At 44.7% G+C, this 70610-nt stretch overlaps 2 protein-coding genes and 1 non-coding gene across 3 annotated transcripts; 2 read left to right on the forward strand and 1 right to left on the reverse strand.

Moving 5' to 3' along the window:
* The first annotated feature begins 29396 nt into the window (after positions 1 to 29396).
* LOC124706335 (transcription factor MYC2-like) lies at positions 29397 to 32456 on the forward strand. The gene has a single exon (XM_047237993.1). The coding sequence runs from the start codon at positions 29755 to 29757 to the stop codon at positions 31945 to 31947; it is 2193 nt and encodes a 730-aa protein (XP_047093949.1). The 5' UTR covers positions 29397 to 29754; the 3' UTR covers positions 31948 to 32456.
* Positions 32457 to 35584: 3128 nt separating this feature from the next.
* TRNAG-GCC lies at positions 35585 to 35655 on the forward strand. The gene has a single exon. It is a non-coding gene; the product is annotated as a tRNA-Gly (tRNA).
* A 252-nt stretch (positions 35656 to 35907) lies between these two features.
* LOC124706336 (dnaJ homolog subfamily C GRV2-like) lies at positions 35908 to 51306 on the reverse strand. Its single transcript, XM_047237994.1, has 22 exons — positions 50535 to 51306; positions 49468 to 49701; positions 49295 to 49382; positions 48371 to 48579; positions 48035 to 48136; positions 47903 to 47965; positions 44889 to 47084; positions 44243 to 44605; positions 44011 to 44151; positions 43171 to 43563; positions 42582 to 43073; positions 41777 to 42000; positions 41328 to 41672; positions 40807 to 41101; positions 40136 to 40582; positions 39709 to 40054; positions 38998 to 39341; positions 38445 to 38915; positions 37886 to 38010; positions 37065 to 37188; positions 36534 to 36602; positions 35908 to 36435 (listed from the first exon to the last, which is right to left on the reverse strand). Exons 1-22 carry the CDS (start codon positions 50967 to 50969, stop codon positions 36214 to 36216), a joined length of 7728 nt encoding a protein of 2575 aa, XP_047093950.1. The 5' UTR covers positions 50970 to 51306; the 3' UTR covers positions 35908 to 36213.
* Positions 51307 to 70610: the final 19304 nt, after the last annotated feature.

A 70610-nucleotide genomic window follows, 5' to 3' on the forward strand; every position in this document is an offset into this window, starting at 1 on the left:
CATCGTCACCACCATCGAGCTGGACATCATCTCCATCACCATCACCATCATCTTCATCATCATCACCGCCGTCTCCACCGCAGCACCTCGTCACCGCTGTAGCAATTTGGGTTTGATCTTGATTGTTTGATAGGGGAAACTCTCCCGGTGTTGATTTCTACTTGTTATTGATGCTATTGAGTGAAACCGTTGAACCAAGATTTATGTTCAGATTGTTATTCATTATCATATCACCTCTGATCATGTTCCATATGATGTCTCGTGAGTAGTTCGTTTAGTTCTTGAGGACATGGGTGAAGTCTAAATGTTAGTAGTGAATTATGGTTGAGTAATATTCAATGTTATGATATTTAAGTTGTGGTGTTATTCTTCTAGTGGTGTCGTGTGAACGTCGACTACACGATACTTCACCATTTATGGGCCTAGGGGAATGCATCTTGTACTCGTTTGCCAATTGCGGGGTTGCCGGAGTGACGAAACACGAGCCCCGTTGGCATATCGATGCGGGGAGGGATCGCGAGGATCTCGAGTTTAAAGGCTGTGGTTAGATTTATCTTAATTACTTTCTTGTAGTTGCGGATGCTTGCAAGGGGTATAATCACAAGTATGTATTAGTCCTAGGAAGGGCGGTACATTAGCATAGGTTCACCCACACAACACTTATCAAAACAATGAAGATTAATCAGCTGTATGTAGTGAAAGCACTAGACCAAAATCCCGTGTGTCCTCAAGAACGTTTGGTCATTATAAGTAAACAAACCGGCTTGTCCTTTGTGCTAAAAAGGATTGGGCCACTCGCTGCAATTATTTCTCTCGCATTTTACTTACTTGTACTTTATTCATACTGTTACATCAAAACCCCCCGAATACTTGTCCGTGAGCATTTACGGTGAATCCTTCATCGAAGCTGCTTGTCAACACCTTCTGCTCCTCGTTGGGATCGACATTCTTAATTATCAAAGATACTACGATACACCCCCTATACTTGTGGGTCATCAAGACTATTTTACGGCGCCGTTGCCGGGAGTGAAGCGCTATTGGTAAGTAGAATTGGTAAGGAAAACCTTTACTTGTTTGTGCTGATTTTATTTACTGCTCGTTGCTATAAGTCATTATGGAGAGATCTTCCCTTCAATTTCTATTTGGGAAATCTACTACTACTGCAACGGTAGTGGATGAGGCGCCAGGTGAGGAAGTAATACCATATAAAATACCTATGCAAATTATTGAACGTGTTATGGATAACCGCTATGAAGGGGATGGAACTGTCCATCCTGGTGATCATTTACTATTTTTACATGAATTATGCGGGTTATTCAAATGTGCAGGTATTGCTATGAATGAAGTTAGAAAGAAACTATTCTCTATATCGCTGTACGGTAAAGCGGCGCATTGGTATAAATTGTCGAAGAATGGTGATTCTCTTGATTGGGAGGACATTGTGCCTTTATTTTATTCTAAATTCTATCGTCCAAGTGAAATTCACAAAGATCGTAACCGCATATATAATTTCCGGCCTCATGATGGAGAAAGTATTGCCCAAGCTTGGGGAGATTGAAGTCTTTAATGCTCAAATGCCCCATTCATGAGCTTCCTGGTAATGTTATTATTGATAATTTCTATGCAAGACTTTCTTTTCAAGACAAGACCTTGCTGGATACTTCTTGTTCTGGATCATTTACACGCAACAAAGAAGAGTTTAAAAGGGACCTTCTTGATCGGATCCAAGAAAATGCGAAGGTTGGGAGAACGACAAGGATAGAGAATCGGGTATAATTTATGATTATAAATGCATTGAAGCTTTTATGGATGCTGATAAATTTCGTAATATGAGTGCTACATATGGTCTTGATTCTCAAGTTGCTGCAAATCTTTATAAAGCTTTTGCCTCTCATTATGAATTGCCTAAGAAGAATTTTGATAAGTATCATGAACCGTATAAAGATAAAATTGATTCATCTATTAATAAATGCGTTGTAGTTAAAGCCGTTGATCGTGTTATTCACGAAGCTTATATTGAAAAAACTCCTTTCCCTGCTAAAATGAAGGAGTACTCGTTATAAATAGTGCGGTTCATAAAAGTGAAAAGAAACCTATAGAACCCGAAGAACAAATAAAAGTTGAACCTGCTTGTTGCAATAGTTAAAGATCTTGTGACTGAAAATGTGGAGGATGGTCATATTATTTTATGTGAAGACGCTTCTAATATTGTTTCACATCGTAATAAACCCAAACAAGTTAGTGTTCCTATGCTATCTGTTAGAATTGGTGATCATTGCTATTATGGTTTATGTGATATTGGTGCAAGTGTTAGTGCTATTCCTTATGAGCTTTACACGGAGATTATGCACGAAATTGATTCTTGTGAACTTGAAGATATTGATGTGGTTATTCAGCTGGCTAATAGAGAAACTATTTCTCCAATTGGTATTGTTCGAGATGTGGAAGTTCTATGTGGTAAGATTAAATATCCTGTCGACTTTTTGGTACTTGGTTACTGCTTGCTAGTGATTATTGTCCTATCATTTTTGGTAGACCTTTTCTAAATACTTGTGGAGCTATTATAGATTGCAAGAAAGAGAAAATTTTGACTAAATTTTCTGGTGAATCTTATGAGTTTAACTTCTCTAAATTTACCAAAACTCCTTATAAAGCTGATTTGCCTAGTGATGATTTTAAAATGGAGCAGTGTGCATCTATTGTTCTTGTTCCTAATAATCCTTTGCAGCAACATTTGGAGAATAGCGAGAGTGAAGTTTTTAGGAAAGAAAGAGATGAGCTTGAGAAAAATTTCTTCGCCAACCTATTCTCAAGCATGATTTACCGGTGGAAGATTTGGGTACAACACCGCCACCAAAGGAAGATCCTGTTTTTGATTTAAAGCCTTTACCTGATAATCTTAAATATGCTCATATTGATGATAAGAAAATATATCTTGTTATTATTAGTTCTAAGCTTTCAGAGATTGAGGAAGAAAGGTTATTGGAAATATTGAAGAAACACCGAGGAGCTATTGGCTACACTCTTGATGATTTGAAGGGGATTTCTCCTTCTATTTGCCAACATGCTATTAATATGGAAGATGATGCAAAGCCTGTTGTTGAACATCAGCGTCGCCTAATTCCGAAGATGAAGGAGGTGGTAAGGAATGAGGTATTAAAACTTCTTGAAGCTGGTATTATATATTCTATTGCTGATAGTAGATGGGTTAGTCCTGTGCATTGCGTTCCTAAGAAAGGAGGAATGACTGTTGTGCCTAATGATAATGATGAGCTCATCCCTCAAAGAGTAGTTGTAGGGTATAGAATGTGCATTGATTTTCGAAAAGTTAATAAAGTTACTAAGAAAGATCATTACCCTTTACCATTTATTGATCAAATGCTAGAAAGGTTGTCTAAAAATACTCATTTTTGCTTTCTTGATGGTTATTCTGGGTTTTCACAAATTGGTGTTAAAACTAAAGATCAAGAGAAAACCACTTTTACTTGTCCCTATGGAACTTATGCTTATAGGCGTATGCCTTTTGGTTTATGTAATGCTCCTGCTACTTTTCAAAGATGCATGTCTGCTATTTTTCATGGCTTTTGTGAGAGTATTGTGGAAGTATTCATGGATGATTTTTCCGTCTATGGGAATTCTTTTGATAGTTGCTTGCGAAACCTTGATAAAGTTTTGCAGAGATGTGAAGAAACTAACCTTGTTCTTAATTGGGAGAAATGCCACTTTATGGTTAATGAAGGAATTGTATTGGGACATAAAATTTCCGAGAGAGGTATTGAAGTTGATAGAGCTAAAGTTGAAGCAATTGAGAAGATGCCCTATCCTAGGGATGTCAAAGGTATTCGTAGTGTTCTTGGTCATGCTTGGGTTTTATAGGAGATTTATTAAAGATTTCTCCAAGATTTCAAAGCCTCTTACTAATCTTCTTCAAAAAGATGTACCTTTTGTTTTTGATGATGATTGTAAGGAAGCTTTTGAAACTCTAAAGAAAGCCTTAACAAGCTGCTCCTGTAGTTGAACCTCTGATTGGAATTTGCCTTTTGAAATTATGTGTGATGCTAGTGACTTTGCTTTGTAGGCGCTGTTCTTGGACAGCGAGTAGATAAAAAACTGAATGTTATTCATTATGCTAGTAAAACTCTTGATGCTGCTCAAAGAAATTATGCTACAACTGAAAAAGAATTATTAGTTGTAGTCTTTGCTTGTGACAAGTTTAGATCCTATATTGTTGATTCAAAAGTCACGATTCATACTGATCATGCTGCAATTAGATACCTTATGACAAAGAAAGATGCTAAGCCAAGGCTTATTAGATGGGTACTTCTTTTGCAAGAATTTGATTTACATATTGTAGATAGGAAAGGTGCTTGATAATCCTGTTCGTTGATAATTTGTCTAGATTGGAAAATATTGCTTATGATCCTGTTCCTGTTAATGATAGTTTTCCAAATGAACAATTGGCTGTAATAAAGGTGAGCTCGCGAGACAGATCCTTGGTATGCTGATTATGCTAACTTTATTGTTTCCAAGTACTTGCCTCCAACCTTTTCAGCTCAGCAAAGGAGGAAATTCTTTTATGACTCGAGGCATTATTTTTGGGATGACCCACACTTATATAAAGAAGGAGTGGATGGTATTCTGCGAAGATGTGTTCCCGAATATGAACAACAAGAGATATTGAGTAAATGTCATGGTAGTGCTTATGGAGGACATCACGCCGGAGATAGAACCGCGCAAAAGGTTTTACAATCAGGTTTTTATTGGCCAACTCTCTTCAAAGATGCAAGGAAGTTTATTTTATCTTGTGATGAATGTCAAAGGGTTGGTAATATCTCCAGACGCAATGAAATGCCTATGAATTATACTCTTGTTATTGAACCATTTGATTGTTGGGGATTTGACTTCATGGGACCTTTTCCGTCTTCAGAAGGTAACACTCATATACTTGTTGCTGTTGATTATGTTACTAAATGGGTGGAAGCCATACCTACAAAAAGTGCTGACGGTGAGACCTTTTTAAGAATGCTTTTAGATATTATTTTTCCTAGATTTGGAGTTCCTAGATATATTATAACTGATGGAGGTTCTCATTTTATTCATGGAGGTTTTAGAAAAACTCTTGCTAGGTATGGTATTAATCATAGAATTGCTTCCGCTTATCACCCTCAAACTAGTGGTCAAGTAGAATTATCAAATAGAGAGATTAAATCTATTTTGGGAAAGACCGTTAATAAATCTAGAAAGAATTGGGCTAGTAAATTGAAGGAAGCACTATGGGCTTATAGAGCTGCTTATAAAAACCCCATGGGAATGTCACCTTATAAAATGGTTTATGGAAAAGCTTGTCATTTACCTTTAGAACTAGAGCACAAAGCTTATTGGGCTGTTAGAGAACTAAATAAAGATCCTAAACTAGCCGGTAATAAGAGGTTGCTGCAATTAAGTTCTCTAGATGAATGGAGAAGTGAAGCTTATGAAAATGCTAAACTCTTTAAAGAGAAAGTTAAGAAATGGCATGATAGAAGGATCATCAAAAGAGAGTTTAATATTGGGGATAAAGTCCTATTGTATCGGTCTCGTCTCGAGATTCTTTGCAAGGAAATTACTCTCGAAATGGGAAGGACCATATGTTGTTGAGGAGGTGTATCGTTCAGGAGCAATTAAAATTAGCTCTCTCCAAGGCAATGCTACGCAAGTGGTGAATGGACAAAGACTCAAGCATTATATCTCGGGTGATTCTTATAATGTTGATGTTGATATTATTCAAGTGGAAACACCGGAGGCTTTCATCAAAGGACAAATTGACGAGTCCGCCGAACTCGACTTTGAATAGGTAACGAGTACAGGTAATAAAAAGTTCGCGATTTACTTTCCGAACAATGTTTTTGCTGTTTTTGGAAAATATGAAAAATTACGAGATCGAAACGGAGTGGAGGAGACGCACGAGGGCGTGCCCCCATAGGCCGGCGCGGGCCCCAGCCTGGTCGCGCCGCCCTATGAGGACACCGCCTCGTCGCCCCTTTCCGACTCTGGTTCGACCTGGTACTTTCCGTTTGTTCTAAAAAAAATACTATATAATCCCCCGGACCCCTGGAGGTCCGTATATCGTTTTCTCGACGTGTTTTGTTTCGAGCTGTTTCGCCAGGATCTATTTTCAATCTAGGAGCACCATGGCCTCCGACAACAAAGGCAAAGGGCCTTCGAAGGAAGAAGTGAAAAGGGTGTCGTCAAAACAAGAGCAACAAGGCTGTTGGGAGTAAGCAAGTCTTGGTGGGATCCGTCGATACTCGACGTTATTTCTCTCATAACTTGCAGGGACCCTTACCACCTGCTCTTGGCCTCGACTCTTTCCCTGTGCTGGAAGAAGCTCTACGGACTACCGATGAGTTTTGTGGTCAATACCGGGCTCTTAGAAGAGAAGTGGAGATACTCAGGGAGGAGAATTACCGACTCCGTAGAATGCTAGAATATTACTTGATGCCCGTCACCGTGTCGCCACCGCCGATTTCGGATAACAATGAATCTCTTCGAGACTTAGTGCAGATTTGCTAAGCCGAGAAGTCGAAGTCGAAGGAGATCTGTAAGAAGCGCATGAGGAATTCATCACCACCACCGCCAAAGGAGTAATTCATCATCGGTATTGGCATCCCCTTGGTTTGTTCCAAGCTTGGGGGAGTGCTGCGATATCACATCATCACTACCTTTTACTTTTTACTATCAAGTAGTGTCATATCATGAGTAGGGAGGTTATCGTATAAGATGGGTTGCAGTGTGGAAGTATCTCTCCTTTAGTTTGTCTATGTATCCCTTGGTGTGAGTTATCATTATGAAATATTAATGAGAAGTCTTATCATCTACATATTGCACACCTTATTTTAGTTTGCAATTTCTACTATATGATTGATCTTGATTTTAGTATTGGTACCACTTTGGGAGCATTGAGTAAATCTATTTGGTTTTGGCAAACTTAGCATTGGTCAATAGCAACAACACCTTGAGGTTTAAGTAGAAAAGAGAAGTACATATAGTTGTTTCATTGTCTTCCTTTCTTGTTAGCTCATAGCTTATTATTATGAAGTTAAGATTGTTTGTACTTACAAGTAAGATGCATGATTGTTTCTATCACATGTATATTTGTTTGTTTCCCTCAACTCCTATGCTTTCTATTTAACCTTGCTAGCCAAAGACCTGTACTGAGAGGGAATACTTCTCGTGCATCCAAACTTGAACCCAAACCTATGCCATTTGTGTCCACCATATCTACCTATCGCATGGTATTTTACTGCCATTCCAAGTAAATACTTCATGTGCTACCTTTAAACAATTCAAAATTTATTACTTCTTATTTGTGTAAATGTTTTATAGCTCATGAGGAAGTATGTGGTGTTTTATCTTTCAGTCTTGTTAGGCAGCCTCCACTAATGGACTAGTGGCTTCATCCAATTATCCTATAATTTTGCAATAAGAGCTGGCAACGGGGTTCCCGACCCCAATTAATCAACTTTCATTAATAATTCTCTTCACGTGTTTTGCTCGATTCATCGGTAAGCAACTTAATTTTGCAATAGACACTCCTCCATGGTATGAGATTGTTGGAAGGCACCCGAGGATTCGGTTAGCCATGGCTTGTGTAAGCAAAGGTTGGGGGGAGTGTCATCCTTAAATAAACTAAAATACATGTGTAAACAAAGAGAAGAGGGATGATCTACCTTGCTGGTAGAGATAACGTCCTTCATGGGAGCCGCTCTTTAGAGGTCTGTTTGGCAAGGGGGTTAGAGTACCCGCTACCAGTCGTTGACAACGACAAACACCTCTCGAAACTTTACTTTTATTCTCTTTATATGATTTCAAAACTGAAAAATCTCTAGCACATGATTTAATCCCTGCTTCCCTCTGCGAAGGGCATGTCTTTTACTTTATGTTGAGTCAGTAAACCTATTTCCCTCCATCTCAAGCAAGCATTTTAGTTGTTGTGATCAAATTATTATATTGTGATTTGCTTCATCATGTCTTTTATTCTTTCTTGTTTAGTACAAGTTTTACCTGAATGAATATAGCTTTGAAAGTCATCAATGATTAATATGATTGAGTATGCAAGTTTACCATAAGCTTTAATACGAGAGCGCTGCTCAATAGATAAGTATAATCTGTTAACTGTTCTCTGACCAAGAACAAAGTTTGCCATCACCAATTATGATTTCTTATGCACCTTTATTTGTGATTACCTTATACTTGTTTCAAGTTGAGTTATATGAGGAAGTTGTTTATTATAATGTCTTGTGTGAATGAATATGATGCTTCTTGTCCGTATTTTATTTATCGACTCTTCACTCCATAAACATGTGGTCCCGTTTACCGAGTTCGGTTTCGCTTGGGGACAAGCGAAGTCTAAGCTTGGGGGAGTTGATACGTCCAATTTGCATCACTATTTTATATCATAATTTGTCGTTATTCATTGATATATTTCATATTGGGACACAATACTTATGTTATTTCATCTATTTTGCATGTTTCATGATTATTTGGAGATCGCGCACCGGAGCCAGGATTCTGCTGGAAAAAGCACCGTCGGGATGCAATATTTCGGAAGATCAACTGTGGAAGGAAATTATACCAAAAATCCTATTTTCCCAGATGACGGAGAAAGCCAGAAGGGGGAGCCGAGAAGACCCAAGGGGGGGCCAGACCACAGGCCGGCGTGGCCCATGGCCTGGCCACGCCACCTTGTGGTGTGGGGGCCCCACAGCCCCTTTCGCCTCCTTTTCTTCGCGAAACCCTTCGTCCCGAAAACCTAAGCTCCAGAGGGTACGTCGTGAAGTGCCACAGCCGCCTCTCGCGGGGCGGAGAACACCAGAGAGAAAAGAGCTCTCCGGCGAATCCGCCGGGGAAATTCCCTCCCGGAGGGGGAAATCGACGCCATCGTCACCGCCATCGAGCTGGACATCATCTCCATCACCATCACCATCATCTTCATCATCATCACCGCCGTCTCCACCGCAGCACCTCGTCACCGCTGTAGCAATTTGGGTTTGATCTTGATTGTTTGATAGGGGAAACTCTCCCGGTGTTGATTTCTACTTGTTATTGATGCTATTGAGTGAAACCGTTGAACCAAGATTTATGTTCAGATTGTTATTCATTATCATATCACCTCCGATCATGTTCCATATGATGTCTCGTGAGTAGTTCGTTTAGTTCTTGAGGACATGGGTGAAGTCTAAATGTTAGTAGTGAATTATGGTTGAGTAATATTCAATGTTATGATATTTAAGTTGTGGTGTTATTCTTCTAGTGGTGTCGTGTGAACGTCGACTACACGATACTTCACCATTTATGGGCCTAGGGGAATGCATCTTGTACTCGTTTGCCAATTGCGGGGTTGCCGGAGTGACGAAACACTGAGCCCCGTTGGTATATCGATGCGGGAGGGATCGCAGGATCTCGCAGTTTAAGGTTGTGGTTAGATTTATCTTAATTACTTTCTTGTAGTTGCGGATGCTTGCAAGGGGTATAATCACAAGTATGTATTAGTCCTAGGAAGGGCGGTACATTAGCATAGGTTCACTCACACAACACTTATCAAAACAATGAAGATTAATCAGCTCGTATGTAGCGAAAGCACTAGACTAAAATCCCGTGTGTCCTCAAGAACGTTTGGTCATTATAAGTAAACAAACCGGCTTGTCCTTTGTGCTAAAAAGGATTGGGCCACTCGCTGCAATTATTTCTCTCGCATTTTACTTACTTGTACTTTATTCATCTCGTTACATCAAACCCCCTGAATACTTGTCTGTGAGCATTTACAGTGAATCCTTCATCGAAACTGCTTGTCAACACCTTCTGCTCCTCGTTGGGATCTACATTCTTACTTATCGAAGATACTACGATACACCCCCTATACTTGTGGGTCATCAAAGATCTATTCGATCAAGTTAGAGGCGCGGGAGTCTTCTCCAAAATTGATCTAAGATCCGGTTATCATCAGATTAAGATCAAGAAGGAAGATGTTCCGAAAACAGCCTTTGTCTCAAGGTATGGACATCATGAATACCTTGTAGTGCCTTTTGGATTAACCAATGCCCCAGCAATTTTCATGAATCTCATGAATAAGATTTTCATGCCATATCTAGACAAGTTTGTCATCGTATTCATTGATGATATCTTGATCTATTCCAAAGACAAAGCAGAACATGTTGAACATATGAGGTTAGTGTTGCAAACACTAAGAGAACATCAACTCTATGCCAAACTCAGCAAGTGTGAATTTTGGCTAGATCAAGTGGAATTTCTTGGTCATGTCATTAGCAAAGATGGAATAGCTGTTAACCCGAGCAAGGTAGCAGCAGTTTTAGAATGGGAAGCACCCAAGACTGTCAAGGAAATCCGAGGATTCCTAGGAATGGCAGGATACTATCGGAGATTCATTGAAGGATTCTCCAAGATAGCAGGACCAATGACGAAGTTTTTAAGGAAGAACACACCATTTGTGTGGTCAGAGGAGTGTGAAAAGAGTTTTCAAACTCTGAAAGAGAAACTCACCACGGCACCGGTGTTAGCAGTTCCTGAAGTTGGCAAGGATTACACCGTGTACTGTGACGCATCCAAACATGGATTGGGTTGCGTACTTATGCAAGATCGGAAAGTGATATCTTATGGATCAAGGCAACTCGGACCTCATGAAGTGAATTATCCAACACATGACTTAGAATTAGCAAGCAGTTATATTTGCACTAAAAACTTGGAGGCATTTTCTCTATGGAGCCAAGTGTGAGCTCTATACGGATCACAAGAGTCTCAAGTACTTCTTCACTCGTAAAGAACTCAACATGAGGCATAAAAGATGGCTTGAACTGATAAAGGATTATGATTTGACCATCAATTATACTCCAGGAAAGGCTAATGTTGTAGCAGATGCCTTGAGTAGGAAGAGCACTGGAGGAGTGGAACAAGAGTTATCACCAGAGTTGAGGAAGGAAATAAGCCAATCCCAAATACAACTTTGGGAGAAAGAAGCTCATGACGGACTATCGGCTTTACAAGTAGCCGATGAGCTAAATGTCAACCTGAAGAATGAGATAATGATGGGACAGTTGGACGACCCATTCATCGTGGAGGAGATGAGAAGGATAGATGAAGGTAGACCATCAGAATTTCACCGAGGAGAATCAGGATCACTATGGTTTCAGAAGAGGATTTGCGTTCCGGATATTACTGAAATCAAAGAAGTAATACTCCGGGAAGCCCATCAAACACCATACTCCATACATCCGGGAAGTACAAAGATGTTGTTATCACCAGAATTTGACCAAGTCAGAGGTGGGCCGCGATCGAAGATGGGTGTGAAGAAGTATATATAGAAGAAGTATGTGGATCGGCCTTTTTACCAAGTTGGGCTTAGTTGCCCGTGTATCTGTAACGTATTAGATCGTATCTTAGTTTAGAGATAGAATCTTATTCATGCACGGTTTGGTGCACGCCCGCATTAGAGAGTCCGCCGGACTATAAATATGTATCTAGGGTTTATGGAATAAACAACAACTCACGTTCAACCCCAAAACAAACCAATCTCGGCGCATCGCCAACTCCTTCGTCTCGAGGGTTTCTATCGGGTAGCGACATGCTTGCCTAGATCGCATCTTGCGATCTAGGCAGCACAAGCCCCACGTTGTTCATGCGTTGCTCGTATCGAAGCGCTTTTGATGGCGAGCAACGTAGTTATCATTAGATGTGTTAGGGTTAGCATTGTTCTTCGTTTAAGCATGCTTACGTAGTGCAACCCTTGCATATCTAGCCGCCCTCACGCCTATCTCGGGTGTGGGGGCGGCACCCCGCTTGATCATTATTTAGTAGATCTGATCCGTTATGATTGCTCCTTGTTCTACAAGGATTAGTTTAATATCCGCAATAGTTAGGCCTTACAAAGGGGGAGGATCCGGTGGCACGTAGGGTGGCGTTCGCAAGTCCTAAACGGGATGTTCCTAGGATCAACTTCATGTTGGTTTTTTGGCCTTGTTTAGGATCGGCTTACGAGCACCGTGCGTGGCCGCAAGGCCCAACTCGGAGTAGGATGATCCGATTATGCGGTGAAAACCCTAAATCGTCGTAGATCTCATTAGCTTCATCTTGATCAAGCAGGACCACCAAGTATTCGTGCACCCCGTACGGATCATGGGTGGATCGGCTCTTTGAGCCGATTCACGGGATTACTCGAGAGCCGATCGAGGCTCGTATTTAACGTTTACATGTATGCCCTGCAGGAAACTAAGCGAGGCATCCTCATCACCTTCCCCGACCGGTATAGGTCAGGTGGCACGCCCTTGCACTTCGCAACGCCGCGTGTGACCGGAAGAGCATTGCGGGTCGTCGCTCGGAGGGGTCTCGGCCAGCCGCAGCTCTAGGCTCTTCCCGGCTCTACGGTGTTGACAAGGCCGCTGCCCGCCGGTGGGTTTTGGCGAGTCAACACATTCCGGCACGCCGGTGGGACAATCGTCTACATCAACCACATCGCCATCTACATCCGAGATGGCGGACGGCACGCCGGTCACCTACGAGGATCCGCTCGACGAGCTCAAGAAGCAGTACAACGAGATCAAGGCTACCCTCGAAGCCGACCTCATCGGCTCGTATCGCAGAACCCGTCCGCATGGCGTCACGCGGAAGGAGTTCTCACCGGAAGGCGCACTCGATGAAGTGGACCTATCTGTCCCGTCAGAAGAACGTACCAGGGCCGTACGCCACGAGATTGGTGGCATGGTGGCTCACTCGTTGCGCCTCCATTCCGAGAGCTTGGTGAATACTTTGGAGCATGTCGCCGTTCGGATGATCAGGGAGGTCATGAAGAGTCAGCACTCTTTGTTAGAGTCAGCTCTCAGAACCTACCAAGGAAAAGTGCTACTCCAGCCCCGCTTGCCGTTGTCGCGCACATCGGCGACACCAGGAGCGCATAATTCACCGGCGCGTGCCGTTGACGGGATTAACGGTACTCACCCCTGGAGGTGCCAACCAGGACATCCGTTCAACATCAACATGATAGAACTGGGGCACCCCCTTGATGAAGGTAAAGGCGAGGGCAACTGCTCTTGTGGCAAAGACAAGGAAGAGGCTGCTCCATGTGATCGGCCCCGACACCGCCAAAACATCCTGGTGATGATCAAGGTAGAAGCCGACGCCAGTAATCGGCCCGCTGTATCCGTATCGCCCGCTCTCCCAGTATGCGTTGTCGACCTCACAGGTGACGGGAAGGCGGGAGTACGGGTTCACATCAGCCGATGAGCTAGAGGAAGTTGACATCGGTCCTGGGGATAAGCCTCGACCTACTTTTATCGGCAAGAAGTTAGATCCGCAGCTCGGGGGACGGATGATAGCCCTGTTGAAGGAATATCCGGATTGCTTTGCATGGGATTACACGGAGATGCTGGTTTGGACGAGGAGCATCATTGAGCATCGCCTCCCCCGAAGAAAGGATTTCGGCCGTTCCAACAACGAGCACGTCGGATGAGGGCCGAGATTCCGGAAGAAGTCAAGAAGGAGATTGAGAAAATGTTGGCCGCCGGATTCATCGGGCCATGCGGGTATGCTTGAGTGGATCTCCGGTATAGTTCCGGTGGAGAAGAAGGACGGCCGATGGCGCGTGGCCATCGATTTCCGAGATCTTAACGAGCTACCCCAAAGGACGAATATCCGATGCCCGTGGCGGAAACATTGATAAACGCCGCTGCGGCCACAAGGTGTTGAGCTTCATGGATGGCAACGCCGGTTATAATCAGATTTTCATGGCCCCGGAGGACATACACAAGACCGCATTCAGAGTACCGAGGGCAGTAGGCTTGTTCGAGTACGTAGTCATGACCTTTGGTTTGAAGAATGCTGGTGCAACATACCAGCGAGCCATGAATTATATATTTCATGATCTGATCGGCAAGTTGGTGGAGATCTATATCGACGACGTGGTGGTCAAATCGGTATCCATGGAGGGGCACTTGGACGATCTACGGCGCGTCCTAGAACGGACTCGGAAATTCGGGCTGAGAATGAATCCGAAGAAGTGTGCCTTTGGCGTGACTGGCTGGTCAATTCTTAGGTTTTCTGGTTCATGAGCGGGGAATTGAGATCGGCCTGAAAAGTCAGGAGGCGGTGCGTACCATGCAGCCGCCTACCACGAAAAAGGAGCTTCAACGCCTCATCGGCAAGATCAATTTCGTCCGGCGGTTCATCTCTAACCTGTCAGGACGAATCGAGCCGTTCATGGCGCTGGTGAAGACCAAGTCTGACGACGAGTTTCACTGGGGGGGGAACGACAACGAGGCGTTTGATGAAATTAAGCGATATCTAACAACGCCGCCGTGCTAGTTCCGCCCCGGCAAGACAGAGCCATTCTACATCTACCCGTCGATGGGCGATACGTCCATCGCTTCGGTGGTGGTGCAACTTTGCGACGGCGTTGAAAGAGTCGTTTTCTACCTCGGCGGAAGGATGTCGGACGCGGAGACAAGATACCCCGAGGTCGAGAAACTTTGCCTCTGCTTATTCTTCACCGCACCAAGCTTCATCACATCCTTCTGACGGCGGAGATCATCGTCATCTGTAAATCGAACGTCGTCAAACACATGTTGTCGGCCCCTGTTTTGAAAGGCCGACTCGGTAAATGGATGCTTGCGCTGTCAGAATTTGATCTCCGGTACCAGCCTGCGAAGGCAGTTAAGGGCCAAGCGTTAGCCGATCTCATCGCTGAACGGATCAGCACCAATATAGCAGCACTATCCATTCGTGCATGGGCTATGTTCTTCGATGGATCGGTTTGTGACGATGGTTGCGGCATCGGCATTCCGCTCGTATCGCCTCGGGGGCGGAATACTCCTTCTCCATCGGATTATCTACCCCTTGCACCAACAACGTAGCGGAATATGAGGCAATACGTAAAGGAATGGAATTGTTATTGGAAGGCTGGAGCTGAAGGCTGTAGAGCTCTTCGGAGACTCAAAGTTGGTGATTAACCAGCTCACGGAAGAATATAATTGCGAAAGTGAATCGCTGTTCCCATATTGGGTGGAATGCCGTGAGTTGATGATACAGTTCCGGTACATCAACTTCAATTGGATCCCAAGGTCCCGGAATACTGATGCCAACAATCTCGCACAAATGGCGTCAGGCTACATAGATATAGCCGACGGAGCGGAAGTTCGGATACAATTCCGGAACAGAATGATTGGAGAGCCGAGATCTTCGATTATTTGAAAGATTCGGCTCGGGGGCACCTAAGCGGGTGAGGTACGAGCCATGAAGTATGTCCTTATAGGAGACGATATGTTCTACGGGACATTAGAAGGGTTGCTACTCAAGTGCCTAGGACCGGCCGAGTCCAATCGGCTCTTACATGAGGTGCATGAAGGCGCCTGTGGAACGCATCAGTCGGCTCATAAGATGAAGTGGTTGATCGGGCGATCGGGGTTTTATTGGCCCACTATGCTTGAAGATTGCTTCAATTATTACGGGGGTGCCAAGCATGTCGGATGTTTGGAAAAATTCGGATGGTGCCGGCATCGGCGATGAACCCCATCATCAAGCCTTGGCCGTTTCGGGGGTGGGGCATGGATATGATCGGCAAAATCCATCCGGCATCGGGTAAAAAACATGAATGGATTTTGGTTATCACAGATTACTTCACCAAGTGGGTGGAGGCCGTCCCTATGAAAAAAGTAACATCGAGAGGACGTGATCAAGTTTGTGAAAGAACACGTCATTCATAGGTTTGGAATCCCCCGGACTATCACGACCGATGGAGGTTCGGTCTTCACTTCTAAAGAATTCGGGAAGTTACGTGATGACGTAGGGATTAAGCTGATCCGATCATCCCCATACTATGCTCAAGCTAACGGACGAGGCCAGGCGTCCAATCAAAGCCTGATCAAGCTGATCAAGAGGAAAATTGACGAGAACCCTCGGGATTGGCACGAGAAGCTATCAGAAGCGTTATGGGCCTACCGCATGTCGTGCCACGGAGCTATAAAGACCTCGCCGTACCAGCTTGTCTATGGACAGGAGGCCGTATTGCCTTGGGAAATTACGGCTGGATCAAGACGCGTCACGTTTCGAGAATGATGCGACAGGTGAAGAGTATGCGGCTTTGATGAGCGACACTATTGAGGACGCAATGAGAACTCGGGCTTTGGTCGTTGGAGAAGATTAAGGAGAACAAAGCCGGGGTGGCTCGTGCCTACAACAAAAAGGTCGGGCCAAAGGAGTTCCAAGTTGGTGATCTTGTGTGGGAAGCTGTGTTGCCATTGGGAACCGAGGGATAAGGCATATGGCAAATGGTCTCCTAGTTGGCACGGCCCGTACAAAGTGGTCCGGGCCTTGAAGGGTAATGCGTACATGCTTGGAGGAATTGAGCGGCGAAAAGTTCCCCGTGGCTGTTAATGGTCAACACCTCAAGAAATATTTCCCAAGCATGTGGGATGATGGACAGTAAGATGTGGGGGCCGATTTCAGAATCGGCCAGTAACAAAAAAAAAAAACCATATATACATCAGAGCCGATGCACAGGCATCGACTTGAGAAAACGTATGGAGATTAACAGTATGCAAGTACAGCCGATGCACGGGCATCGACTTCAGAAAACAGAGCCGATACGCTGATATCGACTTTAGCGAAATAAGTTTATACAACAGCTTGGCCTCAGACAGCAAGATGAGCCGATATTTTTCCATCGGCTCCCTGTACGACAACTCCATTCGGCAATCGACAAGGGAGCGAAATTAGTTGAGGGATTTTCTTCATTGATAAGGGGATTTCTTACAAAGAAAGAGCCGATTGCTCGGGAAGGGAGAACAAAAGAAGGGTCTATTGACCAATCTACTATTGCTAGGCCTATACTAGTAGATCTTAATCTACGGGCCGTCGCTTCCTTCGTCGTCGTCCTCGGAACTCTCATCGGCACTACTGCCGATGGGTTCCTACGTCGCTGCTTCCGTAACCCTCTACGGGAGCTTCGTCTTCGTCTTCATCGTCGGCTCGCTGTCGTCGTCCCACCACATGCGGAGGCGCTTCGGCCGGCGGGTAACCCTCGAGGGAGTCGTCGTCGTCGTCATCGTCTTCCTCTTCCTCTTCTTCGAGAGGTGGGGCAGCCGTCCCGGGGAAGCTGGTCGTCCTCGCTCTCCGACTCCGGTTCCCCGACGGCGAGGAGCGAAGATCTTCATCCCCGCTGGTCAGGGACTGGTCGTCTTCGGACCAGACAGAGGAGGCATGGTCTTCCAGGTCCCATGCTTCTGGGGCGCGGATGTCCGGTGGCGTCTCGCGGGAGGAGGAGGACCCGTAGGAAAGCTCGGAGGAGTCGTGGAAGACCGACGAGGAGGAAGAAGAAGAGGAAGACATGGCTGTGGGAGTTTGGGGGTTTTTGGGTGCCAATGGCACGAACAGAGCAGGATGGTGAAATGGCGAACTGCTTAGAGCGGGTAAATAAAGGGGGCCACGGTGAAAAAATTCAATGCCACAGCAGTTTTCGAGGAGGCAGTACTCAAAGACAACGGTCAAATTGTGCGGAGCAATGGTTACGCTTTCTGCCATGACATGACCCGACGAAAAATGCTGCAATGGTTACGCTTCTGCCATGACATGACCCGACGAAAACGTAATGATTTTGGAAATATCATTTCCAAAACCAGGGGGGCATGTGTTATCACCAGAATTTGACCAAGTCAGAGGTGGGCCGCGATCGAAGATGGGTGTGAAGAAGTATATATAGAAGAAGTATGTGGATCGGCCTTTTTACCAAGTTGGGCTTAGTTGCCCGTGTATACGTAACGTATTAGATCGTATCTTAGTTTAGAGATAGAATCTTATTCATGCACGGTTTGGTGCACGCCCGCATTAGAGAGTCCGCTGGACTATAAATATGTATCTAGGGTTTATGGAATAAACAACAACTCACGTTCAACCCCAAAACAAACCAATCTCGGCGCATCGCCAACTCCTTCGTCTCGAGGGTTTCTATCGGGTAAGCGACATGCTGCCTAGATCGCATCTTGCGATCTAGGCAGCACAAGCCACGTTGTTCATGCGTTGCTCGTATCGAAGCGCTTTTGATGGCGAGCAACGTAGTTATCATTAGATGTGTTAGGGTTAGCATTGTTCTTCGTTTAAGCATGCTTACGTAGTGCAACCCTTGCATATCTAGCCGCCCTCACGCCTATCTCGGGTGTGGGGGCGGCACCCGCTTGATCATTATTTAGTAGATCTGATCCGTTATGATTGCTCCTTGTTCTACAAGGATTAGTTTAATATCTGCAATAGTTAGGCCTTACAAAGGGGGAGGATCCGGTGGCACGTAGGGTGGCGTTCGCAAGTCCTAAACGGGATGTTCCTAGGATCAACTTCATGTTGGTTTTTGGCCTTGTTTAGGATCGGCTTACGAGCACCGTGCGTGGCCGCAAGGCCCAACCTGGAGTAGGATGATCCGATTATGCGGTGAAAACCCTAAATCGTCGTAGATCTCATTAGCTTCATCTTGATCAAGCGGGACCACCAAGTATTCGTGCACCCCGTACGGATCATGGGTGGATCGGCTCTTTGAGCCGATTCACGGGATTACCCGAGAGCCGATCGAGGCTCGTATTTAACGTTTACATGTATGCCCTGCGGGAAACTAAGCGAGGCATCCTCATCACCTTCCGACCGGGTATAGGTCGGGTGGCACGCCCTTGCACTTCGCAGCGCCGCGTGTGACCGAGAAGAGCATTGCGGGCCGTCGCTCGGAGGGGTCTCAGCCAGCCGCAGCTCTAGGCTCTTCCCGGCTCTACAGTGTTGACAAGGCCGCTGCCCGCCGGTGGGTTTTGGCAGTCAACAGATGTACATGGATCTAAAGGAGCTATTCTGGTGGAACAACATGAAAAGAGAGATAGCACAATACGTGGCGGAATGCCATACCTGCCAAAGAGTGAAGGCTGAACATCAGAGTCCGGTAGGAAAGTTACAACCTTTACCAATTCCAGAATGAAAATGGGAGGAGATAGGAATGGATTTCATCACCGGACTACCCATGACCAATAAAAAGAAGGACATGATATGGGTAATCGTGGACCGGTTGACAAAAAGTGCACACTTCTTAGCGGTAAATCAGCAGGATAAAGGAGAGAAACTCATCGATCTTTACATCAAAGAGATCGTGAGTAAACATGGAGTGCCCAAGAAGATCGTGTCGGATCGAGGATCCGTGTTCACGTCAGCATTTTGGAAGCAACTACACGAAGCTTTAGGATCCAAGTTGGACTATAGTACCGCCTATCATCCCCAGACAGGTGGACAAACGGAGAGAACTAACCAGATCCTAGAGGATATGCTTAGGGCTTGTGCCCTAGACTTCGGAGGATCATGGGAGGAGCACTTGCCACTGGCAGAGTTTTCATACAATAATAGCTATCAAAGCAGCATCAAGATGGAACCGTTTGAAGCTCTGTATGGAAGGAAGTGTAGATCACCTATATGCTGGTATGAAGCTGGAGCAAGCAAAGAGTTCAATCCTGATTATGTCAAGGAAAAGCAACAAATTATTGACATTATAAGAGATAGGCTCAAGATCGCCCAAAGCCGACAGAAGAGTTATGCCGATCAAAAGCGAAGGACATGGGAGCCACAAGTTGGGGACATGGTATATCTTAAGGTGAGCCCGATGAAAGGACTTCAGAGATTTGGAGTAAAGGGAAAGTTAAGCCCTAGATACATCGGACCTTTCAAGATTCTGAGTCAAAACCGAGGGTTAGCCTTTGAATTGGAACTACCGGGAAGGTTATCCCAAGTTCACAATGTATTCCATGTGTCACAACTCCGAAAGTGTTTGAAAACCCCAGATGAGCCAGTATCACATGAAGAGCTCGAGTTGCAACCAGACTTGACCTACATCGAGAAGCCAGCGAAGATTCTCGAGGAGAACTGGAAACAACTCAGGAATCGAGCCATAAAATACCGCAAGATACAATGGAAGCATCACCCCGAGAGGGAAGCCACTCGGGAAAAGGAGGAAGACCTAAGGAAAACATACCCCGAACTCTTCAGGTATTACAACCACAACTTCGGGACGAAGTTTTCTTTAAGGGGGAAAGGCTGTAATGTCCCAGGTTTAGAGACGATCGAAGGGTAGATTTTAGAAAGGGATGTGCATTGCATTGTAAATTACGGGGAAATTTCGCGCTTTTAAAACAAAACTGCATCGAAGAGGGACATGTTTCTCTCTCGACATCCTACAGGGTTAGGGTTTCGAGAGTGCGATGAACTTGTTCTTACTTAACTAGATTAGGGTTTTGAGAAGAGAGAAGAGAAGATGCATCACAAACTTAAGTTGCATGATTGAATTCAAAATTAAGTTGTATGATTGAATTCAAACCAAATTTGAATTCGAATTTCAAATTCAAACATCAAATGGATATCACATAATTCAAACTTGAGATAATTTAATAAACAATTATCATTAATCAAGATTATAAATAATACAACAATTATATAAAGCTCATTAAGGAAAATGGGAGCTTTATTGATAATCACACACAATACAATGTCATTTACAATATTCAGAATAGTAATATGAATTATTACAACACATTACACCAATTGGAAAAAAAATTAGAAAAGAAAATAAAAAGAAAGATTACAAAGGAATGAATCTATCCTAAATACTACAAAGTAGTCTTCATTTGATCTTGGACTTGATCATCTTCTGGATCATCTTGATCAGCTCACTTATACCCTGCACACAAACACAACAAAGCAAAGGATTATGCCAAGTGGCATTGCCACTTGGCAGGTTAGAAGAAAATTGAAATTGAGCAAGATATGGATCAGCTCTGCCGAGCTGATCATCTCACGACTAAGGACCAAGCCAGATACCTAGTACTGGTACACACACACAGCCTAGTAGCTCACAAGGCACTGTGCATGTACCACAGCACACACACACAACCAGGAGAGTCACCAAATTGGTGCCAGGCAAAGCTGTCGACCAGACGAGCCAACATAGGTTCATATAAAACCTTTTCACAGCCAAAAACCCTAGCAGCTTATCGGCAGAATCTCCAAAGGGTAAGAACACCAAGAACAGCCAGAGCTGTTCAACCTGTCCAAAATCACCACAAAATCAAATCAAGCTTCACAAGCTCACAAGGAGGAGCAGGACAAGCACCAGCTCATCCTTAAAGCAAACCAAGCAACCAGAAGCCATCCTCTACACCAACACCCCATTTCTAGGAGCTGGAGTGAGGTATACATAAAGCATCATGAGCAAGCATATGTCTTGCTCATAAATAAGCATATGCATCAATCACACAAGAAAAAGGGTGTGGGTACCCTGTTTGTATCATCATTTGGCTACCAGCCATATGATGCAAGCAAAATAAGGGTACAACCATTAGGAATGGATCCAAGGGAACACTGATCAAGCCAATAGAATTAAAAGTGACTTAACCAGGGAAATCCAGCAAGGAACTAATCCCTATCTAGCTACCCAGATTCACCTAGCAACACACAACTAGCTAAGCCATCAGATTATTGGACAGTTATCTGTCCAGTATGATTTCAACATCAAATAACCTAGCAGCCTATGAAAGACTACCAGGATTAGTGCACGAAGCATCCAACGGGGTAGGAGCAACCATTTCTAGCGAGACAAAGCCTGCTAGTGTCACAACAACTACCTAGCCACACAAGAAAGACACCAAAGCGAGTATATCATTACCCGGAAGGGTTCAAATGGAGCTAGGGTTCCCAATAATTGATTGGCATCCCTCTAGCTCAATCTTATTAATTGTAAGATGATCATTACTGATAAACAGTTCACATCATTTATCTATTTAGCCAAGCATGGAATTACAGATAAATGAAACATACAAGTAACCAAGCACTAACATCTTGCCAGTGACCCAATGGCTCACTGCAAGCATCAGATGATGCTTGAGCAAGCATTAACACTCACTAGCACAAGTGCATGTGTCACACAGACACCAAGATGAGCACCAGATGGGCACAGGCAATGAGTAAGCATGTAAGCCACAAGCAAGTGGTGATCAATTGATCATCAGAGCCTGCTAGGGCATGCCACTGCATGCTAGAATCAATTAATGGCATCACATAGGAATTATATAAATTAAGCAGCCACAGTTAAGCAACAATTGCATCACAGGCTAACACATAAACCAATTTTATAATTGTATCCAGAAGCATATCATCAAGGAATTGATGTATATGGTCAACAATTAAGCAAGGCCAAGCCTACCATGAGCCAGAACTCAATAATCACCACACAAACAACATTTTCTCTTGCTAAACAGCAAGAATCACTCACAGTAATGAACTAAGGGGGCAGAGCATATCACAGCACAAGCCAGCAAGCAACACCAATGGTTAGTGATGCTCAGATGAGCATCAAGACAGATTATAGCAGGTGTAAACCCAAGGGTGAGCAGAGACTAGAAACAAAGGAAGCACAAGCCACAGTAAGCTTTGCACACGAGCATAGACTAGGGCAAGCATGGCAGTAGCAGCACAGCAAGCAGCATACGCATAACAGTAGAGCAAGCACATTAGCTAGAAGCCATGGCACATGTAGGCAGCAGCAGTGAGACAGCCGTAGCTCAGCTAGGAGGCGTAGTAGAGGGAGAAGAAAGAGAGGGAGCCACTTACAGGCGAAGCAGAGACGCGCAACCTTGGCGGCACGGCGGCACACACCGGGCTAACGGCGGCGCCAGGCCAAGCCGGGCCAGGCCACCACCTCGCCGCAACGCCAGCTTCATCACGGCGGCGCCACGGCGCCAGGGACGCCGGTGAACGACGGATCTTGACGGATCCAGGCGTTTGAGGCGCAGCAGGGTTGGGGGCGAGCAGGAACGGCGGCGAAAGCCAAATCAACGCGGACCCATAGGTGCACCGTCGAGCGGCGGCTCGATTGGCACCGACCTCGCCGGGGGGGGAGGGCCGGTGGCGCTCAGATTGATGCGGCGGCGGCGAGGCGACCGCAACGTCGCGAGAGGACAAGGGGGATTAGGGTTCTACGCGAGGAAGAAAGGGGCGAGTGGGCCGACCGAGCCCAAGTGCGGCTCGGGTTAGGGTTAACCCACTGGGCCACCCTGACAGGTGGGCCCAGGGGTAAATATGACATTTCACCTTTTCAAATAAACCAGAAACTTTAAAAATTAATAGAAAATGATTCAAAGCTCTAAAAAAATAATTAAAAATATGAAAATTGATCAGCATAAAATTCTCTATCTAAATAAAATATCAAAGAGAATTTTTTAAGACAACTAAGAATAAATCTTAATTTGATGATTGAAATAATCATTTAAATCACACATAATATTTTCAATAATGAAAATAAGTCCAAAAATGTCTTTGGACTTTAAAAAACACCTTGACAACATTTCAAGGTTGTAATTTTACTTTAAATAGAGTATCTCCAAATCAATCTTAGTATTAACCTCTTACATGAAATAATAATGTCATCGAAAGGGGGGAACAAACCCTAAAACTCGGAATCATGCATAATTGCTTCTTTAACCATTGCCCTTATCGGACAATGATGCTATTTTTCAGAACCGGAGGACAAGGGTCAGTCCACACCATCCAACCGCAAAACTTTGCGGTGTTCGAGAAAGTTCATCACTTGCTCATGTCATTTGAGTATCTTTATCAAATTACTTGCAAAGTACTATGATTATCACTATTGCATAAAAACCAAAACCACTACTTTCATAACTATGAATATGACTATGTGGTGGGCAATGGAACCATGGATTGTGTGGATATGGTGGAGGTTCCATCGCAAGGGTTTATATCCATCTAGGATTAAACAACAAATGTCGTCCAGTGATTCTTGTGCCGTAATACCCGTGTTAACCATAAGATCCGGAGTGGGACGGAGTAGCCAAAAGTGTTTCCACCTCTTGTTCATCAACGGATGCGCTTTACCGTAGACACTTGTATCTGTCGAGGGCGAGCGGTAGGTCGGGAAGCCTTAAGTCCCCACGGCAATGTCCGTAGACACTTGTCGCCCGAAGAACAAGCGGTAGGGCTGGGGAAGCCTTAAGTCCCCACGGTATTGCGGTCTATGATGGGTTGCGGCTACCGGCGTAGGAATGTATGGTAGAGCCCCGCATTGACGTCGTGGTCGGGGTCCACCCCGAAATCTACGGGAATAATGGGACCGGCGTGGACCCGGTGGTCGGGGCATGCAACAAAGGGTGGGTGTTCGAGGTAGCGGAGGAACATGATTGGCTAGACCTTATACCGGGCCTCACACCGAAGGAAGTGTGGACGGGAAAGCTGCCCGGTTGGCACCAAGGTTAAGATCTCTTATGGGTAAAGCAACACACCTCTGCAGAGTGTAAAGAACCGTGACTCGTCACTCCTCGTTCCGGGATTTGGAACTGCGAACGCTGCCGGAAAGGAACTCCATGAAGTTCTAGTAAATCGGTGAAGGCTGACGGACATAGCTCTTTGAAATAAAAGCAATCTCTTGAAGAAATGTTTATCAAAACCTGCATTGGTGTTAGACTTTCTGGTCTAATATCGTAGCTAGTGCATTAAACACCTCTTATCTATAATGAACTTGTTGAGTACGCTCGTACTCATCCCACTCTTAAATCCCTTGCTTAGATTGTCCGAATCGTCCGGAGGAGGACTACGACAACCCTCGAAGGAGCCGAAATCATCGGCTATGAAGAACCAGACCTCTCTGGAGGTATTGAAGGCATAGACTACCTCATAGTCTACGGAACCGGGGAGGCTTCCGGAGGAGATCAAGCCTAGAAGCACCGAGTAGTAGTATTAGCCGAGCAGTGCGAACTCTTAGTACTTAGCTGCTCGAGGAAATAAATGTATAACTTAATGAAACTTCTATATTGTAAGTTAAGTTGGGTTCGCCTCGAACCCAGGAGTATTCCTCTTAGGACCCAAGAGGAGCTCCGAGATGATATGTATATTATGCTTGTAATAATAAATGAATAAGTTATGGACCTGCTATGTTCTGTTGTACTACTCTGAGGGATGTAATATTTGCGGAATGGTACTTCGTGAATGTTATATCAACGACTAGCATACTACAACATGCAGTGGTATGCAGGATCACCACAGTACTCCCATGCGGCAGTTGGCCGTGGAGTCGCGCCTATCCACGCGTTCGGAGGCTAGATCTGCCGTTGATACCTCCGGTCAAGCGGACCCATCCTCGACCTCCACTCTGTCCACAACGGTGCGAGATTGGGCCCTCGCCCTCCCAGAGGTTTACATTGTTAGCTTTTGCATGTTTACCTTCTATTTATATCTTGGATCTACTGTAAGAACCTATGTTTTTGGTGGCAAGATTAGATTATATAGTGAGTTAGATCCATGTTTTACTCTATTTGGTTGCTACATCCTTGAGAAGGTTTTGTTAATACAAGTGTGTGATTTGGTGTATGAGGCCAATGATTAAATTCATACGTGCGCCAAAAGAATAGAACACATATGACGAAACAATACATGTCATTTGCGATCAGTAAAAACACAGACGATATGTTATGAAATAACGTTTGTGATGGGTCTTCACATCGCAAACGATTTGCGGAAACAAAATATGTGTGATAAGAGACCCAGTCGCACACGGTTTACAAACCCTGCGCGTTCTAGAGGAGCATCGTCCATCTTTGCATAGTGATTGAAAGGTTTACCGTGTGTAACATACCATTTTAGCCCTGTGTAAAGGCCTGCTTTGTACTAGTGGATGATTCTTTTCAAGATGTTTGGGCGGGTGCAAAAAATCAATATTTATATGGCCTCTTTGGGTCACATGCTTGAGAAATGTGACATTAGAAAAAAATAGAGAAATCTATCAAATTTGCCGGTGCAATATGCAATTGTAAAACAAGCAAAAAACATACGAATGGTTATTTGGATAGTATCAAATAACATGAAAATCTGCTTTGTCTTATGCTTCCGAGTCCTAAAAAGATGTTAGAGTGGATGTCCAATTTCTTATAGAATTGTTGCATAGAATTATAGGTAGCACCATTATTTTGATTGGAAGGTGAGCTACAGTAGAAGTATCCAAAGGATTGGAATGCTACAAAACTCCCACAGTCCAAAGATGCTTTGTTTATAGGAATGCTTAGAAGAAAAAAGTCATATATGATACAATCCTACACGCCTAATAACCAATATAGGAAAAATCTAAAAATTCATATCGCCCAGAGATTTGATTCCCATGATTCCTAGCACAAAGAAATATGCAAAATAATACACAAGTAAAGCATTTAGCGTCAGTCTTGTTTGATACAACACATAGGAAACAAAGGAATGTAGCAACATGTTTCAGTATACTAAACTTTCTCTTCCAAATATGGTGCAAACAAGATTAAGGAAGATTCCATTACCGATAATCAAATGGCACACTCATGGAAATTTGTCTATGAAACAATTTTCATAAATTTATGTGAAACTCATTCAAACTAAACATTTCCCATGAGAACCATTTAAATCAAAGAGGCTCAAGTTTGTAGTGAAAACGTGTGCCCCTATCTATAAATCGTGAAGGAGGGCATGCATGCCATCCCCTATTGAATTGCAAAGATTACCTAAATATTCAGCACACTTTATCTTCTCGGCCTCTCGGTTCTGTTTAGGCCCGTCATCAAACTCCATCAAGCTCCGACACTCGCCATGGCTACTCCAATAGTTGTGAACTCCAACTATTATTTATTTTGGGACACTTAAGTGACTGAGCTTTAAAGTAGTCTTAACTAAATCACTAAATCCATGAATTAGTTAGCATCATTTCCTTTTTCTTCCAAGTTCAAGCTCCAATGAATCACGATCCACAGCCACAAAACACCTGCTTTCTCTCTAAAGGAAACATGTAGAAACAATAAACTTTATTCCCAGCAGGAAAATAGACTAAAAAAACACGCACACATATTCTCCAAAGAACCGGCAGAGCACGCGAGGGGTGAGTGTAGCATTTCCAGACGGGAATCCAAAACCGCCACCACTCGAGACGCACCACCAGCAAGCCAAAACACTTCTTTATCAGCTGTGCTAACTGAGGATTAGCATCAAAGTCGAGGTTTAGATAATGGTGGTGACTCGACAGCGACCCACCAACCGCGCTTGTTTATCGTAGCCTCGAAGATCTGCAAATCACATTCACGCTTAAACTAAGCTAAAAAGAAAACGCAGAGAAAAGAAAAAGGGAGAGCCTCGCGCGCTAAACACGTGAGAACGGACGGCCAGGATTTGCGGCAGGTGTTAAACGATCCGTCCATCGGAGGGGTCACGTTGGCGCGACAGGGACTCGTTTGTTTCTTTGTCGTCGCTGTGTCTGCCGCGTGGGCCCGGTTCCGTTAGCCGCTGGCTGCACGTGGGCCAGCTCTACTGGATCCAGGTTCCATAGGCAGGCAGCTAGCCTATCCGTGCTGACGGAGCGATGGATGATTGGAGGTCAACGGTCCAACGCGCCGGCCTGACCGTACCGGCGGCGTTGTGCGACTCGCTCGTGCTCTAGCCTCACTTGAGCTGAGCTCATGCTGCCCCGTGCGGCCTTTTTATCCTAGTCGTTTTCTTTATTTTCAACTATAGCAACATTTCGTGAGGATTCCTTCGAGTGGCAGTGGTATTTGCTAATTCAGCAGATAAACGTGCATGGTGATCTCCTTGTCCATGTATAAACGGTGTTCTATACAAATACACACCAACAAGGTAACATGAATTTTCTCAGGGCCTGCTTTTGGAACACTAGGCTGGCATACAAATCACAGGCCAAATGAATGATCGGTCGCTTTAGATCGAATGATTTTCATAGAAATTCCAGAGGATAACATTTGGAGGGTGGGGTTATGCTTGGATCCTTGCTGTCGACGAAGGGTCTTGGGTCTTCGGCTCCGAGCTACACTTCACAAGGTGCTTTTTTGTTTTTGTTTTTTCCAAGGTATTTGAATCATCAAAGGTTAAAATTTGTACACATGTTGCTTCACTAGCCCATGCTATCTCGTCACCGATGAATTAGCCCTGCCTCGTTTGCTTGTCACGTTCTGCCATTGCCACCAACACCAACAGTTGCGCTAACTCCCGAGGAGCCAGCTCATCTACCATCAACTTAACCACAAAATAACTCGTATGGTAGTTGTTTTGCTTCGGCCAAATCCTCCTCCTACTTGCATTACAAGGAGTATGCATGGTACCAGCTTGAACATTTGATTCCAAGCCTAGGAACTTTTGTTTTTTCGAGAACAATGGTGAACTTTTTAAACCAAGCCTATTTCAATACCATAAATTCACAATGCCACCAAAAAAATAAAGGAAATAATTTGCATGCAAAATCAGATTAACAATACAAAATTATCATCATCGTTAAAAAATGGATAGTGATTTACCATTTTTAAATAATAAGGACACAATGCGATGTTCGTACATTCACAAAAGATAAGATTAGCCACGATGAGATAAGGACGACATATATGCAAATCAATAAAAATCCAAATATAGTGCTCCCGTTATCGGAAATAGAGCTATTGATCACATGATCTGCATCTTCCATTGTCCACACCGCTCCCACTGCAATCCGACAATTTGCGCCACTCACACTTTCGTGACACAATAGAAAGTACCGTCTTTTCGCACCAGTGACACCGGGAAAGGTTGAAATGTCGATTCAATCGGCTAAACTATAATAAGGACACAATACGATCTTTCTATATTCACAAAAGATAAGATAAAGCACTGCAAGATAAGGATGCCATATATGCACATTAATAAAATCCAAATATAGTGCGCCCGTTATCGGAAATAAAGCTATTGATCACATGATCTGCAGCGTCCACACCGCTTCCACCGCAATCCGACAACTTTTGCCGCACTCCACTAGCTTCGTGACGCAATAGAAAGTACACTATTTTCACACCAGTGACACCGAGAAGGTGGAAATGTCGTTTGAACGGGCGTCCGTCCCTGGTAAAATAGAGAGAAGATTTCTAAGTTTTATCGGGATGAGCTAATGTATCGTCATTGGCTACAAAAAAAAATATTGCGGTGCTCACAAAGAGGAAATAAAATATATGAAAATTTGGTAGCTATGTAATAATCTTATTACGATTAGAGCGAAATGGAAGGTGTTTTACTATTACCAAATACTATAACCACAGCACAATCTGCAAAAGATCCTGATAAGGATGGTGTAAATGTGGGTTATCGCAATGCAGCCATTTACAGAAAGAAATCCAATGGTGATCAACCTTATCGGTTATCCATTGAAATCCAGCGATTCACGGCCGTTCCACCATCGTCCTATATATTAGGGGAGGGAAAGAGGCTGTAGCAATATATACTCACACAGCAGATAGACTCCCACATAATCGAATGGTAACGGCGACTGACAAGCGGGGCTACCCCTAATCAGAGAGGAGGCTAAATCCGTGACTGCCAAGCGGGCAGGTAGGCAGCTACGAACACGGCGGTTCGTGCTCCTAAATTCGGGCATGCAACGGAAAGGGAAAGATTTACCCGCGGAAGAAAAAGGAAAGGAAGTTACTGCTCTCCGGAACAGCAGAGCACATTCGTCCCGAATTTACCCCTGGCCAACAAAATAAGCAGCGTGCATCGGCGGAGACGGCGACGGCGACCAAACCCCGAGCCCGCGGAAATTACTAGTTTGGGCCTCGTCTTCCCCTCACCACCAATCCATTTCCCACCCGTCTCCTCCCTTTCCTCCTCTCCGCCTGCTCTCCCTCCCCATCCATTCTTCCCCGGACGATGAACCTGTGGACGGACGACAACGCCTCCATGATGGAGGCCTTCATGGCCTCCGCCGACCTGCCGGCCTTCCCCTGGGGCGCCGCCGCAACCCCTCCCCCTCCCGCCGCCGTCCCCCTCCCCCTCCCCCAGCAACAGCCCGCCTTCAGCAACGACACGCTGCAGCAGCGCCTGCAGGCCATCATCGAGGGCTCCCGCGACACCTGGACCTACGCCATCTTCTGGCAGTCCTCCGCCGACGCCACCGCCGGCGCCTCGCTCCTCGGCTGGGGCGACGGCTACTACAAGGGCTGCGACGACGCCGACAAGCGCCGCCACCAGCCCACCCCGGCCTCCGCCGCCGAGCAGGACCACCGCAAGCGCGTGCTCCGCGAGCTCAACTCCCTCATCGCCGGCGGCGGGGCCGCCGCCACCGACGAGGCCGTCGAGGAGGAGGTCACCGACACCGAGTGGTTCTTCCTCGTCTCCATGACGCAGTCCTTCCCCAACGGCTCCGGCATCCCCGGCCAGACCCTCTACGCGGGCCAGCCCACCTGGATCGCCACGGGGCTCGCCAGCGCGCCCTGCGAGCGCGCAAGGCAGGCCTACGCCTTCGGCCTCCGCACCATGGTCTGCCTCCCCGTCGGCTCCGGCGTGCTCGAGCTCGGCGCCACCGACGTCATCTTCCAGACCGCCGATAGCATCGGCAGGATCCGCTCGCTCTTCAACCTCAACGGCGGCGGCGGAGGCGCTGGCTCGGGGGGAACCTCCTGGCCGCCCGTCGCGCCGCTGCCGCCCCCGCCGCAGCAGCAGCAGCCGGTGGTGGTGGACCAGGGGGAGACGGATCCGTCCGTGCTCTGGCTCACCGACGCGCCCGTCGGGGACATCAAGGACTCCTCCATCTCCCCGCCATCCGTCGAGATCTCCGTCTCCAAGCCGCCGCCGCAACCTCCACAACAACCGTCGTCTCAGATCCACCACTTCGAGAACGGAAGCTCCAGCACGCTCACCGAGAACCTCCAGCAGCAGCAGCAACCTCCACCACCGCGCCAGAACCAGAACCAGAACCAGTACCAGCTCCAGCAACAACACCAGCTCCACCTGCAGCAGCAGCACCAGCTGCAGCTCCAGCACCAGCAAGCCCAGCAGGGCGGGCCCTTCCGCCGGGAGCTCAACTTCTCGGACTTCGCCTCCAACGCGTCCGTCGCGGTGACGCCGCCCTTCTTCAAGCCCGAGTCGGGCGAGATCCTCAACTTCGGGGCCGACAGCACGGGCCGGAGGAACCCGTCGCCGGCGCCGCCCGCCGCGGCCAGCCTCACCACCGCGCCCGGGAGCCTCTTCTCGCAGCACACGGCCACCGTCACGGCCCCTCCTCCCAGCGACGTCAAGAACAACCCCAAGCGGTCCATGGAGGCCACCTCCCGCGCCAGCAACACCAACCACCACCCGGCGGCCACGGCCAACGACGGCATGCTCTCCTTCTCGTCCGCGCCCACCACCACGCGCCCCTCCACGGGCACGGGCGCGCCGGCCAAGTCCGAGTCCGACCACTCCGACCTGGAGGCGTCCGTCCGCGAGGTGGAGAGCAGCCGCGTCGTCCCGCCGCCCGAGGAGAAGCGGCCACGCAAGCGCGGCCGGAAGCCCGCCAACGGGCGCGAGGAGCCGCTCAACCACGTCGAGGCGGAGCGGCAGCGCAGGGAGAAGCTCAACCAGCGCTTCTACGCGCTGCGCGCGGTCGTGCCCAACGTGTCCAAGATGGACAAGGCGTCCCTGCTCGGCGACGCCATCTCCTACATCAACGAGCTCCGCGGCAAGATGACGGCGCTCGAGTCCGACAAGGACACGCTCCACTCCCAGGTCGAGGCGCTCAAGAAGGAGCGCGACGCCCGGCCGGCCGCGCCGCCGTCGTCATCAGCAATGATGCACGACACCGGGGCGCGCTGCCACGCGGTGGAGATCGAGGCCAAGATCCTGGGGCTGGAGGCCATGATCCGCGTGCAGTGCCACAAGCGCAACCACCCGGCCGCCAAGCTCATGACGGCGCTGCGGGAGCTCGACCTGGACGTGTACCACGCCAGCGTCTCCGTCGTCAAGGACATCATGATCCAGCAGGTGGCCGTGAAGATGGCCACCCGGGTCTACTCCCAGGACCAGCTCAACGCCGCGCTCTACGGCCGCCTCGCCGAGCCCGGCGCCGCAATGCCAATTCGGTAAAACCGAACTCCATCCACCAGGTAGCGAGGAAGTCACTCACTCACCCCCGTATGATCATCGTCAGTCGTCATCAGTTACCGGCGCCGCTATAGCCAAGCCAGACATCCATCCAGAAGATGGAGAAAGAAGACGATGATCATCACCATGTTGTAAAATGTCTCTTCATTAGGAGGAAGGATGGATGATGATCCTTAGCAGCAGGTGCTGGAGCTTGCTGCTCATCATCGTCGTCAGTCATGTTGTGTTTTTGCTAGTAGTGTGTTAGCAGAATCGAGCGCCCGATTTCATTATACCCTGATATGTTATGACTCCTGTGATCGATGATGGATCGGCGTAGTCTTACATTGAAAACTGTATATAGGACAAGATGGATTGCCATCGGTTCCTCTAGTGCTCGTTGTACCCGTCCCCTCCTGCCTGATTGTATGTACTGTTTCTTGGCCTCCCACCAAGAGAGCAGGATGATAATGATATCGCTTGAAATCTGAAATGGTTCTGGCGTTTGTTTACCTGGTAATAAGGGTCATATGCTCCGAAATCTGATTGCTTGTGTTTTCATCTGGTGCAAGAATGCTCGTATTGTTTTGTTGTGAAAATGGAATGATTGAAACATAGTCTGATTTTCTGCAGAAATCAGGGTAAAAAATTCATGACGACGAGGCTTTACTAGCATGAATGTGAGAGCAGGATGATATGATAGGATCGCTTGAAAACTGAAATGATCCCCAAATTTTGGTTCTTTCTTCATTTTATAGCTTGTGTTTTCACCTTTTTTCTCAAATGGAGGTTCAAACCCGGGGCCTCTGCAACAGTCTTACAAAGAGAATATAAAAATCAACCAGAAGCCACCATATTAGCGACAACTATCGCAACACCTATAAGCATGATGAAGGGAGTGACAACACCTATAAGCATGATGAAGGGAGTGGCTATGTCATGGCTGTTTGCCCTGACCTTGCGCCTACGCATCATCAAACAATGGAGGCTCCATGGAACCGCCTTGTTAGGCCTCCCATCGACGCCACCACGGCGCCCGTGCTACGCGAGTCCATGATGTCACGTCCGTCATCGAGGCACTGATGCGCCAAGCCATCGAGAATCGTTGTCCTCGACGATGATATGCACACCGCTCCACCTCTTGCCTCCACTATCAAGCAACTACTCCAAAAACAATGCCCCTATGAGGGAGAATGACTCAATGATGCTGCGTTGGCATGCGCTGTGTGATTTGTTGTCGAAAATCTCTCGTTTGGAGTCTTTGGATAAACCTATCTGGCGCCTTGAGGCTAATGGTTCTTACTCTGTTAAATCTTTTTATCGATGGGTTAATGATGGTGGGGTTAAAGTGCCACATCTTGCTGCGATCTGGAAGGTACAGGTCCCAGGACGTGTACAGATGTTCTTGTGGCTTTTGTCACAAAATCGTATTCTAACAAGGGATAATCTTGCAAAACGTCGTCCTGTGACTGACCAAACTTGCATGTTTTGTTCTGAGATTGAATCGGTTCATCATTTATTCTTTGATTGTGTTGTTTCCAATTTGATTTGGAAGATGCTTGGGTGTGTATTTCCTGGTAGTCATATTAGTAGCATTGATGCTCTGTTTGATGCTTGGTTATCTGGTGATCCTATTTACAATATTGTGGCCTCCTAGTTTCCTTATGGAAGACCCGCAATGAAATGTGTTTTCAGGGAAAGAAATGGTCGAGCATGCTAGTGGTCTGGGATCGTGCGACTTTTATCCTGAGAAGGTGGCGGCCAATCTACAAAGAATCGAGATCTCGGTTCCTGGATATGAATCTTCAGTTGCTGAATATCAAAAGGGCGGAATTATTGCGGATTGCCTGGACGGCTTGAAGTCAGATGCAGAGCGGGAGCGTTTCTTTATTGAAAATACAAACTGGTACTCTCCAGTTTGATTGTAATCTGGCAAAATGTGTATGCCCCCTTTTGCATCTGGATTATGGAAACAAAAGTACATGTTTAAAGAGTGCAGGAACATAGCTAGGGCTGCAAAAAGCTTGATGTAACCATCGCGTGCTACTTTGTTATCCCCTGCTTCATTTTCAATAAATTGGAGCTCGGGGGCTTCGGCTCCCCTGTTTTTCTAAAAAAAAAGAATGACGTTGAAAGTACCGCCATCGTCCGATCCATCCGAGATGTCCATATCTAAGGTTTCCCAAGAGCAGCACGAGTGAGAAGAAGTTGGCTGCAACGGCGATGCCTTCAACAAGGTAACATCGTGTATACGCCGCCATTGTCCGTCATAACCAGAGTCGGTGCTCGATTTTCACCGGCAGCCGCGCCTCCCCAACTCGCCGATAGGACTAGACGTGGGATCATGAGATCCACCACAAACAGCCGGCCGACCACATCCATCGAAGGAGGAGGCCACCACCATGCTTAGCGCGTCCTCATGCTGCGGGCCTTGCCCATGAGCACCTCCTGGTGTCGTCATCGTTGGAGACGGCGAGACGCAACAGGTGCTATGTAGGCCTAGATTGGGCCCACTTGTACCACACCGCCCGTCGCCGCTAGTTCGCTGAGTTGTCCTGGTTGTCACCATCCGCGCCAATACCACACCGGGGGCCTAAGCAAACGCTGCTGCTAAGACCCAAACAACGGCCGTTGAAATCCATGGACGCGCCACACATCCCGGCCTCTGCACCAACTAAGATCATACATCCATTTAAGCATGAGCTTGGGGATTTTTTTTTTTTAATCTTAGTCAAACGCCATGTTTGATCCTCAAGTATAAATAAGAATCTAAATTTGCGTCAATAAAGACTTAAAAAGACAGGTGTTGCATCCACTCCCTCAACCAGTGTAAAAGCTTGCATTTTCACCTGGTGCAAGAATGGTCATTTGTGGTCTCTTGCTTGAGACACTTGAGGTAAAAGAAGATGAGTGTCATTTTCTGCATAAACTCGGGGAAAATCACGAGGCTGTAAAACATGGCCATGAGAAGGTCGTGGAGGAAGAGAAATTGAAGTGTGTGAACACGTGATTTGGGTGGGTAGACCTCAACATCACACGCACGAACATCGGCAACGCCGGTCGAAAAGAAGGATTAGCAAGGAAGGAGAGGCGAGGCAAAGCAGCACGTAAAGCTATAGCTGCTCTCTCTCGGCAAAAACAAAAAAGGAAAAAAAGGAGACGGAAACTGTGGGGACGTAAGCGAGATGCGCGTTTTTTCCTGTGTTGTTTAGCAAAAATCCGACGAGGCACGAGTAGCGTGCGGCTTTTCTTCATCTTCTAGGCTTATCGCTCGTCTGGCTTAACGAACCAGCCAGGCAGGCAGCCATCGGTGGCGACAAGAAGGCAGGCCTACTGTTCGGCACTGGCCCTCCACATGCAGGCACCTGATCGATGTCGATACTCGCCTAATTATTTGTACTGTAGCTATTTGTTTTCCATCGAGCTGGAATTGTAGACGGAGCCCACAGTTTTCAGCTCTTATTTTTACATGCTACAAGTTTGTGAAACTATGAGTCTTCCTCATAGAACTGGGATTACCATTTTTTATAGTAAGATGGAAAGGAGTTCGTCCGTATGTCCTCTCTAAATGAGATAAAGAGGTTTGCGCTTATGAACTACTAATGGTCTGTTAAATACAAGTTCGAAACGTGGACACAAAGCACCAGTGGTCTAGTGGTAGAATAGTACCCTGCCACGGTACAGACCCGGGTTCGATTCCCGGCTGGTGCACTTTTTTTCTTATTAATAATACGAAATTTCCTCACATTTCAGCCTCCTAAAACCTGCCAGTCTTTGAACACTGCGGTCAAAGAAATTTATTGCATTTTTTGTCTCATGTATGAATTGAGGTCGAGGAGAAATGTTGAATGTCTATCTAGCAAGCTTAGAAATGCAGACTCGGGGTATAAATATACTAACTCAGCGATAAACCGGCCCATAAATTTATTGCCCAGAGGAGAAGCTCGACATTAACAGAGGCAAAAAGGAACACAGTGAAACTCATTCCTCTCGCGTAAAAAGGGCAAGGTATTGGCATGTCATGCAGCCATGAACCCGAAAATCATTTCTATCTCGGATATTTTCTATGGACAGATGTAAGTTACAAAAGAAAAGCATATGCTTTTTACATGTACAAGAAACGCACACAACACCCAACCCCTGTGTAATTGAAAAACTGTACATGCTATGTACTTGCAGCCACCTGCAGTCGCCCTGAAGCGCTACCAACCCCAAAATGTTCACACCGTCGTCAAGGAGCTGGGATTAACGTGTTTTTCGACTTGTGCGCTAAGAATGTCGCCGGTTGACATGATTTACAGGACCTGACGGTGGAGAAGGAGACGAGGACGGTAGACGGACCAGGGCAGGTTGAGGCGATGGCGCCGCCGTGAGGGCATAGGTGAGCCTTGAAGATGAGCTCTCGATGAGGCCTGCAACTCCGGCAGCGGAAGTCTGTGCATTGGATGGAAGGAACAGATCATGCTTCTGGTCTTTGTAAGCGCTCCATACCTGCAAATAAGAAATCTTAGTAAGTTGGTCCATCAAAAATCTACCTGTGCAAATTTTCATGATCTAATTATATGAACCGCAGAGTTTTGTGGACTCACGTCAGAAGCATTAAGGATTTCTCGAACTTTAGAACAATGTGCTCCTTCCGTTGCAAAAGCATGAAGTACCTGATTAGATGAAACAAAAGATGAGTACATCAAATATATCAAGCATGCAGAAATTTAAAATAGATAAATACCAAAATGCACCCTCTTACAGTATTTAGCCTATTGTACAGGGTCCAACATTTTTCACAAGGAAACATATTATTAGCTTTCAGGTTCTTCTGAATCAAATATCTTATATATAGTGTTTTAGCTACTCAAGAGTCAAGAGTAATGAGATTAATGCTCTGAAGACTCAATGACAGGAACTGAAGTTTGTCCAATTTTCAGGTTCAAATTATTCAGGGCATCCCTAAACTCAAGCAACCCAGTACCCAAAGCAAGCATAGACATCATCTATCATATAGCTCCTTATTGTGTGCAACAGCTGTCTAGAGACTGTATATGACCAAACCTTGATTGCACGTAACTGCTCAGTGCAATAGCAAGATTAACCTAAAATGCTATCGAGAAGATGATGCTTACCTCCACTGCTAATACACGACCAATTGAAGCCTCTGATTCATTCCACTTCATTTGGTTACAGAGTCCCTGCCTTCCACCAGCTCGCCAGTCGAGAATGCCAAGGAGCACATCAACAAGACCAACCCTGTTAAGATTCAAAGTAAAATACATACCAAAAAATAGTTATTGTACAGTTGAACATGACTTCAAACAGAACTCGGTTCACTGAAAACAGCAGTTCTCCACTGCGGAGAGTGGTTCCCTTGTTTACTGGGGGTAACACGGTTTGCCTGTGATCATGATGTACTAAACACTTTCAATGCAATGGTACACAAAGCTTTTGCGTGTTAAAAAACAAGATGAAGCAAATAGGTGACGGTAGTGGTAGGTCCTGGTTAGGATTTCTTGTCATAAAAAACATCTCAATGATGATGGTTTAATATCTAGACAAAAGGTGTTTTTCCATGTTTAATCAGGAGAACAAAATAGAAATTCATATGTTGTAATTCTTTCATGTCAGAAGAATGGGGTAAAGGCAGATGCTGCAAAGTACCTAATTTTCCAGTTAGAGAAAATAGTTATAATCGACAAGTTCTGATTACGAAGCTTTTCAACATAAATCACTACACGCAAATGTTATGGAGATTACTATACCATCATTTAACATTGCATGTTTATGCAAGCCTGTTGTTTAAATAATGTACAGTACCAAAGGCATTGAAAAGTGTTTTTGAAGGCTACTTCAAACTTTACAAAATCAGCTGAGATATTTGGAAAATGATATATTCTATTTTAGATTTAAAGACAGATAGATAGTTATGTAGGAAGTTGGAGCAGCTTACTTTAACCCCTGTGCAACAAGCGCATCTCTGGCGCGATTACCAGCGCCAACGACACGCTTTAGTGTCTCTAACGCCAGTATACTTCCACCTTGCCATCCAATTGCTTTCATAAGCAGTGCAACAACCTGCAAGGCAGTTAACAAATAGAACATCATGATGAGCCTTTAGATGAAATTCATGAAAATATGTGATACTGTCAATCATATTGAACTTGCTCTTTTGGTTTCTCTCCATTAAGTTCTGCAAAATAATATACTTCCCATGCTATAAAGGCAAACATGCTTCAAATTTAAGTAGTAAATTATTATTGTTGTTTCAAGATACCATAGCTACTGAAAAATTGTAACATGGAAGAAAAGGATTGCACAGGCATATTTTCTTTAAATGCCAAGGTTCACAATGAATTTAGTATTATCAAGCTTTGTCACAAAAATTCTTTAGATCAAATCAAATCAGTGGGCATGTTGATGCATCAGCAAAGATGCTCGAAAAAGTTCAATATGCAATATATATCCCTAAAATAGTTATAACAAATACAAATAAGGTTATAATTCTATACCTGAGGAGTTCCTGCACTCGTTGCTGCCATAGCTTCAGCACAAGTTGTGCTAGACGCCAACTGATGTAGTACTCGCAAACAACTAAGGCGAACCCGCTCTTGTGGAGTCTGCATGGTGGTCTCAGGGGCACTATCAGAGTTTTCATGCTCAATAGGTTCTGCTTGCGATCTACTTGTGTCCTGCCCGGATGCCATAGTGTCCCTTCTTCCCTCATAAGCCATAGCTGCAACCAGCTTTGGAACATAGCCTAGGTAACCAACATGGTCTGCAAGTGCCGGGTGAACACGCAACAAGGAAACAAGTGCAGCAGAAAGCAGCAAAGGAAGTTCTGGATCAACAGCATTTGCTTCATAGTGGGTAGCAGCAACTGAGGAAACATACTGATCTAGGAGCCCTTCAAGGAATCTTTTAGGGTTTCTCAGTGGAAACTTGGGATCCTTTAGGAAGAGTCTCACATAAATTCCACCAACCTGAAATTTGCACAGCATGATAACACATTAACAAAGCCAATGTTAAATGCAGATATCAGGATAATTAAAGAAGAAGCACTACCTGTGGTTCATCCTTCATTACATGTTGTCCAGATGGTTGTTCCGGCACATCCCAATCAACAAGGCGTCCTTTCATCTGCTCTTGATAGAGGTCTGCCGCCATCGTAGACAGCTGCGCAGAAAGAGAAGCTGCCATTGCAGGTGTCCATACAAGTTCAGGAGTTTCTGTCGTCTGTTCAAGAGACGAAACGACAGCTTCACCAGGTCCATCTCTAATTGCAGAAACCAAACCATCGGGCAAGAATCTAGCAAGTGTGATGGCCACTCTAGGACCATGCATTGGCTGCCCAGCAAGTTTGCCCAATAAGGATGCAGCTGCAGCTCTTTGCTGCATAGGGATTTCCTCTACATGATATAAAAGAAGTGAGTAATATGCTGCACACAATTAGATCTCTAAACTAGTGGGAGTAAACATGAAAAAATCAATGCGAACGTCAAGCAGTTAAAAATAGGTGCTATGATAAAACACACAAGGAACTTTACTTGTGGTGGATCAGTGTACTATAGTGGTAAGAAGTTCCAACTACAATTAGAAATTCAATTAATTAAACATACTATTATGCGTGAAAACAACAGCTATTACCAGCATAACAGCAAGAGCATGAAGAATGTGAGACATGTAAAATACACTTTAATATCAGAAATGGCAATATCCAGCTTCATACAAATATCTAAATATAGCAAAAAAACATGTGAAAGTAGAGATCGTCACCTTGAAGTGGTAAGATAAGTTCGAGAATGTACACTACACCACCATGCTTGGCAGCAGCCCAAGCCAACTCTGGTCTACTTGCCAAAGAATAGAGCACAGCAAGTGCTCCCTCCCTGCAAGAAGGATTGCAGTGGAGTATCTGAAATAGCAAAATGAGACTCGTCCTTTCTGCAACCATGGCCTCCAAACAAGGAGCATGCTTTGTCAAGAGAGAAAGAACACTTAAACAAATTTGTGGGATATTGCTTTCAGGAGGGACAGGCAGCGCAAGGCATTCAAAGAGAGGTGTCAATCGTTCCTTGGAAGCAAAAACGGCAGCCAAGCCCGGATTACTTGTCAGAAGATTCTGCAGCAAGAAAGAATGAAACACAAGTCAAAACATGTGCAGCGTACACAAAACACTGAGAAATGTGTTCCACAGGAGTACCTGAAGCGATGTTAATCCACTTCTGAGGTTCATAATCACTTCACAGTCTACACCAGTTTCATCTTTGCTGTCTTTTTCATTCAAATTATTCTCTCTTCCTTCATTGGCTGAGTCACTGGCTTCACCATTTTCCGTAGATGTATCAATCACCGAATCATGTTCATGCATCATGTTTTCCTCCGAATTTATGGAATTCCACTTTTGTACTAACCCTGCTATAAACTGAAGCAGAGCAATGCAAAAGCCTTCCTGGTCACTTATTTCATAATCTGGCTGATTGTTGTAAACCCTCAAGTAGACATCACCAACATTCAATTCTTTTGACAAAGCTTGATAGGTGAAAGACTGTGATTCTGTCAAATCGTACGAACCATCAGGACCTTGACTAGTTCGCTGCTCATCTACAAATTTGAGGAGCTCTCCTCTGGTTGAAGAATTCCATATAATCTACAGCAAGAAGGAAATTTTCTTAAGCTAAAAATCATCTCCACACATACAACTAAACAGTAGTAGATTACTGTGCAACAATCTCTGATGTACAAGATACATATGTACAAAAGATATGCATTCAGTAACGAAATTCTGGCAAATGTTCTGGCAGGGAATAATTATAATACAATTGAAAACAGGGCATATAAGGATAATATACAATTGAAAACAGAACCTGTTACCTCTGGTGACTCCAAGTTTGAATTCAGATTAGATAATAGCTCTTTGGGTGGGTAGTTTCTCAGCATATCAGCAAGCCTGGGAGTAAGAAGTGCTCTTAGTGTATTGAAAGCAGGAAGGTTAGATGGGCTTGCTATTCCGTCACCACCAAGACCACAAAGCTTTGACAAAGCTTGAGCTGTATGTATTGCATGAAGATTTTTGGCAATCTGCACCCTTGCCCCAACACCATGTGATTCATTTGTCTCATTCTCCTCTGCTGTCGAATCGTATTGAAGCAGTAAGGGCAAGACAAACCTGCAAATACATTTGAAATGGATGTGTCACTCATATAGCTTTGCATTTTTCCTACCTTTTCTTTTGCCAATGCATATGCCATTTTGATTTAGCCAAAAGAAATCGAATGTAATATGTACAGAAGAATTTATTCAGTACTAACTCCATGTTAATGTAGCTTTTTTTCCATTAGGAGGGAGGGGGATCATGTTATTATAGTAATAGCAAAATGATGGCAGGGCAGTACCATAAAAAGCCAGCTGCTAGAAGAGCATTTTGTAGTTCAGATGAAACTGAAACATTAGCAGCTGTCTGCAGAGCAGCATCCACAGCTGAGGGAACAAATTCAAGTTCTGTACAGTGCACAATGTCCTCGACAAGGCCACCAAACTTAAGAATCTCAAGTCTTCCTGACTCAAACTGGCTGAGCACTGAGAATGTGTGCATTATGTTGGTGACTATTCTTGCTGCTGGTTCATGTGCCGGAGTTGTGGGCTGAACGATGCCCATGCAACGTGAAAGCAGTGTTGCCAACAATGGGATACCACTGTCTCGTATAAGCTCTTCTCCATTTAATGATGATGATGCACATCTGGCAGAGTATGAGAAGAATAAGAGGAAAAGGATATCCACTAAATTAAACAGTTCCCAGAAAAAAGACATAAAAATAGCCAAACTGAGTTTATTTTAGCTTACGTCAGCCAAATTAGCTCTGAAGCGGCTATCAAAAGAGGGGCCCTATCAGATGAAAGGAAATTGCTATCATCCTTGTCTACAGTAACTGCATTTAGCAACATAGGATAGCCAGCATATTTGAAAGGTTCCAAGACATGTCCATATCTCTTGTACAAGATGCACTGTGCCTTAAGCAACAGTATAAGCCTCCAGACCTGTGGTCCCTGCAATCCTTGCATACTTGCCTACATATATAGATAGTAGTAGATTCACAGTAAATATCCTTAAAAGGACTCAATGTCAATAATCAGCAATGTGTGCATAATCTTAACAATACTCAATATTTCTGCACATGCTCCATTTTGCCTCGCTCCAATTTGTGATACACACAAAAGAAAGCTTACCGTACTGTTACCCCGATAAATGAAAAGGGACAGAGCAGTTTTAATAGAATAAGAAACAAAAAGGCAAAACATGGAGAATGGCTTCAAGAAATGCTTTTCCATAGAAAAGATTTAGAGATCTTTAACACGACAAAACTTTAGCTGATGGAAAAATAAACACCTTATATTCTTCCTTTAAAAGGATAGCATAAGATTTACTACTCATTTTACGTTGTTAGCGATTATCCTCCCCGGGAAATTAGTCCAAAAATAATCCAGTTATAGCATGCCTAACACCATATTTCGAAAAAAAAAGCATGCCAAACTCCATTTGACTAAGGCCTTTATCTTTAAATTTATCGTGCCTCCCATTAAATTAAACTAACAAATCAAACATGCAAAAAAGTGGCATGGTATGAACGGACATAGGAACTATGAAGTACCTGCAATCGCTCGTAAGCCTTTTGTACAGCAACAAACTTTTCTCTTCCCTCAGGGTTCTTGTCTGGATGATATTTTATTGCCAGCTTCCGATATTGGCGCTTAAGCTTCTCTTCATCAATGTTTTCAATATTTTTTGCCAAATTGGCCAAATTTAACTCAGACGACTTCTTGCTACTACCATTCTCACCAATTACAAGATCATCAAGAGTAATCTCCAGTATCTTGCAGGCTTCTTCTTCAGACAAATCCATTGGACGGCGAGTTAGCTCTTCACGCCACATTGCCAGTAATGACTGTAAGAACTCTACGTGTTCAACAATGGGCCAGTTGGGAAACCTGATATCATCACATAGGTTCCGAAGGTAGTAACGATGGCACCACATCTCATCCTTCAGATTCGGGTAGGTCACAGGTGGCATAGGAGCATAATCATACAATGAATGGCAATGTTGAGCCAATTTCTGAGAAAAATCGCCCAGATGCTGCAGAACCTGAAACTCAAATGGAATGCACAACAGTATTTGGAAGTGAGATTATAATGCAGATAATTTTTTTTAAAAAAAAGCCTTCAAAGTAGCAATGAAGTACCTGACGGATAAGATGTTCTGCCCTCATCTTGTGGGTCCATATAATTTCTGGTGTGTCAGAATCAGACACCATTGCGGCAGCAAAAGCAGAAGGGCCACTGCGTTCCAAGACATACAACAATGATTCTGGAAGCAGGCCACCTAGTACACTACGCTTTGCCAAAGGCAATGATGAAGATACGGCTGCCTCTTCACCACCATGAAAGGCTTGATGAGTATGTGTGGCTGAAAAAAGTTGTGCGATTGATAGGAGATTTGAACCAGGGTATGCCAATGCAAAGTAGAAGGCGCCAGTACTATATAATCGAATCATAGCTTTGGGGTTTCTTGTGACAATAGCCTTAAGCAACGAGGCAGATACTTCAACAATGCTTGGTTCCCCAGTAAGGATGGCCTATAAAATTTGAAAAAGGGACTTTTTGGTCAGTGTTTGACCGGTAAAATTATTCCAGAAGGCGTGAGAAATGAGTCATAATAACAGAATAACTGATCAGTTACAATTTATCACAAGATAAAGTATGAGTTTTACTAGTATCAACAACAGATTATCATAAACACAACTGTTAGATTGTTAACGGCGATAAGTTGCTAACAGGTTAACTAGTGACATACAATTCATGGAACTTTTAGGGGATTGTTATTACTTCAGCAGCCATACTATTGCTTAAATTATGTTTATCAGATGTTCCTATATGTATCCAGTTGTGAACTAAGGGTTATGTTAGTGGTATTTAACAGAATAAAAGCCCATGTCATGCACATGTATGATATATTATAAGCAGGATAATACAAAGTAGTTTCCGCTGATGATGAACACAACAAACTTGAGGCTAAAGAACACCTGAGCAACATGAGGAAGGCATCTTGGACTTGACAGTATACGTTTCACCATAGGAGTTGGGGTAACTATCTCGCCCGCATCGTCAAGATCAGAATGTGCAGATGCCATACTATGCAATATAGACAATGCAGCATCCCCAATCTGTTAACAAAAAAAATCACGAGTCAACGACACTAGAAAAGATTACATGTGGGTGCGTGTGCACATGATCACAAAGCTGCAGACCGAATACCTGAGTAGAAGTCAGAACAGGTGTTCTAACAGAAAGTGCCCAACGCAGCTCTCGGATGTCACGTAGTCTTTTCCAGTCAGACATACTGGAAGCCCAACATTTTGTTGTCCAATCAATTGACTTCTTTGACCACAGCCTTCTAATAGCATCCTTTTCAAGTGGGCCAACTTTTGTACCATCTTTGTCAATATACATCCACTCTTTCGAAGGTTCCGTAAATGCAGTTGATGCGATGAGATTAGACTGCAGAGGAATAGCTGTCCGCTCAGATGCTTCATGAGCGACAGTTAACAAATCAACAGCCAAAACACAGCCTCCAACAAGAACACACGCTTCAACATTTGAAAGATCATTCATGAAGGCCTACAAATACAGGGGAAACAAAGAAGGAAAATTTATCAGTCACATCAGCAAAAACATATTAATGATTGGTTTCAATAACATTGTATAGAATTATGTTCCACAGGTATCTAAAGGGATTTATGGATGACACTGATATATAACTGCCAGTACATCCATGTGAACAAAGCTCATTGTTGTTTCCATATCTACTGTATCTTATATTCTTATGTCATCTTACCGGATGATGAAATGGGGGAGTGGGGGAATCAAATTAAAGCGGAAGTTATGGTATAGCGCAACCAACCTTTAACAGAAGTAGCAATCGGTGCCTTAAAGCCCTATCATCTGTTCTGTCTAAGAGAACTGTAATATGTGCTGTGCCATCAAAAGGCCCAATAACTTTGTAATGTTGTTCATAAACTATAGCCATTGCCCTTGAGCAAAGATCTCTTACTGACGAACCTCCACCTCCACCAAAGCCATCCAATCTTCCCATGTCACACCAATCATCAGATGAGCCCAGTTCATCAGGAACTGCACCATCCACAGTGAGACCAATATCTGCATCGCACAAGAAACGATGGTATAGAGCTCTAAAAAAAGCAACAGGATCACGTAGTGGAAAATCCTGTGCTCGGTAGTTGCTTCCACTTTCAAGCAGCAACCGCAGGTAATATTGCCCCACACAGACTTCTTTCGACAAGCTAGGGTAGCTAACCAAAAATTCAGCATAATTCCAGGAAATTCGCGGTAAAGTGTCACTACTACCATCATCCTCACTGACTGAACTTCGGGGGACAATATCATCTGTTCTTTCTTTTTCAACATCAAGGTTATGAACTTCAGCTTGCAATGCTTCCCTTAATTCTTGTCTGGTGCGTTCATTCCAAATCAAATCTGCTCTGTTGTGATCTAGACCGAACGCTCTCCAAAATCCATACCAGTTACACAGTAGCCTGCCAGATCCCACAGGAGTGTTTTCCACCACAACCTGTGCAGGAACTGAGAAATCTGAATGTGACGACTCAATAAGGTCACCATTGGCAGTGGAGTCCACCGAATAAGGGTGTGAATTCAGCTGTGGTATTCCAAGTTGATGATTCTCAGGAACAGCCTCAGGTAAAGCACCATGTGGAACTGCACGAGAAGGGTCAACACTTGTAGCAGGAGAGGGGGTGTGGACAGTTGAGTACTGACTGACATGTCTCTGTTGGACATCCGCTCCTCCATAAGGACCCACATTGGTGTGCCTGAAGAAATCTCCATCATCCACACTATTTGCAGGCATTCCTTGTTCTGGTGTTTCCGTACTCTTACCACCAAGAGCCCTCCTCTGCTGAAGTATTCGCCTCTGCCTTCTGCTTAGTGGTACTTCATCATACTGGTTCTGAGAATCTTCATCTGACCTCGTATGAAGATAAGCAACAAGTCCAGGAGGAAGTATTCTTGACAGCAAATCCAACGCGGGTTGGTAAGAATCAGCCCACAGAGCAACAAGCTGCCGACTAACATCACGCCGCTCACCAGCAGGGAAGAAGAAAGCATTTAGCAAATGTCTAAGAAGCGCACCATCCTTCAAGGCAGCATCGCGCATAGACTCCGCTGCTATTGCATCTTCCTCGGCAATTGTACGCATAATAACAGAAATTGTCTCTCTTACACTTTCAGCAGGGTGTGCAAATAATGCAAACAATCGACGGCGTAAACCAGCAACTTGACGTAATAACTCAACAAATGTAGCATGTTGGGTTGTTTCACCATGGGGGTCACAAAGCATAGCCTCAAGGATTTCCACAACAGACAGAGAAAGTAATGGTGAAACAGATAATGGCTTCAATCTGCTAACAAGGACTGGAACATAGATCGGTTGTGCAAAGAGTACAGACTTAGCATGCATGTAAGTAGCATGGGACTCTCCCCTTGTATCCATCAACATCGATGTATCACCAGGACCACCACCAATTAGCATAGCCACAAGCCCTGCAGCTTCAGCTGCCACTCCCTCTGAGCCATTCCTAAGCAAACCCATTATTCTCCCAACGGCAACTGGAAATGCCATCACATGTGATGACACACTTCTTGATGTAAGTAGCCTTCGTAAGCATGCAACAAAACCCATTATCGTCGCTGCTGCTTTTGGTGATGGAGGTGGAAGAGGAGGAGCATCTGCAGGAAGGTTTTGTGGTGTGGCTGGAAGAAGACTAATTAAAGCCATTAGGACCACCTCAGGCACTTCAATATTGGTGGGTACTCCAGTATATGGTATGCATGCATTAAATTCCCTTATTCTACGCCATAATCTGATTTTTGCTCCAGGAATAGTGTCAGATGAAGCTACAGCCTCTTTTGCAACTGCGGCTAAATGTTTTATGTACATGTTAGCAGCTTCCATATCAACAGCGGCATGATGGGGTATCTGAAGATTGGAGGCCCCACAAGGTGGATCTATACGATGACCCGGCATAGTCAACCTTGGCAGCACTGGAATTGCACACTGCCTCTGCAAGCAACAAGGATATTAAAATTTTAAATAAAAATGATCGTAAGACCTCATAGAGATCGATGTGAGCATAGTAGACAAACACATGCAAGATGAGCATCAACTAATAAAAAAGGAAGCGTGAATCATGCTATGCATTATAAGCGTGTGACATTGATATACTAGAGGAGTGGAACTGTAGAAGAAATTCATGTTATGGTCACAAGAAGGTTCAATCAAAATATTACAAAACAGAGCCACCAGTTGAATTGTTTTGATATGTAGCAGGTAATTATGCAGTCCTTGGAGCAATTTCTATCATGTAACACTATACCACATTAGGTGATCAGCAACTATTCGCTACATATAAGACATGTGAAAATTTGCACTATGGTAGTGAGATTAAGTGAACGAATTATGATGGGGCCAGATATGGTACTTATCCAGATGTTTTAGTCATCACACTTCTAGTGCATAGCAAGCACTTCGGTGTTTACACTTAAGTAATTACTAACATCTAAGCTGTATATTGGGCATATAGAGGAGACACATATGAAGCTGTACTCCCCGCACAGTTGTTCAGGCACAACTGAAGATAGTGACTGGAACCACAAACTAAATTCTAACCAGGAGATATCTCTTTATTGTTTGTTGAAAAGACTTATGTGCTAAAAGTGCATGTGAGACACTTCACACTTGCTAAGCAGTAAGCACCACAAAACTGAATACTGAAATATATCAGTGTAGACCTGGTATCATTTTCTGCCTACACAAAACAGCATATCAACTCCATGTTACATCAAGTGGTGCAAAGTTGAGAAAGATCAAAGAAGAGATACCTGTGTTTGTAAAACATCAAGAACTGTTGCAATTAAATTATCACGGGACGTACTTGCATATACCTGAGTGAGAAGCAGACAACAATTAGAATGTGTTCCTGGTATCGCATAGAACCATTATCGCATACTTACATGAATTGGGCAACCATCATTGAATTCAAATGCAAACATCTGTGGCTCTTCTGCAAATCGTACAAGGGCACTTACTGCTGAGAGAGGTCGGACAATGGTAGCCTGGAAAAATAAGATACAGTACAAGCAAGTAAGAGACCTAACATACCGAAGTTGTAACATTAAGAAGAAACAGAAACATATCCACAGTTGATGCAGGTGCCCTTAGACCTTGTACTCAAGACTACCATTTCTTGAAAGTTGAATTGCCAATTGCAGGATAGTTGCACCATGAGTGTATACTATAAAAGTATCAGTGTGAAAGATTTATACAAAAATGAGGGGGGAAAAGCCTACCTCGTAATTCTCAGGGCGTCTTTCAACAAGTGATGTATTTGTAAGAACGAGCTGTCGAGAAACAGAATCACCCTGCTCTCCAAGTCCTCCCCGTGGTCCAACACCCAAACTCAAGCTCTCAATACAAGCAGTGCCATGTGCAGCAGGACGTAATCTTATTACTGACCATTCTCCATGTCGAGTTTCAGCAGCTCCAACTGCCTCATTAGCTAAATTGAAAATCAAACGAGATGATAGTCACAAGCAACATAGAGAACATCAATGTAAGTTTTATTCCTTTGTTGCATAGTAGGTTTGATGGCATCGCAGATACACTTGAAACTAGTGCGTGAGATAAATGTGAATTTATCGACCAGTCTGCAACTTGGTAGAGACTGAGAATAATGCATTGAAGCTGTATATACTCCATTCGTTCACAATTACTCTGAGTTCTAGGTTTAGTCAAAGTCAAACTTTACAAAGTTTGACTAAAAACTTAGGAAAATCAATTAATATCTAAAATATAATATTAGTACTATTAGAATCATCCGGAAATGTATTCTTATATTATATAAATTTACAATTATGGATGTTGATATTTTTCATAAATGTTTGGTCAAACTTTAGAAAACTTGACTTTGACTAATGCCAAAACGCAGGGTAAATAAAAACGGAGGGAGTAAGTAAATGTATGTGCAGCCTCATCATCATCAGACATAGTCACCTAAAAATCTATCAGTCCATTCCAAATTATAAGATGTTCTAGCTTTTTCAAATCGTATGTATCTAGACGCATCTCAGTGTCTATTCACTCACTTCAGTCCGTATGTAGTCTACATTGAAATATACAAAACATCTTATAATTCGGAACGGACGCAGTACTCAATATCCCTGACAAATGACATTACAAGTAAAATTCTTCATCAATGGAGATACAATGTTTACCTCTCCTTGCTATAAAGTCAGCAGCTGTCATTGACTGTGAATTGTCCACGGAGAGAGATAATCCAATCGATGACTTGGCAGTTTTTGTCTAAAAGATAGCCAACATTAGGACGATACATCAACTTGTAACAGGCAAATAAGCAACTAACAAAGAGGAAAACAGAAGGGTGTACCAAATATGATATAATCACAGTGTTTGTACTGCCTGATGCAGCCATAAATGCTTTCGACTTCCTTCCATAAAGAGGGCATAGTACAAAGCCTCCACCTTCAGCACTCCTCCTCCCGTAGCTATCCCCCAGGAGCAAGATAGCAGGAGAATCCATATCTCTAAAGTCCAAGCACCAGCGCAGATTACCAGAATGTACTTCGAGGAGCTCAATTCCCAATGAAGTGACCTTAATTTTCTACATAATGTTTTTCAATACCAGTAACCAAGGTATTAGATGTTAAACAACTGATGATTACAAAAACAGTAGATTTTTCTGAAAGAGCGTAGTGTGAGTAAATGACAGAAGATAATCAGCTGCCCATCTAACAATGCATCAACCCAGTGCAGTGATGCTCATTTATTTGTACTAGCTACTTGAATACTTAGTTTCAGCAAGTATTGCAGGCTTGCGACTAGCCATTTATTCTAGCACAGTTTAAAAATTGGCATTCACTTCTTAATTGTCCACAAATAGAGAGATTACAAGCAATTGCGCAATAAATAGTATTATACAAGTATGCTAGTACACTATTTTTTGCTTCCCCTGCTGCTAGTAGCTTTGTAAACTAAGTTTGGCATAGAAAAAATGGAAGTATATGACACAATGTGAAGACCATTTGTTTTGATTTCCTTTATCTTTGTAGCTTTGTAAACTAAGTCCCGTGTTAAAAAAAGACTGACACAACTGATTATCAGCAAGGATTTTACTACCAGGATAGCTACAAACAGCAAATTATTTGGTTCCAGTGCAGATCTAAGAGACTGTACTCTTCTCAATCCCACCTCATTTGGCTAATTAGACAAATTCTCTGGCTAGTTAACTGATGCATCCCTTTAGATATAAATTTTCAGTAATGCAGTTATTAGTACTCTACTATACACCCAAAAGCTGGGTTAGATTAGCACAAAAGTATCGGCAATGATAGAATCCAAACATGTATTATTATTACGAAAAAATAGTAGAACAGCTGAATAGTGCGCAGGAGATAAGATACGGAAGGCGTGATGGGACAAGCGTGAAGAACTTACGAAGGGTGCCCACTCTTGTGAGCGGCGGCGGAGGTGGAGGACGGGGAACTCGACGACGGGGTGCACGGGGCGCAGGCGGTGGAGCTCAGTGAGGATCCCGGCGCGAAGCGGCGAGGAGAAGCGCATGGCCTTGAACTTGCCCTTGCCGTCAGTGCGGACACTGAGCGTGAACTCATTGGCGTTGGAGTCGGGCGCGGCGCGGTCGAATTCGGCGCCGAAATCATACGAGTTGGTGACGGCGAGCGTGGCAGGGTCGAGCGTGACGACGCCCGAGGCCTCGATGCATAGGATCCGGCGGTACCTCCCGCGCCACGAGTGCTTGACGACGAAGTACCTGGCGAGGTACTCGGGCTCCTCGGTGACGGCGGAGGAGGAGGCGTCGGCCCCGGCCGCGGGCGGCGGGGCCGAGGCGGTGTGGCGGCTGGCGAAGTCCATGTCCTCTAGGAGGCCGCGGCGGCGGGCATTAGGTTTCCGCCAGGGGAGCGGGAGCTGGAAGAAGGTGGGTGGTTGCGCCTGCGCCGCCGGGGAGTGGCGGGAGTGATTCGCCCCCAGCGCGGCCGATCTGGGCGACGAGATCCCCTCACCCCGACGATCCTGCCCGCGCGCCGATCGCCGGAGACCGATAGGGTGGTCGGAGATTGAGAGTTCCTTGTCTTTTCGCTGGCGTCTGATTGATTTCCGTTGAATTGATTTGGCTTTTTGTCTATTAATTTTGTGCTTTTGTTGGAGAGGAGCTGTACTACCTTCCCTTCTCGTTTTTCCAAGGCCGTAATAAAATCATCATCGTCGGATCGTGCAACGAGAGGTCACTCGACCCACCCTGACAAGTTCTCTCCATTGTCCACATCAAATTTATTTATTATTTTTAATACTATAAAACTAATAAACATGCCTTTCCTCAACTTTTTTAAAGGGAAATCGCGAGCTTTATTAATCAGAAAACACACAATGAGCCGTGAACTGAACTGAAAAAGACGGAGGCTCAACCCAAGAAAGTGTCCGTTCCTGTAAACTCACAAATTTTGCGTAAGAATGAGCCGCTTGGTTAGCCTCGCAACGGGCATGAACAACATTAAACGAAATAAAAGGCAAACTAAGCTCGCTAATTTCTTCTAAGACTAGTCTAATCACAGAACGAACAGCTTCTGCCATCGATGAACTAGAACCTCGCAGTCCACTTCAAAAATGACTTTACTGAATCCACTTTGAACAACATAAGCACAAGCATCACGTAACGCCAATGTCTCCAACGTCATAGGGTGAGAAATACCTTCATAGAACTTACAACAGCTCCACGAAAAGTATTGTCATCTCGAGCCAGGAAACCTGAAGCGGAGTTATTGCTATCCATATTAACCGCTCCATCTGAAATCATCTTAACGAACTCATCTAGTGGTTTTTCCCATTTCCCGCTCAACCTAGCAGGCTTCAACAGAACCTTGTCCCTTGGAAGTTCCAAACTTTGCAGGGTTTCTCGAATAAACTCCATGGTTTTGATTGGATTATAGTCACTCTCCCCATGAGTCTCACTATTTCGCGATGACCATATAGAATGCATCACCGTAATAATAACAGGCTTGTCCTTTTCATTTATTGAAGATGCTGAAAGAACATTTCATGATCTCTAGGTTTTGCGTGTTTGATAACAACATCGGTGATGATCTAACTTTGTGCTAAGTGTATGACAGATAAAGAAAAAGTATCACGTCTGATAATATCGATCCCCCCAAAAAGAATGAAAAAAGTTGGGCAGAAAACTCCTATGGCCGGCACTGCCGGTGGAAGAAGGCCGGCACTGCCGGTGGATGCACCCCAGCATTGCCGGTGGTTGCACCCCGACACTGCCGGCTAACCCCTGTCGACCAGTTGACCTAATGTTCAAGGGTCGGCACTGCCGCTGTCTCAGGGCCGGCACTGCCACTGAAGTCATCCCAACGGGCAGATTTGGTGGAGGGGTATTTAAGGAACCCTTCTCCTACCTCGGACAAGTGCTCAAACACTCAAGACTTGTTCCACCATTGCTAAGCCACCAAGAACACTAACACCATCTGATCTCCTCCCTCAGCCACCCAAATCTCTTGAGCTTTGGAGAATCGAATGAGAAGACCCCGATCTACATCTTCACCAAAGCAATTTGCATTTCCCCCTCATTTGCTTGAGGGCCGCCTTTGCTAGTGTTCCTCTTTAGAAACCCTAGTTGTTTGTGATTGATTTGTTCTTGTTGTTGTTGTTGTTGTTGTGTTGTTACAGATATTGGGAGCCTCCAATTCGGTTGTGAATGTGTGCCCCAAGAATCTTGTAAAGGCCCGATTTCCGCCTCGAGGAAATCCCTTAGTGGAAGTGGGATAGGCCTTTGTGGCGTTGCTCACAAGAGACCTGAGTGAGGCATTTGTGGGTTGGTCCGGCCTTCGTGGCGACCACACTCCTCCAAACGTAGACGTACTTCCCCTCAAAAGAAAGAAACTACGGGAATCATCTTTGTGTCTCCGCGTGCTCCACTCTCGGTTATCTCTATCCTTATTAGCTCTACTATATCCTGTCTAGTTATATCTTGCTTAGTAGTAGATCGTGTCATATAGGTAAATTCACATAGTTGCATATCTAGAGAGTTTACCTTTGTGTCAAGCCTAAATTGAAAAGGAACTAAAAAATGGTTAGCACCTAATCACCCCCTAGCTAGGTGCGGCATACGATCCTTTCAGATGCACACGGAATATCCATGTCCCAAGTTAACCAGTGTAATCTGGGCAGCTTCACCAAAAGTAATTCTTTTGGCGCTTCCCAAAACATCTTTGCATGACTACAATTAATAAGAGCATGCATAAGAGTTTCAGTCTCAGCCTTGCAAAGTCCATAGGTATTGTTTTCCATTATATGTCGTCGTGACAGAGTCCCATAATCTGGTATAATACCCCGAAGAACTCACCATCAAAAGACATGCACCTTAGAAATTAGAATTACAGGAAGCTTCCACAAACGCTTTCAGGTCTCACTTTCATTATCCGATGAGGAAGGAAATGACAAACCGTTCTCCACCTCCTCATGTTGTTTCTTCTCCATCAGAGCTCGATATGCCGAACGGACAGAGTAATTTAACTGTTCTCCTTCGACCATGCTAGCCAATCATCTCCATTTGTCACCCTCAATGGTATACTCAAATTAGAATCAACATCAGGGGCAAAGAAGATACTATGGACAAGAGGAACATTCCACTCATGATTCTCTGTTAGCAATTCACTGACCATGGACATATCAGTGTCATGTAGACGGCCCATGGGCCGCATGGAAGCGGAGTTAGGGATCCAACTATCATTCCAGATAGAAATCGAGTGAGCAGGGCCCACTCGTTTTATTAAACCTAGCTTTAAAGCATCCCTTCCCGCCAAAATCGCTCTCCAGGTTTTTGAGGCTGTTCTTGGTGCAGAAGCACCCATTAACTCCTGATTGTGAAGGTATCTTGTTCGTAGAACTGGAGAGAAAAGTGAATCTGGATTCATAATAATCCTCTAAGCTTGTTTTCCCAACAAAGCAATATTGAAAGTTTTCATATCTCATACGTGCATTTTGCATCATCATTATTGCGACATATAGGATTATCTTTCATTGTTATTTGCCTTCATGCATTGTTATATATGCTCCCATGCATATAATATAAAGTATTATTCAAAAAATTAAAAAAATAAAGTTTACAATTTTATATCAATCATTGTACTTTCAAGTATTTTGATAAAGGATAATTCAAAAACTAATTAATGAAAACAAACAAGGTTGGGTGGGTCTAACGAACTTCAATACATTTTTGTACATTTTGTGAATATGAACTATTTACAAATTAGAATATTTAAAAATCCCTTCAAATATGAAATATCAGATAAAAATAACTGATCAAATTGCTACTCTGTTTTGTTCTCATGACATTGGTGCTTGCTATTCTCATGACATAGCTGCTCGCTATTCATTCATGTAAACATCTCTACTATATTTTTTAAAGGGATTTCTATTTTCGTGCCCTCAGGTCCTTAGTTGTACTCAGTTTTCCCCAACTCCTTAGTTTTTCCTCAGTTTTCCCCAAGCCCTTGTCTGAACCGCGGAAGGAGCTCGGACGGAAGGAATCCGTTAAGTTGACCGTTCCGTGCTGACGAGTGGGGTCGTGTCGTTTGTGGGGTCGCGTCGTGTGGGACCGCGTCGTGTGGGGCTGGTAGGAAGGGACCGTGTGGGACAGGACGAGGCCGTGTTTGTGTGGCCGTAGCGTGTGGGGCCGTAGCGTGTGGAGCCGTGTGGGTCCGGGACGGGGGCACGAGTGGTTTCGTCTCTTTCGCCCGGATTAGCAGCTTTCAATGTACCTTTTTTCTCTCTATCGCTCGATCTCATTCATATTTGATAGCTCAAATTGGTAGCAAATCTAGAGCAGCTTCTCCTTCTGTTTTTTAACGCCATTCATTTCTTTATGCCTTCGTTTTTACCCAATCAGGTAGGAAATCTAGGGCACAAATCCAGAGAGAAAATATAGGATAAGCTGCATACAGCAACCAACATAGCATAGATATATTCAGGACAGATCCAAAAGTAGTACCGATAGATCCAACATAAGCTACATTTTACATGAAATTAAGATGCTCTACAGCAGTCACATACAGAGAGTGCAGTAGGCACGTTCAACGCCTCCAGGTAGCGCGTGTGACTCGCTTGGAGGTTGCGCAGGTGAATCCCACGTGCTTTGTGTTTGGCCATGTACGCATGCACGTTCACGGTCCTTCCAACTCTAGCGCCACATCCGCCAATGGATTCAAGCATGGTTCACCGGGGAGTTGAAGTCGGTGGCGCGGAGCTTCTGTTGCGAAGGGGCACTTGTAAATGCCTCGAGCAAAGGGGCCATCGTAATGGCCGGACTGCAGCCTCCCGAGGACGTGACGAGTCTTGGTGTGGAAGGACTCGTCGTCGGCTGTCGACGTCGCCGCTCTCGCACTCGTCACGTAGCACCAAAGATCGTGCAAAAAACACGGAGTCAATTGCAACGATGATGGAACAGAGAGTGAACAAAAAATCATGCATGATAATATGGGCTCGAAAAAAAGAGGTAGCCTCGGCTACATTGGACACACTTATATCCAGGATTTGAGTCGATAAACCAAAGATCATGCACAACAAATTTGTACATACCAATTGTTTATCGACCAAACCCCGAATCAATTTATGCCCAAATATTCATCATCATCGGCACAAATCTTAAACAAAAGCAAATCACAAACACTAATAACGCAAGATCTAACACAAAAGGATCGAACTAGGAACAGACGAACAGTAATAACGCAAGATCTAACACAAAAGGATTGAACTAGGAACAGACGAACAGTAATAACGCAAGATCTAACAAAAAAGGATTGAACTAGGAACAGACGAACCGTAATAACGCTAGATCTAACACAAAATGATTGAAATGAGATAAGAACAAGGGAACAAAGGGTTACCTCCGGCTCGTTGTCGACGATGGTGGTGTCGTAGGGGTTCTCCGGCGCGTCGTCATCGCGCTGGTTCGTACGGGTCCCAATCGACGGGGGACCGGACGGTGGCGGCGGCCGATGCGCCGGCCGCTACGTTGGAAGCAGCCGACGGGGGCCTCGGACGGGGCGGCGGCCGATGCGCCGGCCGCTACGTTGGAAGCGGCGACAAGGGCCCGGACGGGGGCGGCGGCCGATGCGCCGGCCGCTACGTTGGAAGCAGCCGACAGGGGCCCGGACGGGGCGGCGGCCGATGCGCCGGCCGCTACGTTGGAAGCAGCCGACGGGGGCCTGGACGGGGCGGCGGCCGATGTGCCGACAATGGGCATCTCATTCTTCTCCATCGCCGGCGGTTTTCTTCGGGGTTTTTCTTCGGTTGTGGAGAAGATGATGGGACAGGAGAGGCGGTTGCGGTGAGCCGGTGAGAACGTGCGTCGAGGGAGAGAAAGAGGGGCTCTATAAAGACGAAGCCGGCGTGTACCGCAACACGCGTCCGCTATGCACGGCTGCAGGCGTGCACCGCTACACGAGTCTAACCCCGGGACGTTTGGTGTACTCGGCTATAACCTCGGGCCTTATACGTAAATTTTATCCGTACTCGCTTTCCCCTCGAGGACTTAGACCGGCAAGTGCAATATACTCAGTTTTACCCTCAAGTAGCTGGTCAACGAGAGTCAGCAAATGAGATTAACATAGCTAATTGAGTCATTTCATGCGCAAAAAAATCCAAAAAAATAAAAACATAGTGGCAACTACTCATGGAGTCTTCCTACGCAACCTCGCCACCTAGAAAACCTTAACAAACATATATAAATCAAGTTTTACCACAAATTGCCACTTCTCGAATCACTAGTGTAGCTATGAAGATGCATGGTTTTCCACCCAAACCCCTTTGCAAAACATCTTTCCCAAAACATAGTTTGTCTAAATGATGCCATAATTGTCACACTCATGTATATTTGAATTGCAAATAATTTGATGTAGCCCAATATGAATTATATTGTACAAAACACACATTTTTCATTTTGTAATTCTTTTGTTTGAATCCCTTAGTCTATTTACTATTTATGTGCCCTTGGATTCTTAGTACTACTCGGCTTTGCCCTCAAGTACCGTCACAAATGCTCCGAGAAGCCCAAACTTATCCCGATTGGTTGAGCCGTTGTCACACGGATCGACTCCACGAACCGTTGATCCACCGATCTAACGGGCGGTATACCCCTATCCGTCTCTTCGTGGCAACCTCTCTCTCTCTCTCTTCGTGGCCACCCATCTCTCTCTCTCTCTCTGTCGGTGGAGAATGCAATAACGAGTTTGCCACTTAATATAGTTTGGGATATAGTATTGGTATAAACATGAGGCATACATATTTGCGGATTTCGGTGATTGCATTATTTGTCAGCCCTCTAACAATTATCAACTATCTTGAGCTGTCCTTTTCTTTTAGGGAATATAGTTTGGGATATAGTATTGGTATTTTGAAACGGCCTAAAAGTGGTATAATTTTGTTATAAACATGAGGCATACATTTTTGCGAATTTCGGCGATTGCATTATTTGTCACCCCTCTAACAATTATCAACTATCTTTAGCTGTCCTTTTCTTTTAGGGAATATAGTTTGGGATATGGTATTGGTATTTTGGAAAGGCCTAAAAGTGGTATAATTTTGGTATAAACATGAGGCATACATATTTGCGGATTTCGGTGATTGCATTATTTGTCACCCCTCTAACAATTATCAACTATCTTTAGCTTTCCTTTTCTTTTAGGGAATATAGTTTGGGATATGGTATTGGTATTTTGGAAAGGCCTAAAAGTGGTATAATTTTGGTATAAACATGAGGCATACATATTTACGGATTTCGGTGATTGCATTATTTGTCACCCCTCTAACAATTATCAACTATCTTTAGCTTTCCTTTTATTTTAGGGAATATAGTTGGTAATTTCGGTGAATGCACACACTAACTTTGAAAACAACTACAAGTACATGTAACTGAATAATGGATTTGTAACAAGGTATCCCTTGTAACAACTTCTAGCGCCTGGTGAGCAATGATAAGAATCCGATCGTAATTATACAACAAAAAAAACAGCCATCGATTAGCTTGCTTCTTCAACTCGATCAGCCTGCCTTAACCGCTTGTTCATTTTCTTCGCTTCTTCCTTCACTTCCACCAGTTCCGCATTGGGAGCATTAGGCATAATCGGAAGGTCCCTAATCGGAACGGCTCCTCTCTCCGCCGCATTCTCTACAGCAAGTCCCCCCCTCCCAAATTGCGCCCCCAATAGCGCCAATTGATTCCTCGCAACCGAAGCCTCCGAACGTACACATCGATCCACTCGAAATGCCCGCATTTCTTCAAGATCTCGAAAACAACAACGTGAACCCTAAATCCCAAATTCGAGGGAATAACAAGAAAATCGAGAGAAAACAGAGAAATTGGAGCGAGATCTAACCTTATCCCCCTCTCTATATGGCAAGCTCTCGCATGCAACGAACTCACGTCCACGGTTGCCGTTCTCGTCCGTCTTACGGATCGACCGCTTCGGAGGCTCCCGGCGTGGGCGGCCGTGGCATCTTGTCAAAGGCACGGGTCCATACCGCGGCCATGAAGAACGGGAGGTCGAAGAGAAACTAGACATCACCCGCGTGCCGGAGAAGGGCTGCCGCTGGCGGAGAAGAAGAACAATGGGGCGCGGAGAAAGAAAGGGGAAGCAATGGCACGGGCACGGGCGCGGGGCTAGCTCGGGCTCCCATTTTGCAACGGTCACCTGGGTAAGTTGTGGGTCCGGCGCGCTAACGTGGACAAGTTGTGGGTCCCACGATGATCTGGATAAGTGGAGACGTGTCCACTGCGGGGCACAACAGCGGCCCCACTTGCCAGCACCAACCAACGTCAACTAAACGGGATTCCTTCGTCCGAGCTCATTCTGCGGGTTATAGACAAGGGGTTGGGGAAAACTGAGGAAAAACTAAGGATCTGGGGAAAACTGAGTACAACTAAGGAGCCGAGGGCACGAAAATAGAAATCCCTTTTTTAAACTATTGACAACATTATGATAGAGATCAAATTGGTACATAATTCATTATTACTGAACTAGCATTTTTCAAACAAGTCAAAATTTAAGAAGTACCATTTCCTTGCAAACAAGATAATATTTATGGACTACCATTTTCCAACACAACATGTATGGTAAATAAAAAGGCTGACAATACTTTATAGCCATCCATAACTTCACTTATCTTATAACAAAGTGAAGCATAAGCAAAAGCAAACACAATGTGCTACATACCATGTAGCACACTGGTACAGTTCATACATAGCTAGAGTTCTAGATGGTTACCACACCATAAGAGAAGGTGCACACATAAACTAGCAGTTCTTCATAACATACGTATCTAAACATCATCATAACTACTGATGATGTACTGGTTCACAAACTTTCAGAGACTTTCAGGGCATCATGGTTCGCCTTGTCACGGCGGTCCTTCGGCCTGACAGTCTTCACAAGGTGTAACATTCCATGTTTGCTAATAAAGTAATGTTGCTGGTTTGTTCATAAGCATGCATGCATTTGCATTTAAAATTTGAGAAATCTTGCACTCAAATGGTTTGAAACAATGTTGCCAATGTGGTTGTTTGCTCTATTTAAAAACTTGTGTAAAAATCCCCTTAACATTTGGGTTAAAATACCCCAAAAATCCTAATCTCTACCATGTTTTAATTCTTCCCGGGAATCTCCAAACAACCAGGGGGTTATGGGAAAAATTCGCCATTGTCTTCTTCCCCACGCACGCAGGCAGGCAGCTGCCTGGCCGCACCTGGTGGCTCGTCGGCCACCTCCTGCTTCTCATGGCGAGAGGATGAGGACGCCTCGTCCTCCCTTCTCTCCCTCCCGTCCTCACTTTCCCCCCTGGCGCCCTCCTTCCTCTCTCTCTCTCTCTGTGAGCCACAGCAAACCCTAGCCCCGGCCAGACCTCGCCGTCGCCGCCGTTGCCGACCTCCCCGCGCCAAGCCGCCGACGCCAACAGCTTCGCCTCGACGCCCCCTTCCTCCTCCGCCAGCCAGCGCACGCCGACGGGGCCGGAATCGGCCGAATCAGCCGGAGCCTGAGCCGCCGGCCACCGCCTCTCGCCGGCATTCCCGGCCACCTCCGGCGACGCCGTCAACCTTCACGCGCTCCTGGTGAGCTGGGGAACCTACTGGTACCCTTCGCGCCCTCTCTAGCCCTCCCTAGCGCCGCCGATATGCACCACATGTCTGGCCGCCGCGTTATCTCATCATCGGCGTCGCTCCGACAACAATTGGTGGGCGGCGCCACCACCTTTGGGTCGCCTGCGTCGCCCCGCACCTTTTCCCCCCTCGCATGCCCTAAATCGTGGGCCAATTCGGCCGATTGCAGCTTCGCCCGAGCTCACAGTGAGCTCATGGCGGCTGACGTCATGATGACGGCAGCATGACGCCATAACTGTTTTCTATTTATTTCTGTTTTATTTTCAGTAATTGCTAAATAATTCATATTAAATCAGAAAAATATAAAATTATATATCATTTTGATCAGACAAACATTTCCTATTTGTTTATACATGTTTCATACATGATTGAACCCATTAAATGTGGAGCTTAGTAGAAAACCCTAATACACCCCTCTCATATGTCGGGGTCCGATGCCGAACCCCTTTAATCTGATGATGCACCTAGGGTTTACTCAATTCCATTAATATGACATATCATTCATACTTGTATGCGCATTGCATTTATGCCATGTGTTGATTGTTATTTCTCTCTTTATAGTATTTGCTTCTTCGCGATCGATAGAGCACAAGTCCGAGACAATGAAGATACACAACACCGAAGGTTAATATTTGCCCACCGACAAAGAAGTCAAGTACAAGATTATCGAAGATGCACTTCGGTTTGTCAGGGACAAAGGCAAGCCCTAGCCTGGTTCATATATGATTTCGAAATGCTTTTACTTCTGGATCCTACATATTGCATACGATTCAACTGTCTTTTATCGATAGGTAGAGTTATCCTATCTATTGCATGCTCCACCCTTGTAGCCTCAAATCCATTATCTACTGCTCCTAGCATAACTAGGTTTGGCATGTGTGCATCGCTAGAGCCTTTATATCTTTATGCTTAGCCATGCTTAGTTCGTTACGCTATTACTCCGGTCTTCGGACTGGAGCCATACAATGAAATGAAACTAGCATGACAAAGGTTGACGTGGTAAGTGTAGAGATTTTGTTAAACATGCTTAAAGGCTCAGATGAGAGGCCACATTGGGATGTGGTGGGTTGTTTCGTTTCTGCCGACCCTAGGAACTGAGTTCTCGCCTCTTGAACCAAGACCGAGCGTACAACCACACGAGGCCCTATTATGGTACCCTCTCGACTCACTAACTTGCCTAGTAGATTCCATGAGTCACATAGTTTGAGCGTTATCTGGACATATGCATTGCATTCTGCTTTGGGGGAAAAGGTACATAACAGGTAGGTAAGTGTGGCCGTGGTGGCTGGGGGTTGCGGCCCCTGGGGAAACCCACCTCGCCTCACATCGTTAAGTACCGACTTCGGGACTTGACCCGTTACGGTGGAACAATCCTTAGCGCGTGACTCATGGTCTCGGCGACAGCAAGGTAAAGGTCGTGGTCAACCACCCTCTGCCGGCTTTCCAAGGAAGAGAGCTAATGGTCCTGGCATTAAGAGTCGGTTGGTACGTGTGGGTAAAGTTGTGCACCCCTGCAGGGTTATAATCTTTTCGAAAAGCAATGTCCACGGTTACAGACAACTTGGGAATGCATTATGTGATCATAGACAACTTTAATCTAATCGTAAAACTTGGCGAACAATGTGTGTTTACGGATACCTTCTCCGGGTGTTGAGGGGGTGATCCGAGGATAGTGGTTCGAGATGATGAAGATTGGTGGATACAATATGATGATCAGTATATCTAGAGATATCGCTCTCTTATCCCCTTTCAAAGGTTCCGAGTAGTCGAACTTCTTCTCCCTCTTGTTTAACAAAGGAAAATTGGCTTTACGCAAAAGAAGCTCTACAGAAAGCCCGCATACCCTCTTTGCTAAAAGGTTGTACTAAGTCTTGTTGAGTCCCTGTACTCAGTTTTGCATGCTTTTGTTTCAGACGAAGTCGCTCCAACAGATGGTGGTTTCTAGTCGACATCGACGAGTAGCTTGGGGTTCCCGGTGGCAGCCTGGAATCTATGGGCTGGGACGTCGCCGTTATGCTCCTGGCCTCTTAGGCCTTTTGCTATCTTGCTATGTCTAATAGCATAACTTCGCTTCTGTTGATTGATGTATGTCAGGTCAGTGACCTCTGTTTGTAATGCTTTGGTTCTTCGCACAGTTATGAGCTTGTATTACTTCTTGAGTCGTAGAGTCACTGTTGTGTTAGTGATTCTCTCACTGTAGTCTCTCGAGCTCAAGGTTAGACTTATGTCAGACGAACATCTAGTACTTGTCTAACCTTGATCCCGGGGGTGCCACACAAGGGCTACAAGTCCTTCCCGCAGACCATTGTTGCTTGATGGCGTGTAACTCACACGTTCGTTGGGAACCCCAAGAGGAAGGTATGATGCGCACAGCAGCAAGTTTTCCCTCAGAAAGAAACCAAGGTTTATCGAACCAGGAGGAGCCAAGAAGCACGTTGAAGGTTGATGGCGGCGGGATGTAGTGCGGCGCAACACCGGAGATTCCGGCGCCAACGTGGAACCCGCACAACACAACCTAAGTACTTTGCCCCAACGAAACAAGTGAGGTTGTCAATCTCACCGGCTTGCTATAACAAAGGATTAACCGTATTGTGTGGAAGATGATTGTTTGCAAGAAAACAGTAGAAACAAGTATTGCAAGTAGATTGTATGCGATGTAAAGAATAGGACCGGGGTCCACAGTTCACTAGAGGTGTCTCTCCCATAAGATAAAAGCATGTTGGGTGAACAAATTACAGTCGGGCAATTGACAAATAGAGAGGGCATAACAATGCAAATATAGTGAGATTTAATTGGGCATTACGACAAAGTACATAGACCGCTATCCAGCATGCATCTATGCCTAAAAAGTCCACCTTCAGGTTATCATCCGAACCCCTTCCAGTATTAAGTTGCAAAACAACAGCACAATTGCATTAAGTATGGTGCGTAATGTAATCAATAACTACATCCTCTGGACATAGCATCAATGTTTTATCCCTAGTGGCAACAAGCACATCCACAACCTTAGAACTTTCTCGTCACCGTCCTGCATTTAATGGAGGCATGAACCCACTATCGAGCATAAATACTCCCTCTTGGAGTTAAGAGCAAAAACTTGGCCGTAGCCTCTACTAATAACGGAGAGCATGCAAGATCATAAACAACACATAGGTAATAGATTGATAATTAACATAACATAGTATTCTCTATCCATCGGATCCCGACAAACACAACATATAGCATTACGGATAGATGATCTTGATCATGTTAGGCAGCTCACAAGATCCAACAATGAAGCACAATGAGGAGAAGACAACCATCTAGCTACCGCTATGGACCCATAGTCCAGGGGTGAACTACTCACTCATCACTCCGGAGGCGACCATGGCGGTGTAGAGTCCTCCGGGAGATGAATCCCCTCTCCGGCAGGGTGCCGGAGGAGATCTCCGTAATCCCCCGAGATGGGATTGGCGGCGGCGGCGTCTCAGTAAGGTTTTCCGTATCGTGGCTCTCGGTATTGGGGGTTTCGCGACGGAGGCTATTTGTAGGCGGAAGGGCAGGTAAAGAGGCGGAACGAGGGGCCCACACCATAGGTCGGCGCGGCCAGGGCCTGGGCCGCGCCGCCCTGGCGTGTCGCCACCTCGTGGCCCCACTTCGACTCTCCTCCGGTCTTCTGGAAGCTTCGTGCCAAAATAGGACCCTGGGCGTTGATTTCGTCCAATTTCGAGAATATTTCGTTACTAGGATTTCGAAACCAAAAACAGCAGAAAACAAAGAATCGGCTCTTCGGCATCTTGTTAATAGGTTAGTTCTAGAAAATGCACGAATATGACATAAAGTGTGCATAAAACATGTAGATATCATCAATAATGTGGCATGGAACATAAGAAATTATCGATACGTCGGAGACGTATCAGCATCCCCAAGCTTAGTTCTGCTCGTCCCGAGCAGGTAAAACGATAACAAAGATAATTTCTCAAGTGACATGCCATCATAACCTTGATCATACTATTTGTAAACATATGTAATGAATGCAGCGATCAAAACAATGGTAATGACATGAGTAAACAAATGAATCATAAAGCAAAGACTTTTCATGAATAGTACTTCAAAACAAGCATCAATAAGTCTTGCATAAGAGTTAACTCATAAAGCAATAAATCAAAGTAAAGGTATTGAAGCAACACAAAGGAAGATTAAGTTTCAGCGGTTGCTTTCAACTTATAACATGTATATCTCATGGATAATTGTCAACATAGAGTAATATAACAAGTGCAATATGCAAGTATGTAGGAATCAATGCACAGCTTCACACAAGTGTTTGCTTCTTGAGGTGGAGAGAGATAGGTGAACCGACTCAACATAAAAGTAAAAAGAATGGTCCTTCAAAGAGGAAAGCATCGATTGCTATATTTGTGCTAGAGCTTTTATTTTGAAAACATGAAACAATTTTGTCAACGGTAGTAATAAAGCATATGAGTTATGTAAATTATATCTTACAAGTTGCAAGCCTCATGCATAGTATACTAATAGTGCCCGCACCTTGTCCTAATTAGCTTGGACTACCGGATCATCGCAATACACATGTTTTAACCAAGTGTCACAATGGGGTACCTCCATGCCGCCTGTACAAAGGTCTAAGGAGAAAGCTCGCATTTTGGATTTCTCGCTTTTGATTATTCTCAATTTAGACATCCATACCGGGACAACATGGACAACAGATAATGGACTCCTCTTTAATGCATAAGCATGTAGCAACAATTATTATTCTCATATGAGATTGAGGATATATGTCCAAAACTGAAACTTCCACCATGAATCATGGCTTTAGTTAGCGGCCCAATGTTCTTCTCTAACAATATGCATGCTCCAACCATTAAGGTGGTAGATCTCTCTTACTTCGGACAAGACGGACATGCATAGCAACTCACATGATATTCAACAAAGAATAGTTGATGGCGTCCCCGAAACATGGTTATCGCACAACAAGCAACTTAATAAGAGATAAAGTGCATAAGTACATATTCAATACCACAATAGTTTTTAAGCTATTTGTCCCATGAGCTATATATTGTAAAGGCGAATGATGGAATTTTAAAGGTAGCACTCAAGCAATTTACTTTGGAATGGCGGAGAAATACCATGTAGTAGGTAGGTATGGTGGACACAAATGGCATAGTGGTTGGCTCAAGGATTTTGGATGCATGAGAAGTATTCCCTCTCGATACAAGGTTTAGGCTAGCAAGGTTATTTGAAACAAACACAAGGATGAACGGTGCAGACAAAACTCACATAAAAGACATATTGTAAACATTATAAGACTCTACACCGTCTTCCTTGTTGTTCAAAACTCAATACTAGATATTATCTAGACTTTAGAGAAACCAAATATGCAAACCAAATTAGCAAGCTCTAAGTGTTTCTTCATTAATGGGTGCAAAGTATATGATGCAAGAGCTTAAACATGAGCACAACAATTGCCAAGTATCAAATTATCCAAGACATTTAAGAATTACTACATGTAGCATTTTCCAATTCCAACCATATAACAATTTAACGAAGAAGAAAGTTCGCCAAGAATACTATGAGTAAAGCCTAAGGACATACTTGTCCATATGCTACAGCGGAGCGTGTCTCTCTCCCATACAGTGAATGCTAGGATCCATTTTATTCAAACAAAACAAAAAACAAAAACACACCGACGCTCCAAGCAAAGCACATAAGATGTGACGGAATAAAAATATAGTTTCGGGGAGGAACCCGATAATGTTGTCGATGAAGAAGGGGATGCCTTGGGCATCCCCAAGCTTAGACGCTTGAGTCTTCTTAGAATATGCAGGGGTGAACCACCGGGGCATCCCCAAGCTTAGAGCTTTCACTCTCCTTGATCATATTGCATCATACTCCTCTCTTGATCCTTGAAAACTTCCTCCACACCAAACTCGAAACAACTCATTAGAGGGTTAGTGCACAATAAAAATTAACATGTTCAGAGGTGACACAATCATTCTTAACACTTCTGGACATTGCATAAAGCTACTGGACATTAATGGATCAAAGAAATTCATCCAACATAGCAAAAGAGGCAATGCGAAATAAAAGGCAGAATCTGTCAAAAAAGAACAGTTCGTAAAGACGAATTTTAAAATGGCACCAGACTTGCTCAAATGAAAATGCCCAAATTGAATGAAAGTTGAGTACATATCTGAGGATCACTCACGTAAATTGGCTTAATTTTCTGAGTTACCTACAGAGAATTAGGCCCAGATTCGTGACAGCAAAGAAATCTGTTTCTGCGCAGTAATCCAAATCTAGTATTCACTTTACTATCAAAGACTTTACTTGGCACAACAAAACATAAAACTAAGATAAGGAGAGATTGCTAGAGTAGTAAACAACTTCCAAGACTCAAATATAAAACAAAGTGCTGTAGTAAAAACATGGGTTGTCTCCCATAAGCGCTTTTCTTTAACGCCTTTCGACTAGGCGCGTAAAGTGTATATCAAGTGTTATCAAGAGATGATGAATCTTCAGCGGGGTTTGGAGTTTTCTCAACCATGCATAGTATATTGGATACATAAGTTTCAGCGGCTCCCTTTTCATTAGTCTTGGGCTTGCTACTCGCATCAAACAAATTTTCAGGAACAAGCCAAGCATAGTTATTTTCTAGCGCTTCATTCATCGCTAGGAGCTTACATGGTATCGGCGCTTTGATCTCCCCACCGTCATTAATATTATTAGTGTACCTTATTCTCTCCATGTCCATATTTTCAAGGATACTAGCAAAATTGGTATAAGAACCAAGCATCTTATATTTACTAAAGACCTTTCTAGCTTCTCTTGCTAAACCACCAAATTCTCTAAGAAGGGTTTCTAAAACAAAATCTTTCTTTTCCCCTTCTTCCATATCACCGAGTGTAAGAAACATGTGTTGGATTATAGGATTGAGATTAACAAGTTTAGTTTCCAACATGCGAACTAAAGCAGCAGCAGCAATTTCATAAGTAGGAGCAAGTTCTACCAAGTGTCTATCTTCAAATTCTTCAACGGTACTAGCATGATTAAAAATTCTTCTATATTGTTTCTCCCAACTATAGACCCACGTCCTACCGGTATGTCTTTTGTGGTAAAATTAAAAGGAAACATGATGAATCAAGTAAAGTAAATGCAAGTAACTAATTTTTTTGTGTTTTTGATATAGAGTGCAAGACAGTAAATAAAGTAAAGCTAGCAACTAATTTTTTTGTGTTTTTAATATAATGCAGCAAACAAAGTAGTAAATAAAATAAAGCAAGACAAAAACAAAGTAAAGCGATTGGATTGTGGAGACTCCCCTTGCAGCGTGTCTTGATCTCCCCGGCAACGGCGCCAGAAATTTTGTTGCTTGATGGCGTGTAACTCACACGTTCGTTGGGAACCCCAAGAGGAAGGTATGATGCGCACAGCAGCAAGTTTTCCCTCAGAAAGAAACCAAGGTTTATCGAACCAGGAGGAGCCAAGAAGCACGTTGAAGGTTGATGGCGGCGGGATGTAGTGCGGCGCAACACCGGAGATTCCGGCGCCAACGTGGAACCTGCACAACACAACCTAAGTACTTTGCCCCAACGAAACGAGTGAGGTTGTCAATCTCACCGGCTTGCTCGTAACAAAGGATTAACCGTATTGTGTGGAAGATGATTGTTTGCAAGAAAACAATAAAACAAGTATTGCGATAGATTGTATGCGATGTAAAGAATAGGACCGGGGTCCACAGTTCACTAGAGGTGTCTCTCCCATAAGATAAAAGCATGTTGGGTGAACAAATTACGGTCGGGCAATTGACAAATAGAGAGGGCATAACAATGCACATACATGTCATGATAAATATAGTGAGATTTAATTGGGCATTACGACAAAGTACATAGACCGCTATCCAGACATGCATCTATGCCTAAAAAGTCCACCTTCAGGTTATCATCCGAACCCCTTCCGGTATTAAGTTGCAAAACAACGGACAATTGCATTAAGTATGGTGCGTAATGTAATCAATAACTACATCCTCGGACATAGCATCAATGTTTTATCCCTAGTGGCAACAAGACATCCACAACCTTAGAACTTTTCATCACCTGTCCCGCATTTAATGGAGGCATGAACCCACTATCGAGCATAAATACTCCCTCTTGGAGTTAAGAGCAAAAACTTGGCCGAGCCTCTACTAATAACGGAGAGCATGCAAGATCATAAACAACACATAGGTAATAGATTGATAATTAACATAACATAGTATTCTCTATCCATCGGATCCCGACAAACACAACATATAGCATTACAGATAGATGATCTTGATCATGTTAGGCAGCTCACAAGATCCAACAATGAGGAGAAGACAACCATCTAGCTACTGCTATGGACCCATAGTCCAGGGGTGAACTACTCACTCATCACTCCGGAGGCGACCATGGCGGTGTAGAGTCCTCCGGGAGATGAATCCCCTCTCCGGTAGGGTGCCGGAGGAGATCTCCGGAATCCCCGAGATGGGATTGGCGGCGGCGGCGTCTCGGTAAGGTTTTCCGTATCGTGGCTCTCGGTACGGGGGTTTCGCGACGGAGGCTATTTGTAGGCGGAAGGGCAGGTAAAGAGGCGGAACGAGGGGCCCACACCATAGGTCGGCGCGGCCGGGGCCCGGGCCGCGCCGCCCGGCGTGTCGCCACCTCGTGGCCCCACTTCGACTCTCCTTCGGTCTTCCGGAAGCTTCGTGGCAAAATAGGACCCCGGGCGTTGATTTCGTCCAATTCCGAGAATATTTCGTTACTAGGATTTCGAAACCAAAAACAGCGAAAAACAAAGAATCGGCTCTTCGGCATCTTGTTAATAGGTTAGTTCCAGAAAATGCACGAATATGACATAAAGTGTGCATAAAACATGTAGATATCATCAATAATGTGGCATGGAACATAAGAAATTATCGATACGTCGGAGACGTATCAACCATCCCTAGGAACCTGCTTGAAGGGATGGAACTTGCAGTAGTACTTCCCGCCATTATTCATGTAAGCACTCAGTCCCTCCTCCCAGATCTTCTCCTCCACCTTTCTTCTCGTATGAGAGCTCATTGTACTTGGTGACTTCAGCATCAGAGGAAGCATCTGATGAAGCTGAGTTGTACCGCAAAACAAAATATCACAATCATATATCTCAACTATTGTACAACTGAAAGAACATATCTCCTTTAGTAAGTGGTTTTGGTGTTGATGACAATATTTATATTCATCTAATTATGTTGTATAAGATTTGAAGGATATAGGGTTGATCATTGTGCCTAAAAGTTGAAGAGCTTGCAAGATATGAAATGCTATTTGTGTGTGGTTTTTGTTGGAATAAATAATGGAAGAGAAAAGAAAGAAAAGAAAATAAGAAGAGTATGGAAGAAAACGAGAAGAAAGAAGAGAAGAAAAAAAGGGAGAAAAGGGGGGCTGCGTGGCCGGAGGCTCGGGCGGTACCGCCGGCCTAGCCACGGCCGGAGGCTCCGGGCGTGGTACCGCCCGAGGTACCGGAAAAGTGGCCTTGTGCCGCAGTAGTGTCCAGGGCTTTGGGGGCGGTACCCCGGCCGGTACCTCGGTTGGAGGCTCCGGCCTACCCTCTCCCGACCCGCAGCAGCCTGGCCGGCCTGACCATGTAGCGGCCTCCCACCGGTGTGCCCGATCAACTGCGGCCGGTAGTACCGGCCCAACCTGGCCGGTACTACCGCCCAGTCCACTCCAACGGCTGGATCCCCTCGGGGTATTTATAGTGCTTCTTCTCCAATGGTTCTCTCTCTCACTTCTTCCCCAAAATCTGAGACCACCATTGTTGAGCTCCATTTTGCCTAGATCTCTCTACTCCTCCACCCAAACTTCACCATACTTGAGGATTTGGTAGAGATGACCTAGATCTACTCTTCCACCAAAGGGATTTGTGTTTCATCAACATTCTTAGTGGATCTTTGTGAGGTGACCTCGAAGCTACTCTTCGTGTAAAGCTTCGTGGTTACATCTTGGGAGCCTCCAATTTGGTTGTGGATGTGTGCCCTGATGACCCACAAGTATAGGGGGTGTATCGTAGTACTTCCGATAAATAAGAGTGTCGAACCCAACGAGGAGCAGAAGGTGTTGACAAGCAGTTTCGATGAAGGATTCACTGTAAATGCTCACAGACAAGTATTCATGGGGTTTTGATATTGCAGATAAATAAAGTACAAGTAAATAAAATGCGCGCGTACAAGTATTCATGGGGTTTTGATACGATAAATAAAGTACAAGTAAATAAAATAAGTAGAGTATGAGTTGCAGGAGGGCTCAACTTTTTGAGTACAAACGACAAGCCGTTTGTTTACTTAT

Source organism: Lolium rigidum, chromosome 4 (genome assembly GCF_022539505.1).
Source record: "Lolium rigidum isolate FL_2022 chromosome 4, APGP_CSIRO_Lrig_0.1, whole genome shotgun sequence".
In the NCBI taxonomy this organism is placed as follows: domain Eukaryota; kingdom Viridiplantae; phylum Streptophyta; class Magnoliopsida; order Poales; family Poaceae; genus Lolium; species Lolium rigidum.

Excerpts from the sequence above, each read along its gene's own strand:
- LOC124706335 (XM_047237993.1), top strand. The coding sequence starts at position 29,755 with ATGAACCTGTGGACGGACGACAACGCCTCCATGATGGAGGCCTTCATG.
- LOC124706336 (XM_047237994.1), bottom strand. The coding sequence starts at position 50,969 with ATGGACTTCGCCAGCCGCCACACCGCCTCGGCCCCGCCGCCCGCGGCC. Across the intron at positions 37,189-37,885 it reads CTTGTTGCACAGGGGTTAAA|GGTTGGTCTTGTTGATGTGC; the intron begins GTAAGCTGCTCC and ends GAATCTTAACAG. Across the intron at positions 36,436-36,533 it reads AAATCCTTAATGCTTCTGAC|GTATGGAGCGCTTACAAAGA; the intron begins GTGAGTCCACAA and ends TCTTATTTGCAG.